The 72,089-nt window shown below is 40.5% G+C and overlaps 3 long non-coding RNA genes, 1 other non-coding gene and 2 pseudogenes across 4 annotated transcripts; 4 read left to right on the top strand and 2 right to left on the bottom strand.

Annotated features, from left to right (window-relative positions):
- The first annotated feature begins 13,396 nt into the window (after positions 1-13,396).
- Positions 13,397-15,566, top strand: LOC147286259 (uncharacterized). The gene is made up of 3 exons (XR_015121634.1): positions 13,397-13,646; positions 14,349-14,406; positions 15,504-15,566. It is a non-coding gene; the product is annotated as an uncharacterized LOC147286259 (long non-coding RNA).
- Positions 15,567-20,081: 4,515 nt separating this feature from the next.
- LOC147286257 (uncharacterized) lies at positions 20,082-26,336 on the top strand (annotated as a pseudogene).
- On the bottom strand, positions 21,427-21,530 carry LOC147286258 (small nucleolar RNA R71). The gene has a single exon (XR_015122157.1). It is a non-coding gene; the product is annotated as a small nucleolar RNA R71 (small nucleolar RNA).
- A 10,655-nt stretch (positions 26,337-36,991) lies between the features above and the next one.
- LOC147286255 (uncharacterized) lies at positions 36,992-56,282 on the top strand (annotated as a pseudogene).
- LOC147286256 (uncharacterized) lies at positions 49,214-50,023 on the top strand. The gene is made up of 3 exons (XR_015122078.1): positions 49,214-49,599; positions 49,682-49,780; positions 49,915-50,023. It is a non-coding gene; the product is annotated as an uncharacterized LOC147286256 (long non-coding RNA).
- Positions 56,283-63,045: 6,763 nt separating the features above from the next.
- Positions 63,046-64,167, bottom strand: LOC147286254 (uncharacterized). The gene is made up of 3 exons (XR_015122074.1): positions 63,794-64,167; positions 63,610-63,711; positions 63,046-63,467 (listed from the first exon to the last, which is right to left on the bottom strand). It is a non-coding gene; the product is annotated as an uncharacterized LOC147286254 (long non-coding RNA).
- Positions 64,168-72,089: the final 7,922 nt, after the last annotated feature.

Below are 72,089 nucleotides of genomic sequence, written 5' to 3'. Positions count from 1 at the left end.
CGCATGGCTCCAAATTAATGTACTGTATGTCATCTATGATCCCTTTTCTCATAAATATTATCTTAGGATACCCACTTGTTGCCTACTGAAACTATCATCCTTTCGAGCTTGTTTAGTTTCACAACATAAATCTAGATGCATGCAACCTAAGATGATCAGTCAAAGATGCAAAACAAATAGAGTCAATTTAAATAGAGATCAAGGATTTACTACATGCATGAAATCAAATCACAAGTGTCACCATTGCATAACTCACAATTAAAGTTTCATCATCTAACTTAGCAAAGCAATAAAAAACTCAAAACATAATAATAAAGAAAATAAAATATCTAACTTCCATTATAATAATTAAATCCACAATGAAAGCAAGAACAAACTAATTAACTAAAGAAAAAGAAGAGAATCAAAAGAAAAACAAAGAACATCACAAGAGGGTGGCAGCGGCACAAGAGAGAAGAAGAGGAGAGACATAGCAGCAAGGAGGCTCACGGCAAAGGTGAGCTAGGGCTGCGGCACATGGTCTCTCATTCTCCCTCAAGTGGCGCCACCCTCTCACTCTCTCCCTCTGAAATTCGGCCTCCCCCTCTCTCTTTGAATTCTGAAAATATAAAAATATGGGAACCCCTAAACAATTAGAGAATATGATATATTTATAAAGGTGAGGTGAGGATTCCTTAGGAGGCAAGGAGAAGACAAGGTGCGGCTAGGGTTTCATTTAAAAGAACATGGGCTTAAGTGAATTTCTTGCTCCTTAAGACTTCTAATTTTCGGCCAAAAGTGGGCTTTGGGCTGATTTGGGCTCTTTTTGGGCGTAACTTCTTTTCAGCTCGCGGAACTGCTGGGCTACCTTCACTAAAATGGCCATATCTTGAGCTAGAAAACTCGGAATCGAAATCCGTAAAATTCCCTACGAAGATAACATCCGTATCTTTCCAACCATATATGGCATGCTACCTGATTCGTTCTAGAGAATTACAGAATTGCTGTCGAAATTTGATGTTCAGATTTCAGGGTTTTGACTTCCTTGCAAGATAAGGACTCCTTGTGTGTCGACTTGGGCTAGGGTTTCCAAACACACATGTGGGCTGCTACACCCTTGTAAGCGTGATGGGCTTCCTCCCTTCTAGCTTGCGCATGGCTACATGACTTGGGCTGAATGGGTTGCACATAGGCCCTAGGGTTTCAGTGCATGGGCTGCCACCTTGCATGGCGTGATGGACTTGGGCTGCTAGGTTTAGGCGCATGGGCTTGCATGGGATTCGCATGCATGCATGGGCTGCCACCTTCCCATTGACTTCCACATAGGCCCATGGCCCATTTGACTTGATGATATGTCATAGTTGACCTTTGACCATTGACTTTAACTTCCCATTTCGTCCTTCATTTCCATGGATGTCCACCACCTTCTAGAAGCTTCTGGAACCTTGACTTGATAGAGTTGACTTTGACCAACCGTTCCTAGTCCCACTAGGATTCCTTGTAGACGTAAGATTCCTTGTCCATTTCAACTTCTCATAATGACCATATTGCCCCTAGTGACTCCTAGTCTCATCAGGACTCCTTTTCCTAGTAGGATTAGGTTTCCTAGTTCAACCAGGAATTCCTACTCCAATTAGGATTTCTCATTTCTGGCTTGACAATGATGGTTCTGGGCTTGATGTTTCCTCTTGTGACTAGGAATCCTCATTTGACTAGGATTTCTGCTCGTTTCCTAGTTTGACCAGGAAATGTCCCAAAACGGCTCCATTTGCTCCTATTTCCTATTTTTGCTTCATTAGACCTAAAAACACAAAAACAAGATAACAGACACCAAAGTATCGAGTTCTAACACTCTAAGTTAGGGAGTTAGTATCATAAAATAACGTAAAATGAACACTCATCACACCCGCAAACTTAGACTTTGCTAGTCCTCGAGCAAACAAAATAAAGAAAAAGACTCAAAGACTCAAAAACAAACTACTTACTTTCCCAACAAATGATATCATGAGTATGACCAACAATAACATAGTAGAGCAAAACATATATAATATTCATTCTTCAAATTCTAATAATGCTTTAAATAACATACCTTACTCCTCCATTGTGCATATAGGTCATTCTCTTTATAACCCAAGTGTTTAGACAAGCAAGAAATAGATTAACATATACAAAATAGATTCAACTCCAATCCTCACCAAGGCATACTCTCAACAATAAAGCACTTAAGAATTGGGTGTTGATTTGTGCACTCATAAGTATATGTGAGAGAGGTTATGTAATCAAAGACAAATAGCTCACATAATAGCATGAAACAAAGGCACATTTGAAAGGAAACATGATCTCATGAAAGGAATATCAAATACTTGAAATAGAATCAATAACCATATGCTCCTCTCTCATCTACACTCCACATCAAGAACCATATTTCTCCTGAGATCAAATAAGACTTTCAAAAGGGTTAGCTTGGGTTAGGTGAGATATAAACAATGAAAAGGGTATACAACAAAGGGGTAGATCTATGGAATTGCAACCAGCACAACTCTTAGAGGTATCCCTTGCACAATTGCACTACATAGCTTGAACATTTCAATTTTTTTTTTCTTTTGGAACCGTCCCATACACTTCACTTTTTTTTTTTTTTTTGGGTACGGCATCACACTTTTATAGCACTTTTCAATTTCTGTTGTTTCAAGCTATGCATAAACATTTTTCTTCAACCTCAAAAGTCACAAATCAATGCAACACCATAGATAAAAGAATAATTAGGTCAAGGTATGTAACTCCCCCAAACTTAAGATTAAACTAGGGTTAAAAAGTAAAGGGTTAACTAAAGGTTAAAAATACAACAAACAGGGCCTAAAATCATTTCCTAGGTTCCATGTAATTATAAACATGCTTTGCATAGAATAAGAGAGAAGTTCTAGTTCATTGATACAAATCATGTGTATTTCAAGCATTTGATCAAAAGAATGAATAATGAGATCACACAACGACTTAAATGACAAGAAAAGAATGGAGTGATGTATAACACTCGACAAAGGAAGGACAAGGCACAAAAGCTTACTTAGGTCATATAAGTCTACTCTAAAATGTATATGAATCACTAAATCATGCAAATCATAACTCAAGCTTATGAAAACAAGATCTAATCACATAGAATTGCAAAATAAGTTATGAAACACTATTAGAAAAAGAAGAACACATATCATATACAACAATACTAAACATGCTTCTCAATGTCCATAAACAATCAATCAACTTGTTGGGGACTCTAAAAACACAATTAAAACAAAAAGACTCAAAACTTTGTTTTTATTTAAAAGTGATGTTGCAACCAGGTTCTAAGGATTCAATTCCATCATTAGGGTGGAATTAATGTTAGAGAATTGCATTTTGATGTGGGTTTTGACACCCTAGTTGAAAACAAACAAAAAGAAATTTTTTTATTTTTTTTTAGAAAAACCTAGAAACCTAAAAACAAAGAAATTGCCTTTCCCCCCAAACTTAAATGACACATTGTCCTCAATGTGAAAGAAATACTAACCAAACATGCTCATTAAAGTAAGGGAATCAAAACAATTATCCAACGAAATAAAAATACAAAAAACTAAAAATTGGTTCAATGAAGCAAAGATGAAAGAAATTGTGTACTTGGATTGCAAGCATGGCTCAATGAATGCACAGCCACCATGATCCTCAAAGCATAGGCGCAGCCTCTTTGATCTTCTCGGCTCACTCCTTTGATTTCTTCAAAAACTTTGGGTTGCCTCCCAAACAGCGCTAAGTTTGTACGTCTTTAGCCCGACGTTGCCAATCGTCTACTCAAATGTCCTCTTCTTCCCTTTCTTGCTCTCGGCCTTGGAAAACTCGCCATCCTTCATGGACTCTTTGAACCTTCCAAAAACTCTCAAAAACAGTAATTGGTTAGAATAAGAATTAAAGTAGAAAATAGCATTATTAAAACCTAAGAAAAAAAAAACTAGAAAGAAAAATAAATAACCTAAACTAATTCTACTGATAAGTGAAACCAATTCAATGATATTTAGCACCATTCCCCGGCAACGGCGCCAAAAACTTGTTGCTCCTTTTTTGTACAACTTGTTTTACTTGGAATTTAGAAACGAATACCAAGTTGTAGCTCGCAAGTATACGAATCGCTCATGTAAGCATAGCGTATAAGTACGAGGTCGATCCCACGAGGAATAGGTAAATACACATCAAACCAATTCAACTTACCAATTAGAATCACCAAACACACACACACGGCAGGGGGGGTTTGTAGATTGTTAAACTCACACACACCACATACACACACACACACAATTGCAATGCTAAGAATTCAGAATCCACACCAATTGATGGAAATACAACCAAGCAATTCAAGATAATGCATATAATAAAGTTCGTCTGCTAAAAGGTTTGGCTAGTCACTTTTAGCAATTACTCCCCTTACTGTGCATAAACTAAGAGCTTCTTGGGCCTTCCTTAGCCAGTTAACTTGCATGTTCCCTAGTTCTAAGCTAAGGCAGCTGTTACCCATGCAAGAGTAGTTACGATCTGTGAGAGTGACAAACACATAGCGCATGGCTCCAAATTAATGTACTGTATGTCATCTATGATCCCTTTTCTCATGAATATTATCTTAGGATACCCACTTGTTGCCTACTGAAACTATCATCCTTTCGAGCTTGTTTAGTTTCACAACATAAATCTAGATGCATGCAACCTAAGGTGATCAGTCAAAGATGCAAAACAAATAGAGTCAATTTAAATAGAGATCAAGGATTTACTACATGCACGAACTTAAATAACAAGTGTCACCATTGCATAACTCACAATTAAAGTTTCATCATCCAACTTAGCAAACCAATAAAAAACTCAAAACATAATAATAAAGAAAATAAAATATCTAACTTCCATTTAATAATTAAATCCACAATGAAAGCAAGAACAAACTAATTAACTAAAGAAAAAGAAGAGAATCAAAAGAAAAACAAAGAACATCACAAGAGGGTGGCAGCGGCACAAGAGAGAAGAAGAGGAGAGACATAGCAGCAAGGAGGCTCACGGCAAAGGTGAGCTAGGGCTGCGGCACATGGTCTCTCATTCTCCCTCAAGTGGCGCCACCCTCTCACTCACTCCCTCTGAAATTCGGCCTCCCCCTCTCTCTTTGAATTCTGAAAATATAAAAATATGGGAACCCCTAAACAATGAGAGAATAGGATATATTTATAGAGGTGAGTGAGGATTCCTTAGAAGGCAAGGAGAAGACAAGGTGCGGCTAGGGTTTCATTTAAAAGAACATGGGCTTAAGTGAATTTCTTGCTCCTTAAGACTTCTAATTTTCGGCCAAAAGTGGGCTTTGGGCTGATTTGGGCTCTTTTTGGGAGTAACATCTTTTCAGCTCGCGGAACTGCTGCGCTACCTTCACTAAAATGGCCATATCTTGAGCTAGAAAACTCGGAATCGAAATCCGTAAAATTCCCTGCGAAGCTAACATCCGTATCTTTCCAACCATATATGGCATTCTACCTGATTCGTTCTGGAGAATTACAGAATTGCTGTCGAAATTTGATGTTCAGATTTCAGGGTTTTGACTTCCTTGCAAGATAAGGACTCCTTGTGTGTTGACTTGGGCTAGGGTTTCCAAACACACATGTGGGCTGCTACACCCTTGTAAGCGTGATGGGCTTCCTCCCTTCAAGCTTGCGCTTGGCTACATGACTTGGGCTGAATGGGTTGCACATAGGCCCTAGGGTTTCAGTGCATGGGCTGCCACCTTGCATGGCGTGATGGACTTGGGCTGCTAGGTTTAGGCGCATGGGCTTGCATGGGATTCGCATGCATGCATGGGCTGCCACCTTCCCATTGACTTCCACATAGGCCCATGGCCCATTTGACTTGATGATATGTCATAGTTGACCTTTGACCATTGACTTTAACTTCCCATTTCGTCCTTCATTTCCATGGATGTCCACCACCTTCTAGAAGCTTCTGGAACCTTGACTTGATAGAGTTGACTTTGACCAACCTTTCCTAGTCCCACTAGGATTCCTTGTAGACGTAAGATTCCTTGTCCATTTCAACTTCTCATAATGACCATATTGCCCCTAGTGACTCCTAGTCTCATCAGGACTCCTTTTCCTAGTAGGATTAGGTTTCCTAGTTCAACCAGGAATTCCTGCTCGAATTAGGATTTCTCATTTCTGGCTTGACAATGATGGTTTTGGGCTTGATGTTTCCTCTTGTGACTAGGAATCCTCATTTGACTAGGATTTCTGCTCGTTTCCTAGTTTGACCAGGAAATGTCCCAAAACGGCTCCATTTGCTCCTATTTCCTATTTTTGCTTCATTAGACCTAAAAACACAAAAACAAGATAACAGACACCAAAGTATCGAGTTCTTACACTCTAGGTTAGGGAGTTAGTATCATAAAATAACGTAAAATGAACACTCATCATTTGTTATTTTAAAGTTTTGTTACTTATTTGTTAGTTTAGCCTCAGTCTCAAACCCAATCAAAACCCCCCATTTGCATGTGTGAGTTAGAGTAGATTTAATTGAATTTAATTAAGTAGTAATCATTACACTAGTACAATTCCCTGTGGGATCGACCTCATATTTGCAAGCTTTGCTACTCCGCGATTTGTGCACTTGCGAGTTAACTTAGAGTTGCTAAAAAGGTTTAATATAATTGCTCTAGGAAAACATACAACAACAAATCAATTCAAACACAATATATCAAAGGTGGACTGCTAAAAAGGTTTGGCTAGTTACTTTCTCGCAATTGTTCTCCTAAGGCATAAATTAAGAGCTTCTTAGGCCTCCCCTAACCAGTTAACTTACATGTTCCCTAAGCAAACTTAAGGCAACTATTATCCATGCAAGAGTCATTAAGATCCATGAGAACGTCAAACAAATACAACATACAAGCTTTGACTATTTTCTTGTAGTGGTCCTACGAAGCCATTATCAAGAACAATTTCTTATTTCCTTGTTACTTATGAATTAGTGTCTTTGACTATTTCACATCTAAACCTAACAAATAAACTAGATACAATTATCCTAAGGTGGCCAGTCAAAGGATGCAAACAAAAAGTGACGGATTCAAATAAATAATGAGAATTTGATACATGAAAACATCAAATTAATTCATCAAGAGACGGATAAACTATTTGTTAAAGCATGACATATCTGAAAATCAACCTACAACTAACATGCAAGATAGAATAATAAACTACATAATTAAATTAGAAAATAAAATCTGAAATACATAAATAAACTCCCAATCCATAATTAAAATTAAATCAGAAACACAAAACTAAAAGAAAATAAGAATTCTAGAAGAAAAATTAAAGAACATCAATGGAGGGGCTGCAGTAAGAAGAGGAGAAGATGGGAAACCTCACACAAGCAGGTGGACTCACGGCTAGGGTGAGCTAAGGCTTGCGGCAAAGGCTCCCTCTCTCTCTTGCTTGTCACGCCAACCTCCTCTCTCTCTCTAGCTTTCGGCCTCTCTCTCTCTCTCTAAAATTTTGAAAGTGCAAAATATGGGAACCCTAAATTATGAGAGAATAGGATGTATATATAGAGGTGAGGGAGAAATCCTTGTGAGGCAAGGCTTATGAGGGTGTGCAGCAAGCTAGGGTTAGGAAACCTAGGGCTGTGAGGCATGGGCTTGTGCATTGGGCTTAAGTGACTCACGCATCGCTCTAGGGTTTCAGTCACACTTGTGCGCATGGGCTGCCACATGGTCTTGACGTGATGGGCTTCTTGGGCTGCTAGGGTTGGCGCATGCATGCATGGCTGCCACCTCATGACTTCGGCACTCCATAGGCCCATGGCTCATTTGACTTAATGACATATCATAGTTGACCCTTGACCACTGACTTTGACTTCCCATTTCACCCCTCATTTCCCTTTGGATTTGAATTCATTTGTAACAACCCGACCCAAATTTTCACTAGAAATTTAAATTTTTATTTAACTATGTTTTCTTTAAAGAGATGTTTTTTAAAGGATGTGGAATTGTATTTTAAAGATTTTGAGATTTATTTGGAAAATAAAGAGTTTTGATTTAAAGTTTTGATTTATTTATTTTTGTTTTAATTTAAGCATGACCAAAAGTTGACTTTTAAAATGAATGGGTTTTTGATTTTGACTTTGGGTCCGTTAGATAGGTTTCGATCCCACGATTTCATAGACACGTAGCACGCTTCGATCTGAGTTACGGTTTGAAAGTTATAGGCGTTTAAAGTGAGGGGCAATGTTGTAAATTTATAAAAGTGGGTTTTAAAAATCAGATTTCCTCTCTCTCTCTAGATTTTTCTAGAAATTTCTCTCTCTAGAACTCTCTCTCCCTCTATTTATTCTCTCTCCCCGCACTCTCTCTCTCGGTTTTCCCTCTCCTCCGCACCCTCTCCCCTGCGCGCACCACCCAGCCACCCCCACTCACCATCACCGGCCAGCCCCTGGCTCCGGCAAACACCCCCCAGCACCGACCAGCTTCCCCGAGCCTATTCTCTCTCTCTCCTCGTGTTTTCTCTCTCTCCCCTTTCTCTGTGCGCACCCAACCTCTGCACCCAGCCACCCAAAAACCCACGCCGCCGGCCATTCCGGCCACCTGAGACCTCCGGCGAGCCTTCCCGACGCCGACCATCTCTCCTGGCCACTCCTTCAGCCAACCCAGTCACCCCCTGCGCGCGGTTGCTGTCAGAAGAGCTCCACTGGCCGCCGGCTTCTCTCCCTTCTCCGACCAGTTTTCCGGCGCTAATCACCTCCATACCAGGTGGGTTTTCCTCCATTTTTTCTGGGCTTTAATTCTCCTTACTCTGTCTTGACCAATTTGAGCATTTGGAAATTGGATTTTTGGAGGATTGAAGGGCCATTTCGGGTTCCTATGTAGATTTCAAATTGATGGCTTTTCTGAGATGATTTACATCCCTAAAATACCCATTGGTCATCTAGAACCTGAAATTTAGAATAATTTAGAGACATTTGAGTTTGGGAAGTTTGATTTACAAGTTGGAACCCATTTCGGGTTTGCTGAGGATTGGCTCAGTCTTGGGGTAATTTTGGTGTGGTTTGGACAATCTCATGTTTAGGAAAACCGAAATTGGATGTTAGATGTGAATGTATATGAAGATTGAGAAATTTTTGTATATTTAGTTAAGTTTTGGGCTTGAAACAGCCACATTGGGCAGCAACCTCTATGATTTCGAAACCCCCACTGATATTTCATAATTTTAGAGTATTTATGATAATTGGTTGATTGGGTCATCGTTAATAGTCATAGTGATTGTGGTTAGGTTGAACCGGGAAACCGTAGGGGCATTTGTGGAAGTGTTATTGGTCAATTCGTGTAGATCGTAAACCAATCGCGTAGGAACGAAGTCGAGTGGGACGTTAGACTCCACACACACTCTTTTTTTTAAACGTCGTAGAACCGAGACTAATCTATGTTTTTGTTTATTTTATAGGCGAGACGACCGGGGTTCGCGACGATCCGGCGGAGGATCGACATTAGATTTTCTCACTGTGAGTGGACTTTTGTTTTAAAAACATTTTTATTTACTTTATGATTGAATTTATTTGCTTATCCCGAGTTTTATTTGAGTTAAAATAATTTGGGGTTGAATTTGTTATAAGTGATTATGATTTTCAAAGTTTACATTTCCGTTAGTTTGACTAATGTTCTTACTTTAAGTTTTATTAAATGATTTTTCATACGAAATTGACGAATAAATGTGGTTTTAAGAGTCGATAGAGATATACGATTTCAAACGTGATTTATACAAGAATTTGTAGAAAGGAAATTGATTTCAAAGTTTTGAGAAAGCCTTGAGTTGATAGCAAAAGGTGTGAGAATCTCATTGGGACTTTTCATTTTTAAGAAATTATTTTGCGTGGCATTGAAATATTAAAAATGGTTTTCAAACCACCTTTGCAGTACCCTCCAGGTTATCAGATTTAATAGGTCTTTGGGACCCATCACGATGCACATATAGGCTTTGGGCCGTGTGTCGGGATGCTTCGCCCTTTGGGGGCCGCTCTGCGTGCACGTACGACAGATAATTTGTGGCTCTGCATGCGTATGACAGATTCTCGGCTCTGCGCATGTATGACAGATTATTTATGGCTCTGCATGCGTATGACAGATCCTCGGCTCTGCGCATGTATGACAGATTTTATGGGTATCTGACTGGTGTGTGTTTTCAACTGTTAAGTATTTTAAGTGATGAGTTTAAGGCAGCAAAAGGTTTTTAAGTATGACGTTTTCAGTTGAGCAGTTTCATAAATTTTTTTCAGTATGTTGAGAGTGGTTTGAGAAAGAAGTTTTCAGTTTAAATTATTTTATTATAAATGTATTATATAGTTTTATTTCGATATTTTATTTTAAATTTATAACTACTCAGAATTTTTAATGTTTGAAGTTTTATTCGATAAAGAGTTGGTGCTTTGGTTTAGTTTTACAATACTCTTAAGCCTGAAAATGATTTTAAAACTGGGGGTGTTCAAAGAGCGATGTGAGGTTTTAGAGTTAAAAATATTTAGACTTGATTTCATTTCCATTTAAGTGTCCACTCACTGCCTATCTCACCGTTTTCTCGTTTTGTCTTAAATTGTCCCCCAGGTAGTAGCATTGGTGGAGGTCGAGCCAAACGCGTCGAGGCAAATCACATCCATTTTCTGCCCCGGATCTTGTAGGGATTCATTACCATTTTAGAAGTTCCTATCCTTAAATGTAATAATTACTGTAATAGGATTAGTAGCTCTGATAACCACTCTACAAATTTTAAGTTGGATTTCTGTGGAATTGTTGGGTCTGAGACCCTATTTGGTTGTGGTAGAGGTGGTTGCTGTATAGAAGTGCTTTTTAACAGGTTTGAAATTTCTGGGTTAGTCCATTTTCAGGGGAGGTTCTGCCGAATTTTCGGTAGGATTTTTTCCTGATTTTGGATTCCCGCAGGACCTCTCCGGGTTTCAGGGTGGAATCCGGGGGCGGTCCTGTCAACTTGGTATCTGAGCATTAGGTTTTAGATTCCTCAGTTCTGCACTGAATGTGCATCCCCATTATTAATAAGAGTTTGGTTTTCTTATAGGTATTATGCCTCCTCGACGACGTGGCCGACCACCGGGGACCCACCATAGGGTAGCAGAGGGTGTCGATGAGACGACACAAGGTTTCGAGCAGTCTATTGATAGGCTAGCCGAGGCGATGACTACTGCCGTTCGCACTAGGGCTTTTCCTGAGGGAGAGTATAGCATTGAGCGTGCTCGTAAGTTGGGGGCCTCGAATTTCTCAGGTACTTCGGATCCCAGTGTAGCTAACGAGTGGATGATACAACTCGAGAGGATCTTCGAGGTTATGGGATGCCCCGATGATCGGAAGTTAGTCTTGGCTACTTTCCTGCTAGTGGGTGACGCTTATCACTGGTGGGATTCCGAGCGTTTAGGACTCACCGCGGCAGAGATCACTTGGGATAGATTTAGGAGAGTCTTTTACGAGAAGTACTATCCGCGGTTTTATTGTGATGGGAAGAGGGCCGAATTCCTGAGGCTTAGACAGGGATCTATGTCAGTAGCAGAGTATGAGAGGAAATTCACTGAGCTTTCCAGGTTTTGCCCAGCACTTGTGGCAGACGAGGCGGATAGATGCTCGAGATTTGAGGAGGGTCTGAGAGACTCTATCCGCACGGTGGTTACTGCAGCTAACCACTCCACCTTTAGTTCATTGCGGGATGCTGCCATGAGGGTGGAGAGATCTTTAGCGGAGCGGAATAGGAATGAGGCGAGACGTCGCCCTCACCAGAGTACTTTTGTGGGTGACCCTAGTCAGGGACCATCCAAGAGAGGTAGTTTCAGCTCTAGTTCTTCTGGGAGTGGAGGATTCAGAGGTTACAGACAGAGTTCTGGTGGCAATGGAGGATCTGGGTACAGTCAGAGCACGAGTCATCCTTCAGGGGGTAGTTCAGCCCGAAATATGGAACTTTTGGGTAGACATCAGAGTCAGACTAGTGGGAGTTCACATGCTCCATGTCACAGTTGTGGTAGATTCCATAGAGGACCTTGTCAGAAGGGTAGTACTGGGTGTTATCAGTGCGGACAGATGGGCCACATTCGGAGGGATTGTCCGATGTTACGACAGGGCGATGGGAGAGCTTCAGGGTCAGACATGCATCAGGGACAAACTTTTGGGGCACAGAGTCAGAGTCACGGAGTCGTTCAAACTGGGGTTGCCACTTCTAGTAGTGGTGCTCAGTCTAGTCATGCTGGCAGAGGCGGAGGACAGCAAAGGAGTCAGCCAGGATGCCCCAAAGCCCAGGGCAGAGTTTTCGCCATGACGCAGCAGGACGCTTTGACTTCACCAGATGTCATCATGGGTACGTTATCCATCTTTGGGCATAATGCAATATTTTTTGATAGACTCTGGGACACACACACACACTCTTGCGTGTCACGTATTCTCATTTCGATTGTCGATAAGAGATAAACTTCCTCGATTTGTGGGTTAGAGTGGTTTTCAAACGATTTGAAGGTTTTAAATTGATTTACTTCGTAATGATTTTATTCTTGAAAACTTTATCTAGAGTTTGCCGTTTCCACCACATTTTCAAGTTTTTCTTTTTGAGGCTTACTAAATTTATTTAGGTTCGTTGTGGAGCGATTTCCTAAGTTTAAATATCCTTACTAAATTCACGCATATTTTAATATATGGTTGCTGAAAGGAGGTTTGATTTGATGGGCGATAAGAAGTTTGCAACTACAATTTACTTAAATTAAAGATTTCAACTAAATTTCGAGGACGAAATTTTTTAAGGGGGGAAGGTTGTAACAACCCGACCCAAATTTTCACTAGAAATTTAAATTTTTATTTAACTATGTTTTCTTTAAAGAGATGTTTTTTAAAGGATGTGGAATTGTATTTTAAAGATTTTGAGATTTATTTGGAAAATAAAGAGTTTTGATTTATTTATTTTTGTTTTAATTTAAGCATGACCAAAAGTTGACTTTTAAAATGAATGGGTTTTCGATTTTGACTTTGGGTCCGTTAGATAGGTTTCGATCCCACGATTTCATAGACACGTAGCACGCTTCGATCTGAGTTACGGTTTGAAAGTTATAGGCGTTTAAAGTGAGGGGCAATGTTGTAAATTTATAAAAGTGGGTTTTAAAAATCAGATTTCCTCTCTCTCTCTAGATTTTTCTAGAAATTTCTCTCCCTAGAACTCTCTCTCCCTCTATTTATTCTCTCTCCCCGCACTCTCTCTCTCGGTTTTCCCTCTCCTCCGCACCCTCTCCCCTGCGCGCACCACCCAGCCACCCCCACTCACCATCACCGGCCAGCCCCTGGCTCCGGCAAACACCCCCCAGCGCCGACCAGCTTCCCCGAGCTTATTCTCTCTCTCTCCTCGTGTTTTCTCTCTCTCCCCTTTCTCTGTGCGCACCCAACCTCTGCACCCAGCCACCCAAAAACCCACGCCGCCGGCCATTCCGGCCACCTGAGACCTCCGGCGAGCCTTCCCGACGCCGACCATCTCTCCTGGCCACTCCTTCAGCCAACCCAGTCACCCCCTGCGCGCGGTTGCTGTCAGAAGAGCTCCACTGGTCGCCGGCTTCTCTCCCTTCTCCGACCAGTTTTCCGGCGCCAATCACCTCCATACCAGGTGGGTTTTCCTCCATTTTTTCTAGGCTTTAATTCTCCTTACTCTGTCTTGACCAATTTGAGCATTTGGAAATTGGATTTTTGGAGGATTGAAGGGCCATTTCGGGTTCCTATGTAGATTTCAAATTGATGGCTTTTCTCTTTGTTTTCTGAGATGATTTACATCCCTAAAATACCCATTGGTCATCTAGAACCTGAAATTTAGAATAATTTAGAGACATTTGAGTTTGGGAAGTTTGATTTACAAGTTGGAACCCATTTCGGGTTTGCTGAGGATTGGCTCAGTCTTGGGGTAATTTTGGTGTGGTTTGGACAATCTCATGTTTAGGAAAACCGAAATTGGATGTTAGATGTGAATGTATATGAAGATTGAGAAATTTTTGTATATTTAGTTAAGTTTTGGGCTTGAAACAGCCACATTGGGCAGCAACCTCTATGATTTCGAAACCCCCACTGATATTTCATAATTTTAGAGTATTTATGATAATTGGTTGATTGGGTCATCGTTAATAGTCATAGTGATTGTGGTTAGGTTGAACCGGGAAACCGTAGGGGCATTTGTGGAAGTGTTATTGGTCAATTCGTGTAGATCGTAAACCAATCGCGTAGGAACGAAGTCGAGTGGGACGTTAGACTCCACACACACTCTTTTTTTTAAACGTCGTAGAACCGAGACTAATCTATGTTTTTGTTTATTTTATAGGCGAGACGACCGGGGTTCGCGACGATCCGGCGGAGGATCGACATTAGATTTTCTCACTGTGAGTGGACTTTTGTTTTAAAAACATTTTTATTTACTTTATGATTGAATTTATTTGCTTATCCCGAGTTTTATTTGAGTTAAAATAATTTGGGGTTGAATTTGTTATAAGTGATTATGATTTTCAAAGTTTACATTTCCGTTAGTTTGACTAATGTTCTTACTTTTAAGTTTTATTAAATGATTTTTCATACGAAATTGACGAATAAATGTGGTTTTAAGAGTCGATAGAGATATACGATTTCAAACGTGATTTATACAAGAATTTGTAGAAAGGAAATTGATTTCAAAGTTTTGAGAAAGCCTTGAGTTGATAGCAAAAGGTGTGAGAATCTCATTGGGACTTTTCATTTTTAAGAAATTATTTTGCGTGGCATTGAAATATTAAAAATGGTTTTCAAACCACCTTTGCAGTACCCTCCAGGTTATCAGATTTAATAGGTCTTTGGGACCCATCACGATGCACATATAGGCTTTGGGCCGTGTGTCGGGATGCTTCGCCCTTTGGGGGCCGCTCTGCGTGCACGTACGACAGATAATTTGTGGCTCTGCATGCGTATGACAGATTCTCGGCTCTGCGCATGTATGACAGATTATTTATGGCTCTGCATGCGTATGACAGATCCTCGGCTCTGCGCATGTATGACAGATTTTATGGGTATCTGACTGGTGTGTGTTTTCAACTGTTAAGTATTTTAAGTGATGAGTTTAAGGCAGCAAAAGGTTTTTAAGTATGACGTTTTCAGTTGAGCAGTTTCATAAATTTTTTTCAGTATGTTGAGAGTGGTTTGAGAAAGAAGTTTTCAGTTTAAATTATTTTATTATAAATGTATTATATAGTTTTATTTCGATATTTTATTTTAAATTTATAACTACTCAGAATTTTTAATGTTTGAAGTTTTATTCGATAAAGAGTTGGTGCTTTGGTTTAGTTTTACAATACTCTTAAGCCTGAAAATGATTTTAAAACTGGGGGTGTTCAAAGAGCGATGTGAGGTTTTAGAGTTAAAAATATTTAGACTTGATTTCATTTCCATTTAAGTGTCCACTCACTGCCTATCTCACCGTTTTCTCGTTTTGTCTTAAATTGTCCCCCAGGTAGTAGCATTGGTGGAGGTCGAGCCAAACGCGTCGAGGCAAATCACATCCATTTTCTGCCCCGGATCTTGTAGGGATTCATTACCATTTTAGAAGTTCCTATCCTTAAATGTAATAATTACTGTAATAAGATTAGTAGCTCTGATAACCACTCTACAAATTTTAAGTTGGATTTCTGTGGAATTGTTGGGTCTGAGACCCTATTTGGTTGTGGTAGAGGTGGTTGCTGTATAGAAGTGCTTTTTAACAGGTTTGAAATTTCTGGGTTAGTCCATTTTCAGGGGAGGTTCTGCCGAATTTTCGGTAGGATTTTTCCCTGATTTTGGATTCCCGCAGGACCTCTCCGGGTTTCAGGGTGGAATCCGGGGGCGGTCCTGTCACATTTCTTCCCTCCATTTAATTTTATGGATGTCCACCACCTTCTAGAAGCTTCTGGAACCTTGACTTGATAGAGTTGACTTTGACCATGTGAGACCCCGTATTTTTCAAAGATTTATTTTAAATATTTTGAGAATTTATTTTAAGGATTTTGGGACTTTATTTAAGAAATAAAGTGTTTTGGATTTAATTTTTAATTTTGTTTTAAATTGGGCTTGACCCGAAAGTTGACTTTTTATTCTATTGGGCTTTTGGTTTTGACTTTGAGCCCGTTGGAAAGGTTTTTAGTCCACGAGTTCGTAGACATGAAACACGCGTAAATCGGAGTTACGGTTTGAGAGTTACTGGCATTTGAAGTAAAGGGAAAACTTATCATTTTTATAAAAATGAGTTTTAAAACCCAAAAATTCAGAAACCTCTCTCTCTCTCTCTCTCTCTCTCTCTCTCTCCTTATTTCTCTCTCCTCTCTCCTCGGTTCTCTCTCTCCCCGCGTTTCACTCTCTCTCGCTGCACTGTGCAGTCGCCGCCATCACCGACGCGTGAGGGCGCGTCTGGCGACGGCTACCAGAGGTCAAAGCCCTGACGAGCTTGCCGTCCCTCCCTCTTCCTCCCCCTGGTCTCCGTTCAACCCAGAAAAGCCCCGAAACCCAAAACCCTTGGTCTCCCTTTTTACATGATTACACGGTGAGTGAAACTTATCGGATTGTATTGTAGAGTACCGTGAGTGAATTGTCTGTTTTATGTGATTTTTTTGTTATATGTTACAGAAGTGATAAGTGTTCATTTTACGTTATTTTATGATACTAACTCCCTAACCTAGAGTGTTAGAACTCGATACTTTGGTGCCTGTTATCTTGTTTTGGTGTTTTTAGGTCTAATGAAGCAAAAATAGGAAATAGGAGCAAATGGAGCCGTTTTGGGACATTTCCTGGTCAAACTAGGAAATGAGCAGAAATCCTAGTCAAATGAGGATTCCTAGTCACAAGAGGAAACATCAAGCCCAGAACCATCATTGTCAAGCTAGAAATGAGAAATCCTAACTGGAGCCAGAATTCCCGGTTGAACTAGGAAACCTAATCCTACTTGGAAAAGGAGTCCTGATGAGACTAGGAGTCACAAGATATGGTCAAGATATGGTCATTTTAGTGGAGGTAGCGCAGCAGTTCCGCGAGCTGAAAATAAGTTACACCCAAAAAGAGCCCAAATCAGCCCAAGGCCCACTTTTGGCAGAAAATTAGAAGTCTTAAGGAGCAAGAAATTCACTTAAACCCATGTTCTTTTAAGGCCCACTTTTGGCAGAAAATTAGAAGTCTTAAGGAGCAAGAAATTCACTTAAGCCCATGTTCTGTTAATGAAACCCTAGCTGCACTGTTCATTATATTTTAATACTCGCAGTGCACGAATCTATATATAATATAGATGGCAAGCAAGGTCGATCCCATGAGGACTATTGATGATCTTTAAATGATAATCCCAATGCTAAAAAAAACAAGAAAATAAGACACAAGTGGCTGCCCAAGTTGTCATGCCTAGGGCAGCTACTTACTGAAATGAAACACACACACGCACACACGAGTTGGAGGGGGTTTGTATGACTTGAAAGCAACAAATTAAACCTACTTTAAAGACTAAGATGCGCAACTAACAGAGAGTATGAAAACAGCAAGTTATCTTGTGAAAATAGATGGATGATGATACTAGGACTCTAGGACTTTACCACTAGACCTCATATTCAATGTCATGGTGCAATTTCTGAAACCTTTAATTCCTATTGATGAATGCATTCGCATATTCACCTATGGCATAGCATGAAATGCATGATTCCCCAAATGTACAAACTAGTGCATGGCGTCTACCCTAGTTTGGTACCCTAAATGCAACCTAGGCATGGCGTCTACCTAAGAATGCAGCAAGGTCCATTAACACACAAATGAGATTATGAATGCAAATAAAACCCTAAGGCATGACGTCTATCTTAGGTGCTTTAGTATTGATTTCACACAATTAGAATTCAGCCAATTACTAAATCCTAAGTTGTTTATCACTTGTATTAGGGGCTGATTGGTTGTCCTCACCCTAAATTGATTAAATTCTAGATGCAATAACCCTAGGTGATAATCAAGGATTAAAAACACATAGAGAACAATGATAAAGGTGAAATCAAAATCATCAAATCCATGGAATTAAACAAACAGCAACTACATCACCAATCCATTGAATATTCGGCCTAGGGCTGAACCCTAGGCCCTAGAAAACGTGATTAGTTCATGCTGGAAAACAAGAACATCAAAGAAATCATGTTTTTCATCTCAAAATTACAAGAAAAGAGAAGAAGAAAAGCCAAAACCCTAGGAGAGCTCACGCCTCCAAGCTACAGCCCCTCTCTCTCTTTTTCTGATTTTTTTCTCCAAGTCTGGGAACCCTAGAACTCAGCAAGAGTTTGGTTTAAATAGGTAAGTGTGGCTGATCCCTATAGACTTACATGTAGCTGATTTCCTCCCTTAATAAGCCTCCAATAAATCAGAATTTAAAAGGAGATAAATAAGGTAATTAAAAATCTGATTTTTTTAGAGCCAAATTAGGAAGGATAATCTTTGCAAGGTGCGGCCAGCCTTTCACTTAGCACACACGCCACTTCTCTTATGGTTTGGGCTGGGCTTCTACTTCTTTCATGCTCTTGGACCCTCTCTTGGTCTTGGGCTTCTCTTCAAACAGCAAATACTCATTTAAGCTCAAAATGGGCTGATTTGCATCCATTTGTTACCTATGGGCTTTCCACCTACAAAAGAGAGAAACACAAATAAATAACACAAAATATAGAGACTAAGTACTAAATACATAAATATAGAGGGCCTAAAATGCACACATTTAAGGACCCAACACGCACCTTGTCTTCTCCTTGCCTCCCAAGGAATCCTCACCTCACCTCTATAAATATATCCTATTCTCTCATTGTTTAGGGTTCCCATATTTTTATATTTTCAGAATTCAGAGAGATAGGGGTGTTGGGTCCTTAAATGTTTGCATTTTAGGCCCTCTATCTTCATGTATTTAGTACTTAGTCCCTATATTTTATGTTATTTATTTGTGTTTTTCTCTTTTGTAGGTGGAAAGCCCATAGGAATTAAATGGATGCAAATCAGCCTCTTTTGAGCTTAAAAGAATATGTGTTGTTTAAAGGGAAACCCAAGATCAAGAGAGGGTCCAAGAGCATGAAGAAATGGAAGCCCAGCCCAAACCACATAGGAAGTGGCGTGTGTGCTAAGAGAGAAGGGCTGGCCGCACCTTGCAAGGCTCTCCTTCCCTAATTGGGCTCTAAAAATAATATTTGATATTACCTTATTTATTTCATTTTAATTCCTGATTTATTGGAGGCTCAAGGGGGAGGAAATCAGCTACACCAAGCCCATAGAAGTCAGCTGCACCTTGCGCAAAAGAGAGGGAGAAACCCTAGGGCCTTGCGCAAGTCACTTAAGCCCAAGAAGCCAAGCCCATGCCGCATCTTCCTAGCTTGGAAACCCTAGCTGCCGCACATCCTTCCTTCCCAAAACCCTAGCTGCTGCACACCCTTATATATACATCTCTTTCTATCATTTTAGAAGTGGACACACTTGGAAAAAATCAGAAAATAGAGAGAGAGGGGCTGCTGGAGGCGTGAGCTCTCCTTGGGGTGTTTTCTCTTCTTCTTCTTCTTTTCTTGTAATTGTTAGATGAAAAACATGATTACGTGGCTGTTCTTGTTTTCTAGCATGAACTAATCACGTTTTCTAGGGCCTAGGATTCAGCCCTAGGCCGAATATTCAGTGGATTGGTGATGTAATTGCTGTTTGTTTAATTCCATGGATTTGATGATTTTGATTTCACTTTTATCATTGTTCTCTATGTGTTTTTAATCCTTGATTGATCACTTAGGGTTATTGCATCTAGAATTTAATCAATTTAGGGTGAGGACAACCAATCAGCCCCTAATACAAGTGATAAACAACTTAGGATTTAGTAATTGGCTGAATTCTAATTGTGTGAAATCAATAATAAAACATCTAAGGTAGACGCCATGCCTTAGGGTTTTATTTGCATTCATAATCTCATTTGTGTGTTAATGGACCTTGCTGCATTCTTAGGTAGATGCCATGCCTAGGTTGCATTTAGGGTACCAAACTAGGGTAAATGCCATGCACTATTTTGTACATTTGGGGAATCATGCCTTTCATGCTATGCCATAGGTGAATATGCGAATGCATTCATCAATAGGAATTAAAGGTTTCAGAAATTGCACCATGACATTGAATATGAGGTCTAGTGGTAGAGTTCTAGAGTCCTAGTATCATCATCCATCTATTTTCACAAGATAACTTGCTGTTTCATACTATTTGCTAGTTGCGCATCTTAGTTTTTGGTTAGGTTTAATTTGCTGTTTTCAAGTCATACAAACTCCCTCCCATTCGTGTGTGTGTGCGTGTGTTTTACTTCAAGTGAGCAGCTGCCCTAGGCGTGAAAACTTGGGCAGCCACTCGTGTCTTGTTTTCTTGTTTCTTTTTAGCATTCGGATTATCATTTAAAGATCAACAATAGTCCTCGTGGGATCGACCTTGCTTGCCATCTATATTATATATAGATTCGTGCACTGCGAGTATTTAAATTTAAAACGAACAGTTTTTGGCGCCGTTGCCGGGGACTAGTTTTGATCTTTGTGACAATCTTAGTGCACTCTTTTAGTGTTTTTATTTAGTGATTATTTACTGTTTTCTTTTTATTAATTTACTTTTCCCTTTGTCTTTGTTCGTGTGTCGTGTGTCATAGTTGTAGGATTGTGTTCAGTTTTTCGTTTTTAACTTGTTTTAATTTTCTGATTTTCGTATTTGTTTAATTACTTAGTTTATCGATTTCAAAAAAAAATAAATAAATAAAAATCCGAAAATTACTTTTCTTTCTTATTGTTTAATTGTGGTTCTAATTTGTTTGTTTCTTATTTTGTAGGTACTTGTGCATGTCCCAGCCAGATCCTAACAAGCCAATTGACGACACTCATTTGGATGAGAGATTAGCCCGAATAAGATTCTTTTGTGAAAGGAGTAAGGCGGAACAAGTGCGAGCAGCAGCACGCCTACCTTTGCCATCCCCTACACCGTCTCCTACATCTTCATCAAACTCTCACCAATTTGAAAAAGTTATGGCCGAGATAGACAACGTGGAACACATGGGGGATCTAGACATCCCGACCATCCCTGCTTCCCCTTCGAGCATTGCCTTGCCACCTGCTGCAAGAAATTATGAGCTCAAATCTTCTCATTTTAATATGCTACCCTCTTTTCATGGTTTACCTAGTGAAGATCCGCTAACTCACCTTAAAGATATATTTAATGCTGTGAGCTTTTTGCCCTTGACAGGAGTGAATGAGAATCAACTTAAGATGAGGGTGTTCCCTTATACTTTGAAGGATAAAGCTAAGTTCTGGCTGAATTCTTTGAAACCTGGATCATTGAGGACTTGGGATGAAATTGAGAAGAAGTTCTTAGAAAAGTTCTTTTCATCTCAAAAGACGGATATGCTGAGAGATAAGATTATGCAGTTTTCTCAACAAGATGAGTCATTCTCAGAGGCTTGGGAGCGTTTTAATACATTGCTACTTCAATGTCCACATCATGGACTTCCTTTAAACTTGTTAATGCGAATATTTTATAAAGGACTAACCCCTGCGAGTAGGAATGCTGTGATTAATTTTTCAGGTGGTTCTATCAGGAATAAGACAGCCCAGGAGGCCTCTGACCTCTATGAAGAGATGGCAAGGGAAACAATGCATTCTGATACTAGAGGTAAGTGCGCTGGAGTTAATGAGGTTAATGCTTCTAATAATTTTGCATCTAATGCGCAGATCACTCGGCTGGAACGCAAAATGGATGTCATACTTGCCCTAAATCAGAGAGCTCCATCATTGGAGGTTTGCGCCATTTGTGCTACACCTAGACATGAAACGATTTCTTGCCCTCATGGTGCCGATTTCCCTGAGTTTGTGCAAGAACAGGCCAACATACTGAATTCATATAATCAGAGGCCCATGAATGATCCATTCTCTCCTACTTACAATCCAGGGTGGCGGAATCATCCCAATTTCAGGTGGAGTAATAACCAGAATCAACAGCAGCCTCAAGGTTCATTTCCACAACATCAGGCACATCAAGGTTATCAACAACAACAGCCTCAGAAGAAGTCCTTGGAAGATTTGATTGCATCCATGGCTCAGAGCACACAGTCTTTCATTCAGAAGTCAGAGACACATATGCAAAAGACTGATAGGGCCATTGCGAATCTTGAGCAACAAATGGGCCAGTTAGCTACTGCACTGAATCTGAGAGAGCCAGGGAGACTTCCAGGGCAAGTGATCATTAACCCTAAGAACAATGAGCAGGTGAATGCAATTACTCTCAGAGGGGGTAAGATAGTTGGGAAAGAAGAGGAAGCAGTTGTTGAGGAAGGTGTCGAGCCAGAAGATGCCCCTGAGATCATAGCCGAACCTGTTAAGGGTACCTTAGACTCTTCTGTGCCATCTTCAGGCAACCATGTGGTAGCTCCCAAAGGTTTTCCCTTACCTCAAGTACAATCTGACCCTTCTAAGTTGATTTCTATACATGCTCCTTTTCCTAGTAGGTTGCAGAAGGCTAAGAAAGAGGACCCTCTGAAGGGTGTTATGGAGATATTCAGGAAGGTGGAGATCAATATTCCCCTTCTAAATGCGATTAAGCAAGTGCCCAGGTATGCAAAGTTCCTCAAGGACTTGTGCACGAACAAGAGGAGGTTCAAGGAATTCGAGACAGTGAAGGTCTCTGAGGAGGTTTCAGCAGTGCTTCAGAGGAAGCTACCTCCCAAGCTCAAGGACCCAGGCAGCTTCACTATCCCTTGTATCATTGGGGATTGTAGGTTTGAGAAAGCTCTCCTTGATTTAGGTGCTTCTGTGAATTTAATGCCATTTTCTGTGTATGAGACTCTGAATTTAGGTGAGCTGAAAGCGACATCTGTGAGTATCCAGTTAGCTGATAGATCAGTTAAGTACCCCAGAGGAATTTTGGAGGATGTACTTGTGAGAGTAGATGGATTGATATTGCCGGCTGATTTCCTAGTTTTGGAAATGGAGGCCGTACCCATGTATGAGGCACAGTTACCCTTGATACTTGGTCGTCCCTTTATGGCCACTTCAGGTACAAAAATTGATGTTCAACAGGGTACACTAACTATGAATGTGCAGGGACAGACCATTGAGTTCAGAGTGTTTGAGGCACTCAAACTACCCAGTGATGAGCATGAGTGCTTTAGGGTGGATGTTATGGATTTGGTTTGTCAACAGGTGTTTAATGTGACTTGTAGCAGTGATCCATTGAATAGGGCTTTGATTCATAGCCCTATGGCTGTGCAAGAGGATGAGCAGGTTGAGAGCATTTTGGCTCACTTAGAGGCCGTACCCCACTGTTCAGGTATGTATATTTATGCTTTTGAGCCTTTACCTGTTTCTGATACAAAACTTGTACCCTCTGTGTTGCAAGCACCTAAGCTAGAGTTGAAGGATTTGCCTGAGCATCTGAAGTATGCTTATTTGGGTGAGGGAAGCACATTACCTGTGATCATTGCTTCCAACCTCAATGCAGAGCAAGAAGAGAAATTGTTGCGAGTGCTGAGAGAGCACAAAACAGCGATTGGGTGGAGTATTGCAGATATCAAGGGAATCAGTCCCTCGAGGTGTATGCACAGGATATTGTTGGAGGATGGAGCCAAGCCGACTAGAGATGCTCAGCGTAGACTCAACCCAGTGATGAAGGAAGTTGTGCTGAAGGAGGTGCTGAAGTTGCTAGATGTGGGTATTATTTATCCAATATCAGACAGCAAATGGGTGAGTCCGGTGCAGGTGGTTCCTAAGAAGTCTGGTGTTACAGTGGTTAGAAATGATGCAAATGAGCTGGTGCCAACTCGAGTACAGACAGGGTGGCGTGTCTGCATAGACTACAGGAAACTTAACTCAGGTACTCGGAAAGACCATTTTCCATTACCTTTTATTGATCAGATGTTGGAACGTCTTGCAGGTCATAGCCATTATTGCTTTCTAGACGGGTATTCAGGCTACAACCAGATAGCTATAGCCCCAGAGGACCAGGAGAAGACGACATTTACCTGTCCCTATGGCACTTTTGCCTACAGGCGCATGCCCTTTGGTTTGTACAACGCTCCAGGTACTTTTCAGCGATGCATGATGAGCATTTTTCCGATATGGTGGAGCATATAATAGAGGTATTTATGGATGACTTTAGTGTATTTGGTTCTTCTTATGATAAATGCCTCCATAATCTTGCTTTGGTTTTAGAAAGATGTCAGGAATGCAATTTGGTTTTGAATTGGGAGAAGTGCCATTTTATGGTACAACAGGGTATTGTTCTTGGCCATGTCATATCTAGTAGAGGGATAGAGGTGGATAAGGCCAAGGTTGATCTGGTAAGTAATCTTCCACCACCTTTGACAGTTAAAGATGTGAGATCGTTTCTTGGTCATGCAGGTTTTTACAGGCGGTTCATTAAGGATTTTTCCCAGATAGCTCGGCCTTTGAGTAGATTGTTGGCCAAGGAGGTGCCGTTTGAATTCAATGAGGAATGTCTAGCCACATTTAACAGATTGAAAACTCTTCTCACATCAGCTCCAGTCATTATGCCTCCTGATTTGAGTTTGCCATTTGAGCTGATGTGCGATGCTTCTGATTATGCTGTGGGAGCTGTGTTAGGGCAGAGAGTGAACAAGATACCACATGTTATCTACTATGCCAGTCGGACTCTCAATGATGCCCAGCTGAATTATTCCACCACAGAGAAGAAGCTTTTGGCTGTCATTTTTGCTTTAGAAAAATTTAGGTCATATCTGATTGGAACTAAAGTGATTGTGTTTTCTGATCATGCAGCACTTAGGTACCTTCTACAGAAGAAAGATGCGAAGCCCAGGCTGATTAGATGGATTTTGTTGCTCCAGGAGTTTGACCTAGAGATCAAGGATAAGAAGGGCTCAGAGAATGTGGTGGCGGATCACCTTAGCCGATTGGTGCACAGTTCTACTGCAGAGGAGGACATCCTCCCTCTGAATGAGCGTTTCCCAGATGAGCAATTGTTCTCATTGTCTGTTTATGTTCCTTGGTACTCTGATATTGTTAATTATATTGTTACAGGAGAACTTCCAGGTGACATACAGAGAGCTCAAAAGGAGAAGCTCATCAGCACGGCTAAGTATTATATATGGGATGATCCATATCTGTTTAAGTGGTGCCCCGACCAGATCATCAGAAGGTGTGTGCCAGAATCTGAGTTTCAGTCTATACTAACTTTTTGTCATTCTGATGCATGTGGAGGACATGGTGGAGCAAAGAAGACGGCTCTAAAAGTGTTGCAGTGTGGTTTTTACTGGCCTAGTCTGTTCAAGGATGCTTATACATTCTGCACCACTTGTGATAGGTGCCAAAAGTTGGGTAACATTTCTTCCCGAAATCAAATGCCTCTTAATCCCATTCTTATTGTTGAGATTTTTGATGTCTGGGGCATTGATTTCATGGGTCATTTTCCCTCTTCCAAGGGGTATTTATATATTTTGCTTGCGGTTGATTATGTGTCGAAATGGGTGGAAGCAATTCCATCCAAGACTAATGATTCTAGAGTTGTCCTTAGATTTCTTAAGGATCATATTTTTGCAAGATTTGGCGCTCCCAGAGCTATTATTAGTGATGGAGGATCTCACTTCAACAACATGTTATTTGCGGCCTTGCTGAGCAAATATGGTATCAAGCATAAGGTTTCTACACCTTATCACCCCCAGACGAGTGGACAGGCTGAGATCTGTAATAGGGAAATTAAGCAAATTTTGGAGAAGACTGTGAGCCCCTCCCTGAAAGATTGGTCAGATCGTCTCTTAGATGCTCTATGGGCTTATCGTACAGCGTATAAGACTCCCATTGGTATGTCCCCATACAGGTTGGTTTTTGGTAAGCCATGTCATTTACCTGTAGAATTAGAGCATAAAGCATATTGGGCTATTAAACATTTCAATTTTAAGATGAATGAGGCAGGTGAGCATAGGAAGCTACAATTGAGTGAGTTGGAAGAACTCAGGAATGAGGCTTATGAGAGTTCTAGGATTTACAAAGACAAGACTAAGGCCTACCATGACAAGGCCATTTTGAGGAAACATTTTGAAGTGGGTCAGAAAGTCTTGCTTTACAATTCTCGCCTCAGACTCTTTCCAGGTAAACTTCGTTCTCGATGGTATGGTCCATTCACTGTTACTAATGTTTACCCTCATGGTGCAGTCGAGGTCTGCAATACAAAGACAAAGAATACATTCAAGGTGAATGGTCATCGGCTTAAGCATTACTTGAAGGCTAATATGGAGCGTTCGGAAGAGAACTTGCTCTTGGAGGATCCTGTTCCATTAGCATGATGTATTGCCCAGTCTGGCTGAAGACTCTAAACTTAGCGCTGATTGGGAGGCAACCCAATATTTGGAGAGAAGAAACATTGCCCTATAGCTGTTTGCATGGATATCAGGGAGTTCTTAACCTTGTGCTCTCCTTTAGTTTGTTTTGTTGGTTGTGGTGTGTTTCTAGGTCATTAGAGTATCTTTCTTCCTAACTTGAGTGATTCATTGCATGCTTAGCTTGAAACATTGAGGACAATGTTTCATTTAAGTTTGGGGGAAGAGTTTTAGGTTTAGGTTTTGAAATTTTCGTTCAAATTTTTGAAAAATACCAAAAATATATTTTTTATATGACTTTTAGGTTCCTGTCCACCACTATGTTGAATTGCAAATGCTTTGATCTTGCATAATTTGGTCGAATTGATGAAACTAGTTCTTTTGATTATTCTTTTGACATATAACTCATTTTGAGCATGTTTGAGCTATCTTTGTGTGGATTACAATACTGGTATAGTTTAGACTGAAAATGATTGCATGCTTGTATGATCTAGGCTTCTAGTGAACTTATATACCCCTTGTGACATTCGAGCCTTAATTCTTCTGTTTTGAGGGTTATATGCTAATACTCCATACGTTCATTGAATATCTAGAGTTTGCATGATCTCATTATCTTTCACTTGATCAAATGCTTGAAATGTGCATCATTTTAAATCAAATGATAGAACTTCCATCTCAATTTAATTGAAGCATGTTGTAACTACGTGGAACCTAGGAAATGATTTAGGCCTTCTTTGTCTCGTTTGTGCCATTCTAGCCATCCTTTTTGTGTTCATTTATACCCCTAGTTGCCTTGTTGAGCCTTGTCAGCCTTTTTGTTTCTTAACCATGTTACCCGTGCCAACCCCTAGTTTGGGGGAAGTACCCTTCCATTGTGCGTATCTACCCATACTTAAGGGATTGTAAAGAACTGGTTTATGATAATTGTTCATTTGTGCGCAAGGCTTGAAAATAATGTGAAAAAGAAAAGAAAAGGAATTGAATATGTTGCAATGCCCAAAAGAAAATAGAACAAAACTAAAAAGAAAAAAAGGAGGAAAAAAAAAAAGAGAAAAAGAAAAGTGAAAAGTGAAAAGGGTAGGCATGTGTATTACAAGTGTGCAAATTCAAGGATGCAAGCCGAGTCGCCAAAGTGTATAAGAATGAAATGACACCGTAAAATCTGATTCTCTATGGTTCCCTTAAGTCTTTGTGTTTTCCATACCTTTCTTGTTAAAACCCTTCACCATTAGCCCCATTACAACCCATATGTAAAGTCCTATATGATCTTAGGTGAAGTGTAGTCTTAATGTGGAGATTAGATGGGATGGAAGCATATTGTATTTTGATTTGATTTCAGGTATTTGGTATCTTTCATGAGATCATTATTCTTTCACTTGTGCTTTCATTCTTACATATATGTGAGTAATTTGAATTTGTATGCATAAACTCGCTCACATATGCCTTTTGAGGGAATCACTATTTAACCAATATCTCAGTGCTTTATTTGTGAGTGACTATCTTTGTGAGAATTGAAGTGACACTAGTTGCTTGTTATTACTAACTTTGCTTGAAAGTTCAGATTGAAAACTATCTTGGTATTGTCTTACGCACATGATGCTTTAACTTTGTTGATTGTGAGTTAATGTTGGCATTTGGTAATCTCTGGAACTAGTATGTAATCTATTTGACTGAGTTATGAATGATCAAGCATATCTGAGATTTTTGGTGGACGGTTAGGTTGTTTTTAGAGTCCTAGTGTAGTTTTTGTTTTCTTTTGCTAGGGACTAGCAAATGTTAAGTTTGGGGGAATTTGTTGGGTCCTTAAATGTTTGCATTTTAGGCCCTCTATCTTCATGTATTTAGTACTTAGTCCCTATATTTTATGTTATTTATTTGTGTTTTTCTCTTTTGTAGGTGGAAAGCCCATAGGAATTAAATGGATGCAAATCAGCCTATTTTGAGCTTAAAAGTATATGTGTTGTTTAAAGGGAAACCCAAGATCAAGAGAGGGTCCAAGAGCATGAAGAAATGGAAGCCCAGTCCAAACCACATAGGAAGTGGCGTGTGTGCTAAGAGAGAAGGGCTGGCCGCACCTTGCAAGGCTCTCCTTCCCTAATTGGGCTCTAAAAATCAGATTTGATATTACCTTATTTATTTCATTTTAATTCCTGATTTATTGGAGGCTCAAGGGGGAGGAAATCAGCTACACCAAGCCCATAGAAGTCAGCTGCACCTTGCGCAAAAGAGAGGGAGAAACCCTAGGGCCTTGCGCAAGTCACTTAAGCCCAAGAAGCCAAGCCCATGCCGCATCTTCCTAGCTTGGAAACCCTAGTTGCCGCACATCCTTCCTTCCCAAAACCCTAGCTGCTGCACACCCTTATATATACATCTCTTTCTATCATTTTAGAAGTGGACACACTTGGAAAAAATCAGAAAATAGAGAGAGAGGGGTTGCTGGAGGCGTGAGCTCTCCTTGGAGTGTTTTCTCTTCTTCTTCTTCTTTTCTTGTAATTGTTAGATGAAAAACATGATTACGTGGCTGTTCTTGTTTTCTAGCATGAACTAATCACGTTTTCTAGGGCCTAGGATTCAGCCCTAGGCCAAATATTCAGTGGATTGGTGATGTAATTGCTGTTTGTTTAATTCCATGGATTTGATGATTTTGATTTCACTTTTATCATTGTTCTCTATGTGTTTTTAATCCTTGATTGATCACCTAGGGTTATTGCATCTAGAATTTAATCAATTTAGGGTGAGGACAACCAATCAGCCCCTAATACAAGTGATAAACAACTTAGGATTTAGTAATTGGCTGAATTCTAATTGTGTGAAATCAATAATAAAACATCTAAGGTAGACGCCATGCCTTAGGGTTTTATTTGTATTCATAATCTCATTTGTGTGTTAATGGACCTTGCTGCATTCTTAGGTAGATGCCATGCCTAGGTTGCATTTAGGGTACCAAACTAGGGTAAATGCCATGCACTATTTTGTACATTTGGGGAATCATGCATTTCATGCTATGCCATAGGTGAATATGCGAATGCATTCATCAATAGGAATTAAAGGTTTCAGAAATTGCACCATGACATTGAATATGAGGTCTAGTGGTAGAGTTCTAGAGTCCTAGTATCATCATCCATCTATTTTCACAAGATAACTTGCTGTTTCATACTCTTTGCTAGTTGTGCATCTTAGTTTTTGGTTAGGTTTAATTTGCTGTTTTCAAGTCATACAAACTCCCTCCCATTCGTGTGTGTGTGCGTGTGTTTTACTTCAAGTGAGCAGCTGCCCTAGGCGTGACAACTTGGGCAGCCACTCGTGTCTTGTTTTCTTGTTTCTTTTTAGCATTCGGATTATCATTTAAAGATCAACAATAGTCCTCGTGGGATCGACCTTGCTTGCCATCTATATTATATATAGATTCGTGCACTGCGAGTATTTAAATTTAAAACGAACAAGGGGGAGGCCGAATTTCAGAGAGAGAGAGTGAGAGGGTGGCGCCACTTGAGGGAGAATGAGAGACCATGTGCCGCAGCCCTAGCTTACCTTTGCCGTGAGCCTCCTTGCTGCTATGTGTCTCCTCTTCTTGTCTCTTGTGCCGCTGCCACCCTCTTGTGATGTTCTTTGTTTTTCTTTTGATTTTCTTCTTTTTCTTTAGTTAATTATTTGTTCTTGCTTTCATTGTAGATTAAATTATTATAATGGAAGTTAGATCTTTTATTTTCTTTATTATTATGTTTTGAGTTTTTTATTGTTTTGCTAAGTTGGATGATGAAACTTTAATTGTGAGTTATGCAATGGTGACACTTGTGATTTAATTTGATGTATGTAGTAAGTCCTTGATCTCTAGTAAAATTGACTCTATTTGTTTCGCATCTTTGATTGATCACTTAGGTTGCGTGCATCTAGATTTATGTTGTGGAACTAAACAAGCTCAAAAGAATGATAGTTTTAGTAGGCAACAAGTGGGTATCCTATGATAATATTCATGAGAAAAGGGATCATAGATGACATACAGTACATTAATTTGGAGCTATGCGCTATGTGTTTATCGTTTTCACAAAACTTAATGACTCTTGCATGGGTAACAGCTGCCTTAGCTTAGCACTAGGGAACATGCAAGTTAACTGACTAGAGGAGGTCCAAGAAGCTCTTAGTATATGCATAAGGAGAACAATAGTTAGGAGTGTCCTCAAAAAGGCCTTCGGCTGGTAAACTTTATTACATTTATGCATTATCTTGAATTGCTTGGTTGTATTTCCATCAATTGGTGTGGATTCTGAATTCTTAGCATTGCAATTGTGTGTGTGTGTATGTGGTGTGCGTGAGTTTAACAATCTACAAACCCCCCTGTCGTGTGTGTGAGTTTGGTGATTCTAATTGGTAAGTTGAATTGGTTTGATGTGTATTTATGTATTCCTCGTGGGATCGACCTCGTACTTATACGCTATGCTTACATGAGCGATTCATATACTTGCGAACTACAACTTGGTATTCGTTTCTAAATTCCCAAGTAAAACAAGTTGTACAAAAAGGAGCAACAAGAAGGCTAAGTGTAGGATTTGGATCATGAGAATGAATTGACGAGGATTTGAGGCTAAGGGATTAAATTGGGAATTATAGAGATGCTCTGAGAATAATTGCTGAATTAGAGAAGAAATGTTTATTGTCGAGGTAAATGAATGATGATTAGGTAATCGTTCGGCCAGAATGATCTAATTAATTTTTGAGAAAGTATTGGTATGATTTGAGGATTATTATTTATCTCTTGGTATTATTATGGTTTATATTGATTATGGAGAGAATAAGAAATGCTGGTTCAATTGATTGGGAAACTGAGATTTGTTATTTGAGGAAGATATTGAGTGTTGATGTTGGTTTGAGTGGTGTTGATCAGATTGAAATTTGTTGTGGGAGAACAAAAACTTAGACCTCGTTCGATTTGGACATATTGATCATTTTATCTCTTTACTTGGAATTCATTTAATAAATTTCGAAATTATGAAACTGGGCGTATTTTTAGATTAGGTCGATATAGCTTTATCTCTCGGCTATTCTAGTGACAAATAAGTGAAGAGTCGTGAGTAGGAATCAATTTCGTAAAGGATTCGGCGTAGGTCGGAGTAAACTGTGAGTGGACTTCGTTTAATAAATGTTTTATGCAATTTATGATTTATTTATTCAAAGAAAGTTATTTAGTTATTGCATGCTAAATTAAATGAGGGATTTCAACAAATTAGTGCACGTTTATCCATATTGAAAAGAGGAAAATAAAAATGATTTACTATTATTGTTTGGAAGCTTAAATTTATGATTAACAAGCTTTGTATTTTCGATTAATGATTTATGAGATGTTTTGAGATCCGTTGGATTGCATAAGTTTGGAAATCATTTGTTAATTAAATATTTTGATATGGGTACATGATGAGTTCAGGATTGCATTACATGGTTCTCATATGAATAGTTTCTGGAAATGGTTTTTGGCATTATTTTGGAGAAGTTTTATTATTGAATTTCCGTCCTTTGGAAATGATTTAGATTTAGCAGTTTTCATGATTTGAGAATGATTTTATTTTAACAGATTTATTGAAAGAATTATATTACTAGTTTTTATCTGGATGAGTATTCCTAAGATGTGGTTTATTGAGATATCCAAAAGCAGTTTCAAACCGCCATATTAGTACCCTCCCTCAGCAAGTATAGAATTGCTCTACACCCGCCTAGAGATGACTCGGCGGTGTATGACCAGCATTTGCTCTGCACTTCCCAGTCGGCGGTGTATGACCAGCATTATCTATTGCTTTGCACTTGCCTAGTTGGCAGTGTATGACCAGCATGACATATTGCTCTGCACTTGCCTAGTCGACGGTGTATGACCAGCATCACATATTGCTCTGCATTTGCCTAGAGATGACTCAGCAGTGTATGACCAGTAGTTCCCCAAGTACTAGTGTGGCGTGAGGTTTCAGTTTGTAGAGTATTTTGAGAAATGAATTTACTTCAAAAATATTTTAAATGACAGTTTTCAGAAGAGCATTGCGTTTTCTTTAAGATATTTTAACAGTTTTATAGAATGAGAGTACTATTCGTTCTTCAGAGTACGAATTACAGTTTTGAGATAATTTAAAAATGGAGTTGAAACATGGTTTTAAAACTGGGGGATTTTCAATGAACGATGTGAATGAAATTAGATAATTTGATTGGTTGCTTTGCTTGCGTGTATGCATTTGTTTGCTTGGATTTGGTTTGGCTAGGATTTGGTAAAGTTTAGGCTTGAATCATGAAGGTGGAAATGATGGTGATTATGCTTTAAGGTTATTAATTAGGATGTGAATAATTGATGTTGAGGTTAATAGTTGACGATTAGGCAATTGATTTGCCAGAATTATTATTATTATTGGTGGGATTTGATATGGATACAAGAAATTATAATTATCTTGATGCTTGAATTATCGGTGAATGAAGATATTATGTGATTGAGTAATTATGGACAATTTGTGGATTAATATTGAGTATGAAACTTGAAGAATTATTGAGGATAATTGCTTAAATCATTTCACTCATACGAGCTCTAGTTAGCTTACCGGGTTGTTTGTTTGAATGACCCGGTATACCATGGATATGGTGCAGTGTAGTTATTTGTGTTTTACAGGTTAAGCAAGCTGAGGAGGCAGTGAAGAGAAGACGAGGCAGTGAGACCCACTTTGTTTTACATAAATGTTTTATTTTAAGGAAATTTATTTATTTATATTTATGTGCATGGTTCAAAGGAAAGAGAAAAGGGGTTTAAATGTTTGATGTTTGTATTTTTATGGGCTCGAGATTCGGGGCATTACAGACCAACCTTTCCTAATCCAACTAGGATTTCTTGTTAATGAAGGATTCCTTGTCCATTTTGACTTCTCATAATGACCATATTTGTAACGCCCCAAACCTCGGGCCCATAAAAATACTTAACACCTTGCCATTTAAACTTTTTTTTCAAAGAATGAGCCATGCGCTTAACATAATAAATAAATACGTTTAATAAATCAGAGTGTGAGCCCAAAAACATTTATTCAAAATCACTGTATAAAATCAATCACATAAATCAAAATCAAATGGGTCTCACTGCCTCGTCTTCTCCTCACTTGTAACAACCCGACCCAAATTTATTTGGAAATTTAAAATTTTTATTCTACTTTGTTCATTTTAAGAGATCTTATAAGGAAACGAAATGTGAAAGACCTCGGAATTTTTTTTCAAAGATTTATTTTAAATATTTTGATAACTTACTTTAAGGATTTTGGGAACTTATTTGAAATTAAAAAAGGTTTTGATTCAATTTTAATTTTTGTTTTAAACTGGCTTGACCTGAAAGTTGACTTTTAAAATTAGTGGGCTTTTGATTTTGACCTTAGGCACGTTGGATAGGTCTCGAGTCCACGAGTTCGTAGACACGAAGCACGCGTAAATCGGAGTTACCGTTTGAAAGATACGGGCTTTTGAAGTGAGTGGCAAACATGTAATTTATACAAAAGTGAGTTTTTAAAACCCAAAAAGTCAGAAACCTCTCTCTCTCCTCATTTCTCTCTCCCTCCCGTGCATTCTCTCTCTCTTCCCGCATTCTCTTCTCTCTCATCCTCTCCTCTTGACCAAACTTTGACCGGCTATAACTCTCGCTCCCAACCTCCGATTCAGGTGTTCTTGGTGGCGTTGGAAAGCTATTGACGATACCTTTCTATTGGTGGTCTCGGATCAGCCATCCGACCATCCATGACAGCGCAGCAAGCCAGCAAAGTTGCGGCTGCACCACCGCGATTTCACTGTTCCGGCAGAAATTGGATGGCCGGACCTACTGGGCTTTGTTCCCCTCGTCATGGTGAGTCTAGCCATGGTCTTCGTTCATTCATACGATGCTCCACGATGGAGCAATGAGCTCGGGAAACCAAATCTCCACTGTTGAGTGCTCATTTTACACTATTTTATGATACTAACTCCTTAACTCAGAGTGCAAGAACTCGATATTTTGTGTGTTGTTAGTTTGTTTTTGTTTTTATAGAATAAAATGAGCAAAGAAGAGAAAAGAAGCCAAAAGGACCATTTTTAGACATTTCCTGGTCAAACTAGGAAAACGAGGGAAATCCTGGTCAAACCAGGAAAGGGGCCGAAATCCTAGTCGAATGAGGATTCCTAGTCACACTAGGAAACATCAAGTTCAGAACCATCATTGCGGAGCCAGAAATGAGAAATCCCGATTGGAACAGGAAATCCTGGTTGAACTAGGAAACCTAACCCTACTAGGGAAAGGAGTCCTAATGACACTAGGAGACCCCAGGGGCAATATGGTAATTATGGGAAGTCGGAATGGATAAGGAATCCTTCATTTACAAGAAATCCTAGTCACACTAGGAAATGTTGGTCAAAGTCAACTCTACAAAGTCAAGGTTCCAGAAGCTTCTAGAAGGTGGTGGACATCCATGGAAATAAATGGAGGGAAGAAATGAATTCAAATTCAAATGGAGATGAGGGGCAAAATGGGAAGACAAAGTCAACAAGTCAAATGGGTCATGGGCCTATGCAATGCCGAAATCTGAAGAGGCCATGCATGCATGCATGCGCCAGCCCAAGACTAGCAGCCATGCGCATGCACTAAACCCTAGGGGGCTAGCTTGTGTCACTTAAGCCCAAAGCCAAAGCCCTTGCCACAAGCCCAATGCTCTCCTAACCCTAGCTGCTGCCGCACTTTCTTGTCCTTGCCTCCCAAGGAATCCTAGCTGAAAAAAAAAAAAAAGAAGTCAAAACCCTGGAAAATAGAGCACCAATTTCGACAGCAATTCTGTACTTCTCCAGAATGAATCAGGTAGCATGCCATATATGGTTGGAAAGATACGGATGTTAGCTTCGCAGGGAATTTTACGGATTTTGATTCCGAGTTTTCTAGCTCAAGATATGGCCATTTTAGTGGAGGTAGCGCAGCAGTTCCGCGAGCTGAAAAAGGAGTTACGCCCAAAAAGAGCCCAAATCAGCCCAAGGCCCATGCTTGGCCGAAAATTATAAGCCTTGGTGTGCAAGGAATGCACTTATCCCACATTGAAGAGAAAGAGAAATCTCAGCCCCACTCTCCTCTATAAATACATCTTTATAACTCAAGGAGGGGGTTCTCTCCTCTTGAATTTTCAGAAACCCTAGCAGCCACCATCTTTTTCTTTTCTCTTGCCGCAGCCCCCATCACCTCCTTCTCTTCTCTTTATTTTTCTGCTACAGCAACCTATATTTGTGTTCTTTTATTTTTGGGCTGAACTGAAGAAGGAGGAGGAAGTCACGCCGCAGCCACCACCACCTAGCCGCGCCACCTTCTTGCTGCCACCACTTTGCCGAGCACCTCAGCAGCCTTGCCGTGGAGCCCAAGCCGAGCAGCAGCCATCACGCCACCTTGCAGCCACACCGTCCAAGGGTGGAGCCGCCTCCACCTCGTCATCCGTCGCTTGATTTCTTCTTCCCTTTCTTTTATTTTAATTGTTTAAATTATGCTTTGTTTATTTATGGATTTAATTATGTGTAACTGAATATTGGGCTAGGGCTAGGATGAAGCCCTAGCATTGCTGTTCACTTTTACTATGGATTATTAATATTTTGATTGTTTATATGTTGACAAATCTTGGATCTCTGTTTAAATTGAATCTATTTGTTTCGCATCTTTGACTGATCACCTTAGGTTGCATGCATCTAGATATATGTTGTGAAACTAAATAAGCTCGAAAGGATGATAGTTTCAATAGGCAACAAGTGGGTATCCTAAGATAATATTCATGAGAAAAGAGATCATAGATGACATACAGTACATTAATTTGGAGCCATGCGCTATGTGTTTGTCACTCTCACAAATCGTAACGACTCTTGCATGGGTAACAGCTGCCTTAGCTTAGAACTAGGGAACATGCAAGTTAACTGGCTAAGGAAGGCCCAAGAAGCTCTTAGTTTATGCACAGTAAGGGGAGTAATTGCTAAAAGTGACTAGCCAAACCTTTTAGTAGACGAACTTTGTCAACATGTTTATATATTGATTGTTAAAATCCATAGTAGAGTGAATGGTATGCTAGTGGTGGATTCTGACCCCTAGTGTTTCTTTATTATTGTTTTATTCAAATTCATTCAGTTGTTATTTTAAAGTTTTGTCATTTATCTGTTAGTTTGTCTAGTCTCAAAAACCAATCTAAACCCCCATTTGCGTGTGTGAGTTAGAGTTGATTTAATCTAATTTAATTAAGTTAGTGATCATAACACTGGTACAACTCCCTGTGGGATCGACCTCGTATTTGTAAGCTTTGCTACTCCGCGATTCGTACACTTGCGAGTTAACCTAGAGTTGTTAAAAAGGTTTATTATAATTGCTCTAGGAAAACATACAACAAGTTTTTGGCGCCGTTGCCGGGGAATTGTTATTTGTGTTGATTGCTAGTTTAATTAACTTTAGTTAAGTCATTTTAGTTAGGTTTTATTTGCTGTTTTTGTTTTTAATTTTTGCTGATTTCTCTTGTTCTTAAGGTACAATGGAAGAATCAAATTCGAAGATCATTCCTCTTTCACGCGTAGAAGGCCAAAAGGTGTTGAGTGCGTACAAGGGAAGGCCGAGACTCAATTGGACACCATTAAGGATGAGGTCGACTCTTGTGTCGCCGAAAGGAAGTGAATCTGAAAAAGCATACGAAGAGGAGAAATCAGAAGAGGAAGTCGAGGAGACCTTGCAGCCGAATGCATCTCAAATGAGAATACCTTTGAGTGATTATTCGTCTCCAACGCTTCTAGCTCAACCTACGTGCATTGTTTACTCTCAAGTGGAAGCTGATTTTGAACTTTCAAGTGGGACAATCAAACTTCTTCCATCATTTCATGGGTTAGAAGGAGAGGATCCCTACGTGCATATTAAGGAATTTCATGCAATATGCGAGATTGGCAAGCTGAGGGGGTTGAGCGATGATCAAAGGAAGTTAAGGTTATTTCCATTCTCTCTTAAAGATAAAGCTAAACATTGGTTGTTTTCCTTGCAGGTCGCTTCTATTAAAACATGGGAAGAACTGGCATCTAAGTTTCTGTTGAGGTTCTATCCAGTTAGCAAGACTACCATTGTGAGGAAGCAAATCTTGGGGTTTACACAATCAGAGGATGAAGTGTTTCATGAGAGTTGGGAAAGGTACCAAGAGCTTCTGACTTCGTGTCCACATCTTAATTTTGCCCCATGGATGCAAATTGAGTACTTTTATGAGGGTTTGTTGGATCAAGATCGTAGTATGGTGGACATGACATGTGGAGGAGCACTGAAAAAGAAGACTTTTGAAGAAGCATGGACACTCTTTGATACATTGGCGTTGAATTCACAACAGTGGAACAGACGGAAAAGAGTGGAAAAGAAATCAGCTATGGAAGCTGAGATGTCTGAACTTAAGCAAATGATGCAAGTTCTGATGGCGAATCAAGGAGCTAGGTCATCACAAGGAGAGCCATGTTTTGAGGTTGAAAAAGTTCAAATTAGACCGAGTGTACAGTCCCCTGTTAAGCAACGAAGTACTTATTTGGAGGACATGATTGCCGCACTAGCTCAGAGTACAACTTCGATGTCTAATGATACCAAGTCATTCATGAACAAAACTGAGGAGCAGTTGAATGTCATAGCTAAAGCTATTTCAAGTTTGGAAGCCCAATTGGAACAAGTGACTTTAACTTTGGACAAAGTGGTAAAGGGTGCACCAATTCAGGATAGGGCAGAAGCGATCACTACTTTGAGAAGTGGGAAAGTGATTGACAACAAAGTGGGCACTACTCAAGAGGATAATCCGGGTAATGAGGATGAGGTTGAGATGCTAGATCCTGAACAAGTGGAAAAGTATAAGAGGGATAAAGTTAAGGTTAAGGATGAGGAAGAGGAGGAAAGAAAGAAACAAGAAAAGCACATTGCTACGCGTGCTAGCAAGAAGGCCGAGATTACTTCCTCTATTCCAAGAGCTCCGTTGCCTTTCCCTCAACGTCAATGGAAGCAGAATAAGGATGAGCAAGCCAAGGAAATTTTAGAGATATTTAAGAAAGTGGAAATCAATATTCCTTTGCTTGACGCTATTCAGCAGATTCCTACGTATGCCAAGTTCTTGAAGGAATTGTGCACACACAAGAGGAAATTCAAAGAACATGAACAGGTGTGTCTAAGTGAAGAAGTCAGTGCTGTTTTGCAAAGAAAGTTGCCGCCCAAGTTGAAGGTGACAGGACCGCCCCCGGATTCCACCCTGAAACCCGGAGAGATCCTGCGGGAATCCAAATTCAAGGAAATTCCTACCGAAAATTCGGCAGAACCTCCCCTGAAAATGGACTAACCCAGAAATTTCAAAACCTGTTAAAAAGCACTTCTAAAATGCAACCACCTCTACCACAACAAAAATAGGGTCTCAGACCCAACAATTTCACAGAAATCCAACTTAAAATTTTAGAATGGTTATCAGAGCTCCTATTCTATTACAAGGAATTTCTACAAAATTACATGGCGCCTACAGGGTCCGAGTCGGAAGATGGACACAAATGCCTCGACGTTATTGGCTCGACCTCCACCAAAGCTACTACCTGGGGGACAATTTAAGACAACAAAATAAACCGTGAGATAACTCAGTGAGTGGACAGTTTAAACAAAATGAAAACAAAAGTAAACTTCCTGTTTCAGAAAATCCTCATAAACCACGTTTAGCTCTAAAACCTCACGTTACTCTTTGAAACCCCCAGTTTAAAACCATTTCAAAATTTCTTCATTCAAATCTATTTTAAATCACCTCGAACCGTAAATCAAACTCAAAAAAAATAATTAATACTCAACAACTGAAAACTCACGCCACACTAGTACCCGGGAAACTGCTGGTCATACACTGCCGAGTCATCTCTAGGCAAGTGCAGAGCAAATATACACCTGTGCTGGTCATACACCGCCGAGTCATCTCTAGGCGAGTGCAGAGCAATTATGTACCTGTGCTGGTCATACACAGCCGAGTCATCTCTAGGCAAGTGCAGAGCAAATATACACCTGTGCTGGTCATACACCGCCGAGTCATCTCTAGGCGAGTGCAGAGCAATTATGTACCTGTGCTGGTCATACACCGCCGAGTCATCTCTAGGCAAGTGCAGAGCAAATATACACCTGTGCTGGTCATACACCGCCGAGTCATCTCTAGGCAAGTGCAGAGCAAATATACACCTGTGCTGGTCATACACCGCCGAGTCATCTCTAGGCAAGTGCAGAGCAATTATGTACCTGTGCTGGTCATACACCGCCGAGTCATCTCTAGGCAAGTGCAGAGCAAATATACACCTGTGCTGGTCATACACCGCCGAGTCATCTCTAGGCAAGTGCAGAGCAAATATACACCTGTGCTGGTCATACACCGCCGAGTCATCTCTAGGCAAGTGCAGAGCAAATATACACCTGTGCTGGTCATACACCGCCGAGTCATCTCAAGGCGAGTGCAGAGCAATTATGGACCTGCTGTAGGGGGTACTAATATGGCGGTTTAAAACTGTTCATTTAACTTTATAAAACTCGTAACTCAAATCAATATTTCTAATTCAAGACTCATGATAACCAAATAATAAAATCATGATTTAAGAAAAGACTTCCAAAACAAAGATCCAATTCATCTTCTTTTATCTCTCAAACAAATTCAATAACCAAATGATTAAATCATGAATTTAGGAAAATAATTGCAAGTAAAGTCCACTCACAGAGAAGATTCCTAGCGTCGATCCTTAGCCGGATCGTCTTGAACCACGATCGTCTCGCCTAACAATAAACATCCTATTAGTCTTGACTCAATAACAACTAGAGTGTGGGTGTAAATGAACCTAACGTCACGCCTCTTACTTGTTTGGCTCAACGATTAAATTACTTACTCACAAAAATCTCAACACACTCCCTCCTTCCTCAAAAACTACTCGGCTCAAACCAACCTCAATCCGAATTTAAAAACATAAATAAATATATAGCCTACCTCCAAAACCACGATTTATTTTAACGATAGTTTCGATAACGGAAAGGGTACCCAAACATTTACCAAAAGCAATCCGGACATTTCTCAGGCTTCCACCCTTTCCAAAATCGACGACCATTCCCAATAGACTCTCAAAAAGGACCTTAGAAATAAGAATTTAAAATTGAAAGGTTATCACCACTGCTGCCACTGACCAAAGTGACAACTCCAAAGATCAATTTCACCCAAAACTCCAAATTTCTTCAAGTTTCTCATTGGGGTCGACACTTAGAGGTTTTACTAGTGGAGAAATTATCCAAACCACTCTAAAAATTTCCACAAAACCCAGCCAATCCTTAGCAAATCCGAAATGGGTTCCAACCCTTACAATCAAACTTCTCAATGTCCAAAATCCTCCAAATTAACTCTGATTTTTGATGCTAATCATAGAATAACTTTCCTAAGAGTGAAAATTATCCAAAATACAACAAGATTAACTCAAAATCTCAACCTTCAAGGAATCCCGAAATGGCTTCTTAAATTCACAAATTTTAAATTCAGATTTTTAAGCTACAAATCAGAGGAAATTAAATTCCAACGAAGAAGGAAGGAAACCCACAGAAGAGGGAAGAAAACCCACCTGAAAACAAGCCGAACGAAGGCCGGAGGTGGCCGGAATCGCTGAAGAGAAGGGGCGGCGGCTGGGGATTTTCTGGCTGATCTCTGTGCGCGCGAGGCTGAGATGACCAAGGCTCGCTGCTGGGTGATTTCTGCGCCGGCGTGGGGAGTCGACCAGTGAGCTCGGGTCGTCGGGAAACTCGCCGGAGAGGACGGTCCGGCCTGGTGGTGTCGTGCGCCGAGAAGGGGGAGAGAGAGAGGGAGAGACGCGAAGGAGAGAGAGAGCACAGGGAGAGAGAAAACTGGGTCAGTGGGGTAGCTGGTCGTCGGCCTCTGGTCGCCGGGGAGTAGGCCGGAGCTGGCCGCGCCGGTGAGAGAAGAGAGGGGGAGGTGAGTGAGCTCCAGGGAGAGAGAGAAGTGAGAGGGTGTGGGGGAGAGAGAGAGATAAAGGGGGAGGGAGAAGAGTGTAGAATTTTCTGGAGAGAGAGAGAGAAATCAGAAAAAAATTTCTGATTTTGGGTGTTTTAAAAACCCACTTATACAAATTTACAAAATTGCCCCTCACTTCACGTGTCCGTATCTTTCAAACCGTAACTCGAAATGACGCGTGCTACGTGTCTATGAAATCGTGGAATCGAAACCTATCTAACGGACGCAAAGTCAAAGTCAAAATCTCATTGATTTTAAAAGTCAACTTTGGGTCAAGCCCAAACAAAAAAAATAAAAATTTTAAATCAAAACCCTTTTTATTTTCCAAATAAATCCCAAAATCTTTAAAATTACAATTCAACATCTTTTAAAAACCTCTCAAAACCATAGTCGAATAAAAATTTAAATTTCTAGTGAAAATTTGGGTCGGGTCGTTACAACCTTCCCCCCTTACAAAAATTTCGTCCTCGAAATTTAGTAGAAAACTTTAATTTAAGTGAACTGTAATTGCAAACTTCTTATCGCCCATCAAATCAAACCTCCTTTCAACAACCATAAATTTAAATATGCGTGAATTTTGACATTTCCTTCCGTTCGAGAAAACCAAGAATATTTAAACTAAGAATATCACTCCACAACAAACTTAAATAAATTAAGTGTGCCTCAAGAATAAAAACTTAAAAATATGATAGAACGTCAAACCCTAGATAAAGTTTTCAGGGATAAAACCATTACGAAATAAATCCATTTTAAAACCTTTAAATCATTTGAAAACCACTCTAACCCACAAATCAAGAAAGTTTATCTCTTATCGACAATCAAAACGAGAAAACGTGACACGCAAGAGTGTGTGTGTGTCCAGAGTCTATAAAAATATTGCATTATGCCCAAAGATAGATAACGTACCCATGATGACATCCGGTGAAGCCAAAGCGTCCTGCTGCGTCATGGCGAAGACTCTGCCCTGGGCTCTAGGGCGTCCTGGCTGACCCCTCTGTCGTTATCCAACTCTACTGACATGGTTGGACTGGGCACCACTACGCTTCCGCTGCGCCACTCTGATTAACTCTTTGACCTCTAATGTATCCAACATAAATATGATCGCGGCTTCAAGTATCGTTAATTACTACGTCTTTCAAACCATTCCTTACGTATCCATAAAAATGAGAAATAAATTATCATCGTGAACTAAGGGGTCACCCTCAAGCTCCTATCATTTCCTTAGCAATGTGTGATGTATTCAGGTCTATCTCAACTCCAACTACCCAGACTTCCATCACAAGATACTTATGTCTCCAAAATGGTCTAGCTCCTCATTACCATCCATAAATTATCATCAATCCATTGAGTACTCACATGCCCCAAATTAAGAAAGCTAGATTAGTGGAATTACAACAATCTCAAGCTTACTCTTTTAAATAAAAGCATCACTTCATATGTCATCGCTTTGTGATGTCCCTCCTCTTCTAATATCAACCCTTACTTAATCCAATACTTGGATTTCTTGCTTTCCATATGCCTACCACATTCTAATTTCTCCTATCATCCCTTTAAGTCACGTCAATAAAATAAACTATATCCCCCAAAACTTACTACAACTTCTATGAGGTCGGCCACGTCGAGAGGCATGTCCACGCTTTGTCACAAGTGAAAACCGATTTCGTACACTAAAAGTTACACCCTAGATGGGAAGTCTACAGGGATTCAAAACCTAATGCTCTGATACCAAGTTGACAGGACCGCCCCCGGATTCCACCCTGAAACCCGGAGAGATCCTGCGGGAATCCAAATTCAAGGAAATTCCTACCGAAAATTCGGCAGAACCTCCCCTGAAAATGGACTAACCCAGAAATTTCAAAACCTGTTAAAAAGCACTTCTAAAATGCAACCACCTCTACCACAACCAAAATAGGGTCTCAGACCCAACAATTTCACAGAAATCCAACTTAAAATTTTAGAATGGTTATCAGAGCTCCTATTCTATTACAAGGAATTTCTACAAAATTACATGGCGCCTACAGGGTCCGAGTCGGAAGATGGACACAAATGCCTCGACGTTATTGGCTCGACCTCCACCAAAGCTACTACCTGGGGGACAATTTAAGACAACAAAATAAACCGTGAGATAACTCAGTGAGTGGACAGTTTAAACAAAATGAAAACAAAAGTAAACTTCCTGTTTCAGAAAATCCTCATAAACCACGTTTAGCTCTAAAACCTCACGTTACTCTTTGAAACCCCCAGTTTAAAACCATTTCAAAATTTCTTCATTCAAATCTATTTTAAATCACCTCGAACCGTAAATCAAACTCAAAAAAAATAATTAATACTCAACAACTGAAAACTCACGCCACACTAGTACCCGGGAAACTGCTGGTCATACACTGCCGAGTCATCTCTAGGCAAGTGCAGAGCAAATATACACCTGTGCTGGTCATACACCGCCGAGTCATCTCTAGGCGAGTGCAGAGCAATTATGTACCTGTGCTGGTCATACACAGCCGAGTCATCTCTAGGCAAGTGCAGAGCAAATATACACCTGTGCTGGTCATACACCGCCGAGTCATCTCTAGGCGAGTGCAGAGCAATTATGTACCTGTGCTGGTCATACACCGCCGAGTCATCTCTAGGCAAGTGCAGAGCAAATATACACCTGTGCTGGTCATACACCGCCGAGTCATCTCTAGGCAAGTGCAGAGCAAATATACACCTGTGCTGGTCATACACCGCCGAGTCATCTCTAGGCAAGTGCAGAGCAATTATGTACCTGTGCTGGTCATACACCGCCGAGTCATCTCTAGGCAAGTGCAGAGCAAATATACACCTGTGCTGGTCATACACCGCCGAGTCATCTCTAGGCAAGTGCAGAGCAAATATACACCTGTGCTGGTCATACACCGCCGAGTCATCTCTAGGCAAGTGCAGAGCAAATATACACCTGTGCTGGTCATACACCGCCGAGTCATCTCAAGGCGAGTGCAGAGCAATTATGGACCTGCTGTAGGGGGTACTAATATGGCGGTTTAAAACTGTTCATTTAACTTTATAAAACTCGTAACTCAAATCAATATTTCTAATTCAAGACTCATGATAACCAAATAATAAAATCATGATTTAAGAAAAGACTTCCAAAACAAAGATCCAATTCATCTTCTTTTATCTCTCAAACAAATTCAATAACCAAATGATTAAATCATGAATTTAGGAAAATAATTGCAAGTAAAGTCCACTCACAGAGAAGATTCCTAGCGTCGATCCTTAGCCGGATCGTCTTGAACCACGATCGTCTCGCCTAACAATAAACATCCTATTAGTCTTGACTCAATAACAACTAGAGTGTGGGTGTAAATGAACCTAACGTCACGCCTCTTACTTGTTTGGCTCAACGATTAAATTACTTACTCACAAAAATCTCAACACACTCCCTCCTTCCTCAAAAACTACTCGGCTCAAACCAACCTCAATCCGAATTTAAAAACATAAATAAATATATAGCCTACCTCCAAAACCACGATTTATTTTAACGATAGTTTCGATAACGGAAAGGGTACCCAAACATTTACCAAAAGCAATCCGGACATTTCTCAGGCTTCCACCCTTTCCAAAATCGACGACCATTCCCAATAGACTCTCAAAAAGGACCTTAGAAATAAGAATTTAAAATTGAAAGGTTATCACCACTGCTGCCACTGACCAAAGTGACAACTCCAAAGATCAATTTCACCCAAAACTCCAAATTTCTTCAAGTTTCTCATTGGGGTCGACACTTAGAGGTTTTACTAGTGGAGAAATTATCCAAACCACTCTAAAAATTTCCACAAAACCCAGCCAATCCTTAGCAAATCCGAAATGGGTTCCAACCCTTACAATCAAACTTCTCAATGTCCAAAATCCTCCAAATTAACTCTGATTTTTGATGCTAATCATAGAATAACTTTCCTAAGAGTGAAAATTATCCAAAATACAACAAGATTAACTCAAAATCTCAACCTTCAAGGAATCCCGAAATGGCTTCTTAAATTCACAAATTTTAAATTCAGATTTTTAAGCTACAAATCAGAGGAAATTAAATTCCAACGAAGAAGGAAGGAAACCCACAGAAGAGGGAAGAAAACCCACCTGAAAACAAGCCGAACGAAGGCCGGAGGTGGCCGGAATCGCTGAAGAGAAGGGGCGGCGGCTGGGGATTTTCTGGCTGATCTCTGTGCGCGCGAGGCTGAGATGACCAAGGCTCGCTGCTGGGTGATTTCTGCGCCGGCGTGGGGAGTCGACCAGTGAGCTCGGGTCGTCGGGAAACTCGCCGGAGAGGACGGTCCGGCCTGGTGGTGTCGTGCGCCGAGAAGGGGGAGAGAGAGAGGGAGAGACGCGAAGGAGAGAGAGAGCACAGGGAGAGAGAAAACTGGGTCAGTGGGGTAGCTGGTCGTCGGCCTCTGGTCGCCGGGGAGTAGGCCGGAGCTGGCCGCGCCGGTGAGAGAAGAGAGGGGGAGGTGAGTGAGCTCCAGGGAGAGAGAGAAGTGAGAGGGTGTGGGGGAGAGAGAGAGATAAAGGGGGAGGGAGAAGAGTGTAGAATTTTCTGGAGAGAGAGAGAGAAATCAGAAAAAAATTTCTGATTTTGGGTGTTTTAAAAACCCACTTATACAAATTTACAAAATTGCCCCTCACTTCACGTGTCCGTATCTTTCAAACCGTAACTCGAAATGACGCGTGCTACGTGTCTATGAAATCGTGGAATCGAAACCTATCTAACGGACGCAAAGTCAAAGTCAAAATCTCATTGATTTTAAAAGTCAACTTTGGGTCAAGCCCAAACAAAAAAAATAAAAATTTTAAATCAAAACCCTTTTTATTTTCCAAATAAATCCCAAAATCTTTAAAATTACAATTCAACATCTTTTAAAAACCTCTCAAAACCATAGTCGAATAAAAATTTAAATTTCTAGTGAAAATTTGGGTCGGGTCGTTACAACCTTCCCCCCTTACAAAAATTTCGTCCTCGAAATTTAGTAGAAAACTTTAATTTAAGTGAACTGTAATTGCAAACTTCTTATCGCCCATCAAATCAAACCTCCTTTCAACAACCATAAATTTAAATATGCGTGAATTTTGACATTTCCTTCCGTTCGAGAAAACCAAGAATATTTAAACTAAGAATATCACTCCACAACAAACTTAAATAAATTAAGTGTGCCTCAAGAATAAAAACTTAAAAATATGATAGAACGTCAAACCCTAGATAAAGTTTTCAGGGATAAAACCATTACGAAATAAATCCATTTTAAAACCTTTAAATCATTTGAAAACCACTCTAACCCACAAATCAAGAAAGTTTATCTCTTATCGACAATCAAAACGAGAAAACGTGACACGCAAGAGTGTGTGTGTGTCCAGAGTCTATAAAAATATTGCATTATGCCCAAAGATAGATAACGTACCCATGATGACATCCGGTGAAGCCAAAGCGTCCTGCTGCGTCATGGCGAAGACTCTGCCCTGGGCTCTAGGGCGTCCTGGCTGACCCCTCTGTCGTTATCCAACTCTACTGACATGGTTGGACTGGGCACCACTACGCTTCCGCTGCGCCACTCTGATTAACTCTTTGACCTCTAATGTATCCAACATAAATATGATCGCGGCTTCAAGTATCGTTAATTACTACGTCTTTCAAACCATTCCTTACGTATCCATAAAAATGAGAAATAAATTATCATCGTGAACTAAGGGGTCACCCTCAAGCTCCTATCATTTCCTTAGCAATGTGTGATGTATTCAGGTCTATCTCAACTCCAACTACCCAGACTTCCATCACAAGATACTTATGTCTCCAAAATGGTCTAGCTCCTCATTACCATCCATAAATTATCATCAATCCATTGAGTACTCACATGCCCCAAATTAAGAAAGCTAGATTAGTGGAATTACAACAATCTCAAGCTTACTCTTTTAAATAAAAGCATCACTTCATATGTCATCGCTTTGTGATGTCCCTCCTCTTCTAATATCAACCCTTACTTAATCCAATACTTGGATTTCTTGCTTTCCATATGCCTACCACATTCTAATTTCTCCTATCATCCCTTTAAGTCACGTCAATAAAATAAACTATATCCCCCAAAACTTACTACAACTTCTATGAGGTCGGCCACGTCGAGAGGCATGTCCACGCTTTGTCACAAGTGAAAACCGATTTCGTACACTAAAAGTTACACCCTAGATGGGAAGTCTACAGGGATTCAAAACCTAATGCTCTGATACCAAGTTGACAGGACCGCCCCCGGATTCCACCCTGAAACCCGGAGAGATCCTGCGGGAATCCAAATTCAAGGAAATTCCTACCGAAAATTCGGCAGAACCTCCCCTGAAAATGGACTAACCCAGAAATTTCAAAACCTGTTAAAAAGCACTTCTAAAATGCAACCACCTCTACCACAACCAAAATAGGGTCTCAGACCCAACAATTTCACAGAAATCCAACTTAAAATTTTAGAATGGTTATCAGAGCTCCTATTCTATTACAAGGAATTTCTACAAAATTACATGGCGCCTACAGGGTCCGAGTCGGAAGATGGACACAAATGCCTCGACGTTATTGGCTCGACCTCCACCAAAGCTACTACCTGGGGGACAATTTAAGACAACAAAATAAACCGTGAGATAACTCAGTGAGTGGACAGTTTAAACAAAATGAAAACAAAAGTAAACTTCCTGTTTCAGAAAATCCTCATAAACCACGTTTAGCTCTAAAACCTCACGTTACTCTTTGAAACCCCCAGTTTAAAACCATTTCAAAATTTCTTCATTCAAATCTATTTTAAATCACCTCGAACCGTAAATCAAACTCAAAAAAAATAATTAATAATCAACAACTGAAAACTCACGCCACACTAGTACCCGGGAAACTGCTTGTCATACACTGCCGAGTCATCTCTAGGCAAGTGCAGAGCAAATATACACCTGTGCTGGCCATACACCGCCGAGTCATCTCTAGGCGAGTGCAGAGCAATTATGTACCTGTGCTGGTCATACACCGCCGAGTCATCTCTAGGCAAGTGCAGAGCAAATATACACTTGTGCTGGTCATACACCGCCGAGTCATCTCTAGGCGAGTGCAGAGCAATTATGTACCTGTGCTGGTCATACACCGCCGAGTCATCTCTAGGCAAGTGCAGAGCAAATATACACCTGTGCTGGTCATACACCGCCGAGTCATCTCTAGGCAAGTGCAGAGCAAATATACACCTGTGCTGGTCATACACCGCCGAGTCATCTCTAGGCAAGTGCAGAGCAATTATGTACCTGTGCTGGTCATACACCGCCGAGTCATCTCTAGGCAAGTGCAGAGCAAATATACACCTGTGCTGGTCATACACCGCCGAGTCATCTCTAGGCAAGTGCAGAGCAAATATACACCTGTGCTGGTCACACACCGCCGAGTCATCTCAAGGCGAGTGTAAGACCCCGTATTTTTCAACGATTTATTTTACATATTTTGAGAATTTATTTTAAGGATTTTGGGAATTTATTTAGAATTTAAAGAGGTTTTGGGTTAATTTTTAAAATTTTGTGTTAAATTGGGCGCGACAAAAAGTTGACTTTTAAAACTAGTGGGCTTTCGCCTTGGACTTTGGGCACGTTGGAAAGGTCTCGATCCCACGAGTTCGTAGACACGCGGCACGTATCGATTGGAGTTATGGTTTGAAAGTTACGAGCTTTTGAAGTAAAGGGCAAATTTGTAATTTTTACGAAAGTGGTTTAAAAACCCAAAATTTCAGATTTTTATAACACACACTCTCTCACTCTCTCTCTCTCTCTCTCTCTCTCTCTCTCTCTCTCTCTCCCCGCGCCCCTGTCTCTCGCACCTCTCACCTTCGCCGATCTGCCACCGGCGCGTGGCAGCGCGTCCGGCCGTGGCTGGCGACGGGACCAGCCCAGATATCCTCGCCGTCCTTCCCTCTTCCTCCCCCTGGTGGCGGCGCAGCCCAGAAATGCCCCGAGACCCGAGAACCAGTTTTCGCCCGTTTGGAGGTCCGGCGTTGACTCACCGTTTCCGGCGTCTTCGCGGCCCAGCTCCGGCCCTGGAAGCTTCCTCTCGTCGAGCCGAGCACGATGGTGTGCTCCGATCGTCCACCCGACGCTCCCCGACGGCGGATCGACGCTGAGATGGCCGGCAACTTCTCCGGCCAGTTTCGAGCTTTTCCGGCGAGAATTGGCCGTCGACCCAGGTATAAAGGTTGATCCTCTCGACGTCTCCTTCGTGCCTGTGTAATTCGTTTTTGTTAATTTTGAGTTTTGAAATTCGGGCAGGTTGACCACCACGGACCACCGCGGGTCCCGCTGCGTTTGGCCACACCGATGGCTGGAATTGTTGATTTTTGGCCTCTGGCCAGTCACCCGAAGCTTGTGGTGAGTTTTCGGTGATTTTTGGTGTGTTGTTTGGGGTGGGGCAGCCACCGTGTGTGGTGGCGGCCGCCCGTTTCGGTCGTCAGTGGCCCAATTGTGTTTCTGTGTGTATTTATTTGGTTGTCTGGTCTTAACAGGTACACGGGCTCGGGAAATCTCATTCTCGATGCCGTTATGCTGCCGGATTTGAGATCCGAGCAAAGGAGCCAAGAAGGGCATTTCGGTCTTTTCGCGTGGTTAGACTGTGAGTGAAATTAGTTAGTTTAACTGTTTGCTGGATTTCTTGTGTGCATTTGTTGCTAAAACTTGATTTGACTAGGACTGGGTAGGTCTAGGCTTGAATCTTGAGGATGGAATTGATGAATGGATTATGCATTTGAGGTTATGAGTTAGGATGTGAATGATTCGAGATTGAGGTTAATAGCTGACGTTTAGGCAATTGATTTGCCAGAATGAGGATTATTATTTATTGATGGGATTTATGATGTCAATTCGAGGATTTATGATTTATTTTGATGTTTGGATGATTGGTGATGAAATTATTGTGTGATTGAATATATATGGTTATTATTGTGAATTATTATTAAGTATGGAAGTTAAGGATTTTATTGAGGATAAATTATTTCGTCATTTCACTCATACGAGCTCTAGTGAGCTTACCGGGTTATTTGTTTGAATGACCCGGTGTACCATGGATATGGTACAGTGTGGTTATTGGTGTTTTGCAGGTTAAGCAGGCTGAGGAGGCAGTGAGAAGAAGACGAGGCAGTGAGACTCATTTTAATTTGATTTAATTGATCTTATACAGTGAATTTTACATAAATGTTTTGAGCTCCCACTCTGATTTATTTAACGTATTTATTTATTATATTTAAGTGCATGGCTCATTCTTTGAAAAGAGGTTTAAAGGACAAAGTTTCAGTGTATTTTTGGGCCCAAGGATCGGGGCGTTACAGCGAGTGCAGAGCAATTATGTACCTGCTGTAGGGGGTACTAATATGACGGTTTAAAACTGTTCATTTAACTTTATAAAACTCGTAACTCAAATCAATATTTCTAATTCAAGACTCATGATAACCAAATAATAAAATCATGATTTAAGAAAAGACTTCCAAAACAAAGATCCAATTCATCTTCTTTTATCTCTCAAACAAATTCAATAACCAAATGATTAAATCATGAATTTAGGAAAATAATTGCAAGTAAAGTCCACTCACAGAGAAGATTCCTAGCGTCGATCCTTAGCCGGATCGTCTTGAACCACGATCGTCTCGCCTAACAATAAACATCCTATTAGTCTTGACTCAATAACAACTAGAGTGTGGGTGTAAATGAACCTAACGTCACGCCTCTTACTTGTTTGGCTCAACGATTAAATTACTTACTCACAAAAATCTCAACACACTCCCTCCTTCCTCAAAAACTACTCGGCTCAAACCAACCTCAATCCGAATTTAAAAACATAAATAAATATATAGCCTACCTCCAAAACCACGATTTATTTTAACGATAGTTTCGATAACGGAAAGGGTACCCAAACATTTACCAAAAGCAATCCGGACATTTCTCAGGCTTCCACCCTTTCCAAAATCGACGACCATTCCCAATAGACTCTCAAAAAGGACCTTAGAAATAAGAATTTAAAATTGAAAGGTTATCACCACTGCTGCCACTGACCAAAGTGACAACTCCAAAGATCAATTTCACCCAAAACTCCAAATTTCTTCAAGTTTCTCATTGGGGTCGACACTTAGAGGTTTGACTAGTGGAGAAATTATCCAAACCACTCTAAAAATTTCCACAAAACCCAGCCAATCCTTAGCAAATCCGAAATGGGTTCCAACCCTTGCAATCAAACTTCTCAATGTCCAAAATCCTCCAAATTAACTCTGATTTTTGATGCTAATCATAGAATAACTTTCCTAAGAGTGAAAATTATCCAAAATACAACAAGATTAACTCAAAATCTCAACCTTCAAGGAATCCCGAAATGGCTTCTTAAATTCACAAATTTTAAATTCAGATTTTTAAGCTACAAATCAGAGGAAATTAAATTCCAACGAAGAAGGAAGGAAACCCACAGAAGAGGGAAGAAAACCCACCTGAAAACAAGCCGAACGAAGGCCGGAGGTGGCCGGAATCGCTGAAGAGAAGGGGCGCCGGCTGGGGATTTTATGGCTGATCTCTGTGCGCGCGAGGCTGAGATGACCAAGGCTCGCTGCTGGGTGATTTCTGCGCCGGCGTGGGGAGTCGACCAGTGAGCTCGGGTCGTCGGGAAACTCGCCGGAGAGGACGGTCCGACCTGGTGGTGTCGCGCGCCGAGAAGGGGGAGAGAGAGAGGGAGAGACGCGAAGGAGAGAGAGAGCACAGGGAGAGAGAAAACTGGGTCAGTGGGGTAGCTGGTCGTCGGCCTCTGGTCGCCGGGGAGTAGGCCGGAGCTGGCCGCGCCGGTGAGAGAAGAGAGGGGGAGGTGAGTGAGCTCCGGGGAGAGAGAGAAGTGAGAGGGTGTGGGGGAGAGAGAGAGATAAAGGGGGAGGGAGAAGAGTGTAGAATTTTCTGGAGAGAGAGAGAGAAATCAGAAAAAAATTTCTGATTTTGGGTGTTTTAAAAACCCACTTATACAAATTTACAAAATTGCCCCTCACTTCACGTGTCCGTATCTTTCAAACCGTAACTCGAAATGACGCGTGCTACGTGTCTATGAAATCGTGGAATCGAAACCTATCTAACCCAAAGTCAAAGTCAAAATCTCATTGATTTTAAAAGTCAACTTTGGGTCAAGCCCAAACAAAAAAAATAAAAATTTTAAATCAAAACCCTTTTTATTTTCCAAATAAATCCCAAAATCTTTAAAATTACAATTCAACATCTTTTAAAAACCTCTCAAAACCATAGTCGAATAAAAATTTAAATTTCTAGTGAAAATTTGGGTCGGGTCGTTACAGAAGGACCCTGGCAGTTTTACGATTCCATGTTTGGTTGGGGATCATAAGTTTGAGAAGGCATTGCTGGATTTGGGAGCAAGTATTAATTTGATGCCATATTCAGTTTTCGCACAGTTGGGCATAGGAGATCTTAAACCTACTAGTGTTACTCTTCAATTGGCAGATCGTTCAGTAAAGGTTCCGAAAGGTGTGGTTGAAGATGTGCTGGTCCGGGTTGCAGATTTGATCATGCCCGCTGATTTTATCATTCTTGAAATGGAGGATACCCCAATTAGAGGGAATGAGCTACCGATCATATTGGGAAGACCGTTCATGGCCACAGCGAACACCAAGATTGATGTGAGTAATGGGAAGTTGACAATGTCTGTTCTTGGTGAAACAGTTGAGTTTGATGTTTTTGGTGCAATGAGGTATCCAAAGGAGGAGGATGATTGCTTGAGGATTGATAGTTTGGACCCATTGGTTGAGGAAGTGTGCGAAACTAGCCTTGCAGAAGATACATTGGAGGTTGCTTTGGGAACACCAGAGTCCAGTGAATTAGATGAAATCGTGGAAACAACTCCTACACGTTTGGAAGGCACCCGACCTCTCAGAAATAAGTGGTTCAACCAGTTTGAAATGTTAGTGCCTACGAATCAAAAGACGCTTCCTTCTATTGAGCAAGCACCTAAATTGGAGCTGAAACCGTTACCGGAGCACTTGAAATATGCATTTTTGGGAGAAAATGAGACTTTGCCTGTGATTATTGCAGCTAATTTGAGTGCAGGCGAGGAAGAAAGACTTTTGAGAGTTCTGAAGGAAAATCGGTTAGCATTGGGGTGGACCATAGCCGATATCAAGGGAATCTCACCCACAGTGTGTATGCATAGAATTTTACTTGAGGAGGAATCTAGGCCTACTCGTGATGCCCAAAGAAGACTGAATCCAACTCTGAAGGAAGTTGTGCGTAATGAGGTAATCAAATTGTTGGATGTTGGTATTATTTATCCTATCAGTGATTCGAAGTGGGTTAGTCCTGTTCAAGTAGTGCCAAAGAAAAGTGGTATTACTGTGGTGAAGAATGAGCATAATGAGTTGGTTCCCCAAAGGACACAAACCGGTTGGCGTGTTTGTATTGACTATCGGAAGCTTAACACCGCAACAAGGAAGGATCACTTTCCTTTGCCATTCATTGACCAGATGTTAGAAAGGTTGGCTGGCCACAGTCACTATTGCTTTTTGGATGGTTATAGTGGATACAATCAGATTGCTATTGCGCCTGAGGATCAAGAGAAGACCACGTTCACATGTCCATTTGGTACATTTGCTTATAGGAGGATGCCATTCGGATTGTGCAATGCGCCTGCGACATTTCAGAGATGCATGATGTCTATTTTCTCTGACATGGTGGAACGAATCATTGAGGTATTTATGGATGATTTTTCTGTTTTTGGTTCGTCTTTTGATGCATGTCTGGATAATCTGTCTTTAGTTCTGAAAAGATGTCAAGAGGCCAATCTAGTGCTTAATTGGGAGAAATGCCATTTTATTGTTCAACAAGGGATAGTATTGGGTCATGTGATTTCGAAGGAGGGCATACAAGTTGATAAGGCCAAGATTGATGTGATACAGAGATTGCCGCCTCCATCGAGTGTTAAGGAAGTAAGAAGTTTCCTAGGCCATGCTGGGTTTTATAGGAGGTTCATCAAGGATTTTTCCAAGATCTCCAGGCCTTTGTGCACCTTATTGCAAAAAGAGGTGAATTTCGAGTTTAATGAGGATTGCTTGGTTGCATTTAACAAGTTGAAGAAGCTACTCACTTCTGCTCCGATCATTATGCCACCTGATTGGAACTTGCCATTTGAGCTCATGTGTGATGCAAGTGACTATGCTGTTGGAGCAGTTTTGGGTCAGAGAGTTGATAAGCTGCCACATGTGATTTATTATGCAAGCAGGACTCTGAATGATGCACAGTTGAACTATTCTACTACAGAGAAGGAGTTGCTTGCTGTGATCTTTGCCTTGGAGAAATTTAGAAGTTATTTGATTGGGTCTAAGATCATCATCTACACGGATCATGCCGCTCTCAAGTATCTGCTGAATAAGAAAGACGCCAAGCCGAGGTTGATTAGATGGACTCTGTTGCTACAGGAATTTGATATTGAGATCAAGGACAAGAAAGGGTGTGAGAATGTGGTAGCAGACCATTTGAGTAGACTCGTCAATGAGGATCAGTCTGAAGAGGACACACTACCGTTACGAGAGTCATTCCCGGACGAGCAGCTTTTTGCCATCTTGACTACTCCATGGTATGCTGACATAGCTAATTATTTAGCAAGTGGAGTGTTGCCCAATGATCTGACACACTACCAAAGGAAGAAGTTTTTGCATGATGTCAGACAGTATGTGTGGGATGATCCTTATTTGTTCAAATATGGGTCAGATCAGTTAATAAGACGATGTGTACCGGAAATGGAGCAGAGGAATGTCATTGAGATGTGCCATTCTAAAGAATGTGGAGGCCATGGTGGAGGAACTAAGACCGCTTACAAGATTCTTCAAGCAGGTTTCTTTTGGCCCACTATCTTTCATGATTGTCATCAGTTTTATCTCACATGTGACAGATGTCAGAAGATGGAAATATTTCTGCTCGCGATCAGATGCCGCTAAACTTCATGTTGGAAGTCGAAATCTTTGATGTTTGGGGTATAGATTTCATGGGACCATTTCCATCTTCTTTTGGATACGAGTACATTCTGGTGGGAGTTGATTATGTGTCTAAGTGGGTAGAAGCTGTTGCGTGTAGGACTAATGATGCTCGAGTGGTCTTGAATTTCCTTAAGACCAATATCTTTGCACGATTTGGTACCCCAAGAGCAATCATTAGTGATGGGGGGTCGCATTTTTGCAATAAGCTGTTTGAGGCCGTGATGAAGAAGTATGGAATAAGGCATAAAGTGGCCACTCCCTATCATCCGCAGACAAGTGGACAAGTGGAAATATCGAATCGTGAGATCAAGTTCATTTTGGAAAGAACAGTGCTTGCCAATAGGAAGGATTGGTCTACCAAGCTTAATGATGCATTATGGGCTTATCGCACTGCTTACAAGACACCCATTGGAATGTCTCCGTTTCGACTGATCTATGGGAAAGCTTGTCATTTACCAGTTGAGCTTGAGCATAAGGCATATTGGGCGATTAAGAAGTTCAATTTTGATATTCATGCCGCTGGTGAGAAAAGGAAGTTGCAACTTAGTGAGCTGGAGGAAATACGACATTTCGCATATGAGAATGCTAAGTTGTACAAGGAAAGGACCAAGAGGTACCATGATAAGAAGCTACGCCCAAGAGAATTCTTTGTTGGAGGGAAGGTGTTATTATATGATACAAGATTACGTCTCTTCCCGGGCAAGTTGCGTTCAAGATGGACCGGACCTTATGAGGTGATTAGAGTGTTTCCTTATGGTACAGTTGAAATCAAGAATCCGAAGAATGGGAACATATTTAAGGTCAATGGTCATCGTGTGAAACCTTTCCTTGAACCTGATTTTGAGCTGAACCAAGAGAAAATTGATTTCTAGTACAAGACTAGGTCTGGCTGAAGACGTGAAACTTAGCGCTTCTTGGGAGGCAACCCAAGGGATGGATGACGACGAGGAGGTGATTTGGTACTTGTGCATGGGCGAGCCTTTTCACACCAGCCAAGGTACGTTTTCACCCTCTTTTCGCTCATTTAAGTAGATTTGTTTTATTTGATGTTTTTCCCTTCCTCTTTTCATTACATTGTGCATTACATTTGTCATTCATTTAAACATTGAGGACAATGTTTCTTTTAAGTTTGGGGGTGGGGAATGCAACGCATTTTTCGTTTTTAGTGTGTAAAAAAAAAAAATAAAATAAAAATTTTAACTTTTGTTGTAAATTAAGGGTATCAAACCCACATTAAAATGCATCTGTTCTTAAGATTTCATTCACCGTAGTGATGGATTCGAATCTTTAGAAGCATGCAACAGTGTTTTTGAGTCTTTTTGTTTGTTTTAAGTCTTGAGTCCCCAACTAATTGATTTCATTATGTATGGTTATTTTGAGCATGTCTAGCTTGTATATATAGTATGTATTCTTCTTTATCTAGTATTGTTTCGTAACATGCTTTACAACTCTATGGACTTGTGGCCTTGTTTTCATGAGCTTAAGTGATGACTTGCATGTTTAGAGATGCATATACTTAATAGAGTAGACTTGTATGACCTAAGTGAGCTTTTGAGCCCTGTACTTCAATTCGTGAGTGTTAACATTACTCTAATATTTTCTTGTCATATAAAGTCGTTGTGATCTCATTATTCTCTATTTTGATTAAGTACTTGGAATATAATTGTGAATCAAAGAGCTAGAACTTCTCTCTTATTCTATACAAAGCATGGATATAACTACATAAATCTTAGGAGATGATATTAGGCCTTGTTTGTTTTTAACCCATAGCCTAAAGCCTACCCTATGTTATAACCCTAGTCAAACATTTTGAGCCTAATGACCTTTTCTTTGTTCATCCCTATACCAAACCCTAAGTTTGGGGGAGTTTCACTCCTCTACCCGTTTACCCTACCTATGAATTTGCATGGAGTTGGTGATAATGTGAGGTTGAAAAGAAATGTCTATGCATAGCTCGATGTAAAAGGAAAAGAAATTGTGTTTAAGATTGTTTGTCGTTCCCTTTCAAAAAAAAAAAAAAAAAAAAAAAAAAAAAATCAAAGGGAAGGGACGATTTCAAAAGATTGAAGAAGGAAAGTGTTCGAATTTGAGCTATGAGTGCAAATTATGCAAGGAATACCTCTATTGTTTTCTTTGTGCAAATCCATAGTCTGTAGCCCTTGGTTATCCCTTTCATTTCAATACCTTGTCCTAACCTAAGCCTCCATTACAACCCGCATAAAAGTCCTAATTGATCTTGGGAGAAATGTGGTTCATTATGTGGAGTCTAGATAAAAGGGAAGCTTATGGTTATTGATTCTGTTCCAAGTATTTTAATTCCTTCTATTGAGATCAGTGTTTCAATATACTTTTCTTTCATGATTAATATCTGAGCTTTTTGTATTTGTTTATCATATCATCTCTCACATATACTTGAGTGCACGTATTGACCCAATATCTGAGCGTTTTATTGTTGAGAGTATGCCTTAGTGAGAATTGAAGTTGAATCTATTTTGTGTATGCTGATTTAGTCTTGTTTGTTTAACCACTTGAGTTTGTGTCAAGGATGGTCTATATATTTCATGGAGGAGTAAGGTATGTTAATTGAAGCATTATTAGAGATTGAGGAATAAATTCTATATGTATCTTGCTTGACTATGCTATTTATGGCTGTGCTTATGAAATCATGTGTTGGGATGTTTTGAGTCTGTCTTGAGTCTTTTCTTTATTCTTTTTGCTCGAGGACTAGCAAAATCTAAGTTTGGGGGTGTGTTGAGTGCTCATTTTACACTATTTTATGATACTAACTCCCTAACTCAGAGTGCAAGAACTCGATATTTTGTGTGTTGTTAGTTTGTTTTTGTTTTTATAGGATAAAATGAGCAAAGAAGAGAAAAGAAGCCAAAAGGACCATTTTTAGACATTTCCTAGTCAAACTAGGAAAACGAGGGAAATCCTGGTCAAACCAGGAAAGGGGCCGAAATCCTAGTCGAATGAGGATTCCTAGTCACACTAGGAAACATCAAGTTCAGAACCATCATTGCGGAGCCAGAAATGAGAAATCCCGATTGGAACAGGAAATCCTGGTTGAACTAGGAAACCTAACCCTACTAGGGAAAGGAGTCCTAATGACACTAGGAGACCCCAGGGGCAATATGGTCATTACGGGAAGTCGGAATGGATAAGGAATCCTTCATTTACAAGAAATCCTAGTCACACTAGGAAATGTTGGTCAAAGTCAACTCTACAAAGTCAAGGTTCCAGAAGCTTCTAGAAGGTGGTGGACATCCATGGAAATAAATGGAGGGAAGAAATGAATTCAAATTCAAATGGAGATGAGGGGCAAAATGGGAAGACAAAGTCAACAAGTCAAATGGGTCATGGGCCTATGCAATGCCGAAATCTGAAGAGGCCATGCATGCATGCATGCGCCAGCCCAAGACTAGCAGCCATGCGCATGCACTAAACCCTAGGGGGCTAGCTTGTGTCACTTAAGCCCAAAGCCAAAGCCCTTGCCACAAGCCCAATGCTCTCCTAACCCTAGCTGCTGCCGCACTTTCTTGTCCTTGCCTCCCAAGGAATCCTAGCTGAAAAAAAAAAAAAAGAAGTCAAAACCCTGGAAAATAGAGCACCAATTTCGACAGCAATTCTGTACTTCTCCAGAATGAATCAGGTAGCATGCCATATATGGTTGGAAAGATACGGATGTTAGCTTCGCAGGGAATTTTACGGATTTCGATTCCGAGTTTTCTAGCTCAAGATATGGCCATTTTAGTGGAGGTAGCGCAGCAGTTCCGCGAGCTGAAAAAGGAGTTACGCCCAAAAAGAGCCCAAATCAGCCCAAGGCCCATGCTTGGCCGAAAATTATAAGCCTTGGTGTGCAAGGAATGCACTTATCCCACATTGAAGAGAAAGAGAAATCTCAGCCCCACTCTCCTCTATAAATACATCTTTATAACTCAAGGAGGGGGTTCTCTCCTCTTGAATTTTCAGAAACCCTAGCAGCCACCATCTTTTTCTTTTCTCTTGCCGCAGCCCCCATCACCTCCTTCTCTTCTCTTTATTTTTCTGCTACAGCAACCTATATTTGTGTTCTTTTATTTTTGGGCTGAACTGAAGAAGGAGGAGGAAGTCACGCCGCAGCCACCACCACCTAGCCGCGCCACCTTCTTGCTGCCACCACTTTGCCGAGCACCCCAGCAGCCTTGCCGTGGAGCCCAAGCCGAGCAGCAGCCATCACGCCACCTTGCAGCCACACCGTCCAAGGGTGGAGCCGCCTCCACCTCGTCATCCGTCGCTTGATTTCTTCTTCCCTTTCTTTTATTTTAATTGTTTAAATTATGCTTTGTTTATTTATGGATTTAATTATGTGTAACTGAATATTGGGCTAGGGCTAGGATGAAGCCCTAGCATTGCTGTTCACTTTTACTATGGATTATTAATATTTTGATTGTTTATATGTTGACAAATCTTGGATCTCTGTTTAAATTGAATCTATTTGTTTCGCATCTTTGACTGATCACCTTAGGTTGCATGCATCTAGATATATGTTGTGAAACTAAATAAGCTCGAAAGGATGATAGTTTCAATAGGCAACAAGTGGGTATCCTAAGATAATATTCATGAGAAAAGAGATCATAGATGACATACAGTACATTAATTTGGAGCCATGCGCTATGTGTTTGTCACTCTCACAAATCGTAACGACTCTTGCATGGGTAACAGCTGCCTTAGCTTAGAACTAGGGAACATGCAAGTTAACTGGCTAAGGAAGGCCCAAGAAGCTCTTAGTTTATGCACAGTAAGGGGAGTAATTGCTAAAAGTGACTAGCCAAACCTTTTAGTAGATGAACTTTGTCAACATGTTTATATATTGATTGTTAAAATCCATAGTAGAGTGAATGGTATGCTAGTGGTGGATTCTGACCCCTAGTGTTTCTTTATTATTGTTTTATTCAAATTCATTCAGTTGTTATTTTAAAGTTTTGTCATTTATCTGTTAGTTTGTCTAGTCTCAAAAACCAATCTAAACCCCCCATTTGCGTGTGTGAGTTAGAGTTGATTTAATCTAATTTAATTAAGTTAGTGATCATAACACTGGTACAACTCCCTGTGGGATCGACCTCGTATTTGTAAGCTTTGCTACTCCGCGATTCGTACACTTGCGAGTTAACCTAGAGTTGTTAAAAAGGTTTATTATAATTGCTCTAGGAAAACATACAACATCCACCGTCGGCCACACCGCCGATTTCGGCCGTTTTCGGCGACTTTTGGCCGTCGTTCTATTTGTCAAAAACGATCCTCAAGGTATGTGTAATCTTTCCCCTAAGATGGGCACGTCCAATTTTGAGAAATTGAAAAGTCGATTTTAGGGTTTATGCCTATTTCAAATTTCTTGAAATTAGACTTGAATTCGAGTTGTTATTGTGCAATTGAAGGTTCCATTGTGCAATTAAGATTAATTGGAGTTGAAATTGGGTAATTCTAGGTCAAGCTGCCCCTGCCACCTCCGATTTCCGCCACTCGTGGTGGCGGGTTGAATAGTTTCGCGCCAACCAGCTTCTCCGGGACTCTCAGAGACAAAATCCAAGCTCCGTTGTGTTTTGGGTGAGTTTTGGTGTGTATTGATTTGGAGTTAGGTTGATGGTTTGCTATTAGTGGTTATTTGTGAATTTAGGATGTTTGGAAAGCTCGATTATGTGATTGGTCAGTTGCCGAACGTGGAATTGAATTAACAAGGTGGTTTAGATAATTACTTGGTGATGATTTGTTTATATCGCTTACATTGATCTTGGAGTTGTATTGATAATTGGGTGGCTTAGTAATCGCGTTTGTTTGGTATTCAATAAGTTAACTTGGGACAAACTCTAGACTTTCGGACAAGTCATAGGGGCACTTAGATTTTTCTTCATTCAATTTCAATCGACACTCGTATTCTCGACTATTAAAGTTAGTGGTACTTTTGTGTTAGGTGGATGAAGCTTCGTCTTTTGGCTATTTCTAGTGACGAACAATAAGGGATCGTGAAATGGGAACGTATTTCCGGAAAGGATTAGACATTGATCGGTTAAACTGTGAGTGGACTTTTGTTTTCCTAATTGTTTCCACATCTTGTAAATTAATTCTACTATGCATAATATCTTGAATTGATTTGGGATTTGATCAATGACGATGGTTTTCGAATTTCAAATGTGTTCATAAATAAGTTTTTAAACCATATATTTACATGTTAGTTTTAATGAGTTGTTGGGCTTTGGGAAATGAAATTTGGTTTCTTATTTTATTTACAAGGTTCATTTAATATTTCGGTTTTGTCGAAAAGTATTATTTTGATTTATGTATATTGAATTTGATTCGGATTTCGTATGTTGGCTTATGGATTTTAAGTTTCTTTTGGGGAAGTACCTTGATATTTATTTTTGATGGAAAAAGGATCTATTATTTGGATTATGGAAAAATGGTTTTCAAACCACCCTTGCAGTACCCTCCAGGTTATCGGATTGGATAGGTCTTTGGGACCCATCACGGCACACATATAGGCTTTGGGCCGTGTGTCGGGATGCTTCGCCCTTTGGAGGCTGCTCTGCGTGCACGTACGACCAGGATTGCCTGCACGTGTTGGATTTTACTCCAGACGTGTGTATGGCCAGGATATTGCCTGCACGTGTTGGATTTTACTCCACGCGTGTGTATGGCCAGGTTATTTCAGGGTATAAGCATGGTGGGATTTAATTATTATTTACAGGAGTTATTAAATATGAGTTTGATTGAGAATTTTCTTTTTGAGTTTTATCAAGATTTCCGTACAATGTTTTTATGACTTTTATTTTAAAAGGTTGTTATTGAAAAGTTATATTTTGATTTATTTAAATTTCTGAAGTTTAAATGGTTTTATGATTTCTTTAAAGATCGTAAGTTGGTTTCAAAACTGGGGAATTTCAAAGAGTGACGTGAGGTCTTAGTGGAGATTTGATTTTAAAGAAATTTGAAAGGATGAATAACTTAATGTTTTGTTTCTTTATTTTGTCCACTCACTGAGAGTTATCTCACGTTTTCTTTATTTTGTTTATAACATTTTCCCCCCAGGTGTTATAGATCGCTGAGGTTAGGCCGTACCACGTCGAGGCAGGACTTTTAGCTCTTCAGCGTCATTTCCCTTAAGTTGTAGAATTAACTTTTATTTTGTAAATGGAGTTTAGTTATGCTCTGATTATCATGTGCTTTGGTGAATAAGAACTATTTGGTTTTGGCTTTGTGAGTGAGTTTGAGACTCGTTTTGCTTGTGGTAGAGGTGGCTGAAGAAATCTAGAAGTGTTTTTACAGGTTTATAATTTATGGGTTAGTCCATTTTCAGGGGGGGTTCTGCCGAATTTTTGGTAGGATTTTCCTTGATTATGGATTCCCGCAGGATCCCTTCGGGTTTCTGGGTGGAACTCGGGGGCGGTCCTGTTATCACTACCTCCTCAGCCTGCATAACCTGCAAAACAAACACAACCACACTGCACCATATCCATGGTACACTGGGTCTTCAAACAAATAACCCGGTAAGCTCACTAGAGCTCGTATGAGTGAAATTACGAGATAATAATTATCCTCAATAATATCCTCAAGTTCCATACTTAATAATAATCCACAATAATATCCATAAATATTCAATCACATAATAATTTCATCACCAATGATCCAAGCATCAAGATAAATCATAAATCCTCGTAATCAAATCAAATCTCACCAATAATAATATTATCATTCCATCATTCTGGCCAATCAATTTCCTAATCATCAAATATTAACCTCAACCTCAAACTCAAACATTCACCTCCTAACCCATAACCTTAAAGCATAGTCATCATCATTTCCATTCTCAAGGATTCAAGCCTAGACTTTACCCAGTTCTAGCCAAATCAATTCCTAACAAACAAAAGCACACAAGAAAACTAGCAAACAGTTAATCTAACTAATTTCACTCATAGTTTAACCACGCGAAAAGGCCGAAATGCCCTTCTTGGCTCCTTTGCTCGGATCTCAAATCCGGCAGCATAACGACATCGGGAAAGAGATTTTCCGAGCCCGTGTAACTGTTAAGACCAGACAACCAATAAATACAATTCAAAAACACAATTGGGCCACTGAACGACCAAAACGGGCGGCAATCACCACGCACGGTGGCTGCCCAATTCACAGAAAACACAACAACGCACACTCGGACTAAAATTTCACCTCAAATGGTTCAAGTGGCAGGGAAGAGGCCAAATACACAGAGTTTAAGTCGTCGTCGCCGCTGCACAAGGCAGAATCCATGCTGGCCGAGGGTGCCCAAACCTGGGTTTTACAATTAATCAACTTTCAGCTCAAACCGAGGCAACCAATAGCGAGAGGAGGTCGAGGGAATCAATTTTGATACCTGGGTCGGCGCCAAATGTCGCCGAAATCGCAGAAATTCGCCGGAGCAGCCGTGGCCCAAAATCTTCCATCCGCCGCCATGCGGGATCGTCGAAGCATGGGGTAACCACGGGGAGGCTCGCCGTGATGAGACGGAGAGGACCCAAGTGGCCCGAAGTCGCGTCGTGGCCGGAAAATGCGGATCGCCGGCCGGGAGGATCGGCCCTGTTCTGCATCGATTCGTCGGGTGTGGTGACTCCAGTGGGTGATCGGCGGCCGGAGGGAGGAAGATGGGAGGACGGCGAGCACGGTGGGCCAAACACCCAGCCCAGCCGCCGCTGGACGCGCCGCCAGACGCCTGTGACAGGCGCGGCGAAAGTGAGGAACGCAAGAGAGAGAGAGAGAGAGAGAGAGAGAGAGAGAGAGAATAAGTCTTGACTTTTTGGGTTTTAAAAACCACTTTCGCAAAAATTACAAGTTTGCCCTTTACTTCAAAAGCCCGTAACTTTCAAACCATAACTCCAATCGACACGTGCTTCGTGTCTACGAACTCGTGAGCTCGAAACCTTTCCAATAGTCCCAAAGTCAAAATCAAAAACCCATTTATTTTAAAAGTCAACTTTGGTCAAGCCCAAATTAGAACAAAAATTTAAATTTAAATCAAAACCCTTTTTATTTTCTGAATAAATCCCAAAATCCTTAAAATAAATATTCAAAAACATTTAAAATAATTATCTGGAAAATACGGGGTCTCACAATATTGCCCCCGAAGTCTCCTAGTGTCATTAGGACTCCTTTCTCTAGTAGGGTTAGATTTCCTAGTTCAACTAGGAATTCCTGCTCCAATTAGGATTTCTCATTTCTGGTTCGACAATAATGGTTATAGGCTTGATATTTTATCTTGTGACTAGGAATCCTCCTTTGACTAGGATTCCAGCTCTTTTCCTGGTTTGACCAGGAATTGACCCATTTTCCTAGTTTGACCAGGAAATGTCCCAAAACGGCTCTATTGGCTCATTTTTCCTATTTCTGCTTCATTTGACCTGAGAACACACAAAATATCGAGTTCTAACACTCTGGGTTAAGGAATTAGTATTATAAAGTAATGCAAAATGCACACTCATCACACCCTCAAACTTAGATTTTGCTAGTCTTCGAGCAAATAAAATAACGAAAAGACTCAAAACTGACTCTAACATCCCAAAAATTGAATTCATCTGCATAACCATCAATCACATAGGAAAGTAAGGCATATAAGTTGCATTCTCCAAATTCTAATAACATTTCAAATGGCATACCTCACTCCTCTACTGTCATATAGGCCATCCTTGACACAAATCCAAGTGTTAGATAAACAGAACTAAATCAATATATACACAATAGATTCAACTCCAATCCTCATTATGGTATACTCTCAATGATGAAACACTCAAGAATTGGGTTGATATGTGCACTCAAAGATATATGTGAGAGAAAATATGTAACAAAAACAATTAGCTCACATACGTACATGAAATAACGGCACATTCAGGAAGAAATACTGATCTCATGGAAAGGAATCAAAGTGCTTGATCATAGGCTCTCTTCTCAAATAGACTCCACATAAGTATAATACATGTCCCTTGAGATCAGCTAGGGCTTTAATAGGGCTATAATGAAGGCTTAGGCTAGGATAGGATATTGAAATGAAAGGAAAACACAAAGGCTAAATACTATGGAATTGCAAGCACACTAGAACATTCTAAGGCATACCTTGCTTCTTTGCACTTCATAGCTCAATTTGAACTCTTTTTGCTCACTTTTTCTTTTGAAACCACTCCATCTCTTTCTTTGCTTTCGTTTCTTTTTCTTTTCTTTGGGCACGGCATACAAACTTTTCTGGCACATTTGTGCACAGGCTATGCATTTTCACTTCTTTTCCACCTCAATCAACATATAGACACATTGCAATACCATAGATAGGGTAAAATGGGTAAAAGGGGCGTAGCACCCCTAAACTTAGGGTTTGGTATGCGTTAACAAAGAAAACGGCTTAAAAGGCTCAAAATGGGTAACTAAGGATAAAACATGTGATGGGTAGGCTTTTTGGGCTATGGGGTACACAATCAAGGCCTAAATTCATTTCACAAGAGTTATGCAAATACGACATACTTTGTGTACACAAGAAAAAAGTACTAGCTCATTGATTCATGATTATGCAAATTCCAAGCAAATGACCAAATAAAAGATAATGAGATCAAAACAACGACTTATATGACAACAATAGAATTAGAGTGGCGCGCAACACTCAAGAATTTAAGAACAAGGCTCAAAAGCTCAGTTAGGTCATGCAAGTCTACTCTATCATGCATATAAATCATTAGTAATGCAAATCACCACCTAAATTCATATCAACAAGACCAAATGACATAGAATTGCAAGATATGTTACAGAACACTATTAGAAAGAAAAGAACACCAAATATACACACAAGCTAAACATGCTCATAACAATCATACGCAATCAAATCAATTAGTTGGGGACTCAAAACTACCCAAAACAAATGAAAAGACTCAAAAACGTTGTTTTTAAAACAATGTCGCACACTTCTAAAGATTCAAGTCCATAACTAAGGTTGATGAAATCTAAAGAAAAAGTGCATTTTGATGTGGGTTTGACACCCTAAGTTTAAAAACAAAAGTAAAAAGTTTTCCTAACCTAAAACCACAAACAAATGACAAATGCCTTTCCCCCCAAACTTAAATGATACATTGCCCTCAATGTATAAGAAATAAATGCATGAATAGTCAAAATAAGTAAAAAGGGAAATTGCAACTATCCAAAACCAAATAAACACACAACTAAAATGAAAATTGTCTCATGAAGCAAAATAAAGAAACTGTTTACTTGCGCACGCAAGTATGGACACTCCAAGGGTAGGTGCGCCCTCCTTGGTCTTTAACGGCTTCTTCTGGATTCTTTAAAACAAAAACTTGGGTTGCCTCCCAATCAGCGCTTGGTTTTCTGTCTTCAGCCTGACATTGCCACTCATGTACTTGTGTCCTTTCTTCTTCTTCTTCACATTGCTACTCTCGACATCCCCTAAGAACGGTTTGAAGAGATTATCCATCTCTTCCTTCTCATCTTCATAATAGGTGATCTCCTTGCTTTGCAGAGGCTCGGAAGTGAGTCGGTACACCTCTTGCTTGGTGTTGTGACGAATCTTCATTAAGCACTCCATTGCCTTGTACTCCATGTTAGAGGTGCACAAGAATGGCCTCCCAAGAAGGATAGACACGTCACTAGGAAGTCTCAGAACATCTAGCACTATGAAATCAGAGCGAATTAGTAAATTACAACATCTAACCAAAACGTCAACAAGCATACCGAGGGCTCTTTAGACCGAAGAGTTGGCGAAGCGAATGTTTGACTCAAATGGGTGCAAATCGGCTTCCACAAACCCAAGCTTCTTGAACACCACCAGCGGCATGACATTGATAGCTGAGCCATTGTCAATTAAGGCCTTCGCAATCTGATACTCCCCTATGTTGCACGATATGACCAACGAGCCCGGATCTCTCTTCTTGATCGGATAAGTTGCAAAGAGAACACAACAAATCTCCCTAGGAACGTTGTGACTATGCCCTTGTGTTGTATGTTTTCCTAGAGAAAATTAATTAACCTTTTACCCAAACTCTAGGTTAACTCGCAAGTGCACGAATTGCGGAGTAGCAAAGCTTGCAAACACGAGGTCAATCCCACAGGGAATTGTACTTGTGTAATGATTACTAACTCAATTAATTCAATTAAATCCTCTAACTCACACACGCAAATAGGGGTTTTGATTGGTTTATGAGATAAGACTAAACTAATAAATAAAGGAACAAAACTTTAAAATAACAAACTGAATTAATTTCGATAAGAACAATGATAAAGAAGCACTAGGGTCAGAATCCATCATTAGCATACCATTCACCTTACTATGGATACCAACAATCAATTTGCAAACATGTCAACAAAATTTGTCTACTAAAAGGTTTGGCTAGTTACTTTTAGCAATTACTCTCCTTACTATGCATAACTAAGAGTTTCTTAAGTCTCCCTTAGCCAGTTAACTTACATGTTCCTAAGCGTACTTAAGGCAACTGTTATCCATGCAAGAGTCATTACGATTTGTAAAAGTGACAAACATATAGAGCATAGACCCATCCAAATTGTAACCTATGATCATCTATAATCCCTTTTCGCATGAATATTATCTTAGGATATCCACTTGTTTCCTATTGAAACTATCATTCTTTTGAGCTTGTTTAGTTCCACAACATAAATCTAGATGCATGCAACCTAAGGTGATCAGTCAAAGATAAGAAACAAATAGAGTCAATTTAAACAGAGATCCAGGATTTGTCAACATGTAACAATTGAAAAGTCAATAATCCATAGTAAAAGTAAATAGCATCACTAGGGCTTCATCCTAGCCCTAGCCAAATATTTAGCTACGCATAATTAAATCCATAAAGAAATATAACATAATTAAAACTAGGAAAATAAAGAGGAATAAGGGAGAAAGAGGTGGTAGCTTGCTGCCCTTATGCTCCACAGCAAAGCTTCAAGAGAACACGGCAGCAGCAAGGCGGCGAGATAGCGGCACAAGGTGATCGGGTGGCTGCAAGGAGGTGGCGTGGCTGCAAGGTCCTCCTTCCTAAAGGCTTCTGCACAAAAATAAAAGAGAGGGATGTGTAGAGATCAAGAGGTGGCTGCGGCAAGAGAGAGAAGGAGGGTGGCTGCGTGAAGAAAAAGAAAAAAAAGAGAAAGGGTGATAGGGTAGGCGGCAAGAAGAAGAGAGAGAGGCTAGGGTTTCTGAAATTTCACAGGGGAGAACCCTCTCTTTGAGTTATAAAGATCTATTTATAGAGGAGAGTGAGGCTGCAATTTCTATTTCTCTTCAATGTGGGATTGCTGAAACTTAACCTAATGGACCAAGGCCACACTTACTTAAGCGCCAATTACATGGCCTTAAGCTTCAGCCCATGCACTAGCCACTTGCTGTAACGCCCCGAACCTCGGGCCCATAAAATAATAAAACATCAACCTTGAAAATCTGTTTTCTTTTTCCTTTGAGCCATGCACATAAATGTAACTAAAAACAATTTTACCAAAAACATTTAAACGAAAACATTGTGTAAAAATAATTAAATAAATCTCGCTGAATCCCACTGCCTCGACTTCTCCTCACTGCCTCCTCAACCTGCTTAACCTGCATAACAAAAACCCTACAGCACATCCATGGTTTACCGGGTTATACAACAAACCGGTAAGCTCACTAGAGCTCGTATTAGTGAAATGACAAAATAATTATCTTCAATAAAATCCTCAATTTTCATACTTAATAATAATCCACAATAATATCCATAAATATTCAATCACATAATAATTTCATCACCGATCATCCAAGCATCAAGATAAATCATAAATCCTTATATTCAAATCAAATCCCATCAATAAATAGTAAACAATTCGGCAAATCAAATGCCTAATCGTCAATTATTGTCCTCATCATCAACCATTCACATCCTAACCCACAATCTCGGTGCATAATCAATTCATCATTGTCCATCCTCAAGATTCAAGCCTAGACTTTACCAAGTCCTAGCCAAACCAAGTCCTAGTAAACAAATGCACACAAGACAGCAAACAGTTAAACTAACTAATTTCACTCACTGTTTAACTGCGTGAAAAGACTACAAAGCCCTTGGATGGCAACACGCTCGGATAACAAATCTAGTAGCATGACAGCATCGGGAATGCGATTTCCCGAGCCCGTGTACCTGTTAACAACCAAATAAATACACACAGAATTCACAATTACGCTACTGAACGACCGAAACGGGTGGCCATCACCACACACGGTGGCTACCTCGCCCCAAACAACACACAAACATTTACAAAAACTCACCAAAAGGATCTAGAAAAGTTTCTGAGACCTCAGTTGGGCGGAAACGGGTCAAACGACCACTAACCCGCCGCCAAAAGTGGTGGTTCCAATGGTGGCAACGGCTGCACGAACCTGAAAATACCCAAAATCAACTCCAATTAATCCCAATTGCACGATGGAACCTTCAATTGCACATAAACAACTCGAATTCAAGTCCAATTTCAAGAAATTCGAAATAGGCATAAACCCTAAAATCGAATTTTCAATTTCTCAAAATTGGACGTGCCCACCTTAGGGGAAAGATTACCCATACCTCGAGGATCAATTCTCGTAACTGGATCGACGGCCAAATATCGCCGGAAACGCCGAAATCGACGGCTGGCTTGGCTTCCCGAGCTCATTGCTCCCGTCGGCGGTGGCACTGTTTCTGTCCTGCTTCGTTGCGATGTCGAGGGGTGACGGCGAGGTACGAGACCAGGCTGGGGAGGACGGCAACGGCGAGACGAGTCTGCCGGTGCTCGTCGCTAGTCGTGGCGTGGCCGGAAAAACGAGATCACCGACGAGAGCCTCTCTCGGTCTTCGCGTCGATTCGTCGCGATGGTGGCTCAGCTGGGTGATCGGCGGCCAGGCGGAGGAAGAGGGGAGGGCGGCGAGGCTGGTGGGTCCTCGACCTCCGGCAGCCGTTGCCGGACGTGCGCTTACGCGCCGGTGATGGCGGCGGTTGCACTGTGCAGCGTGAGAGAGAAAACTGCGGGGGGAGAGAGAGAGAGAGAGAGAGAGAGATCTGATCTTTTGGGTTTTAAAACCGCTTTTCGTATAAATTACAAGATTGGCTTTCACTTCAAAAGCCCGTAACTCTCAAACGGTAACTCGGATCGATGCGTGCTACGTGTCTATGAACTCATGGACTCGAGACCTTTGTAACGGGCCCAAAACTAAAACCAAAAGCCCACTAATTTTAAAAGTCAACTTTCGGGTCAATATCCAATTTAAAACAAAAATTTAAAATTAAATCAAAACCCTTTTTATTTTCCAAATAAATCCCAAAATCCTTAAAATAAATATTCAAACTATTTAAAATAAATATCTAGAAAAATATAGGGTCTCACACTTGCCATTCACTTAAGCCCATGCTGCACCTTTTCTAGGATGTTGCGCTCAGCCCAAGCCCAATGGCTTGGCCGAAAATTGCTCTCTTCATTTGTGCTTTGGCCCAATGTCTTCCGGAAGTTTCTAGAACCATTGACTTGTTGACTTTGACTTTTGACCACTTCTTCTTGTCTACCTAGGAATCCTTATAAGCATAGGATTTCTATCTCATTTGAAATTTCACAATTACCATTTTGCCCCTCATGATTCCTATCTTCATTAGGACACTATTTCCTATTCGGATTACGTTTCCTAGTTCAAATAGGATTTCCTGCTCCAGTTAGGATTTCTCATTTTTGGCCTCAGTTCTTCATGATTTCTTCTTATTCAATCTTGATCTTCCTTGTGAGACTAGGAATCCTAATTTGACTGAGATTCAGCTTTTCCTGGTGTGACCAGGATTTCTCCACTTTTCCTAGTTTGACTAAGAAATGTCTAAAAATGGCTCTTTGGCTCCTTTTCTCTACTTTGCTCATTTTATCCTATAAGAACAAAAACAAACTAACAAAACACAAAATATCGAGTTCTTCCACTCTGGGTTAGGGAGTTAGTATCATAAAATAGTGTAAAATGAGCACTCAACACCTTGCCCCTCAACCTTCTTCTCAATTGACTTCAATTCCCTCATGGTTGCTGGAAACTTGGTGACATCGATGTCTGGAATGAGGGGAATCACACGTGTATCCACGTATTCTTCAATCATGATCGGATCCTCCTCTTCCTCACTATCCATGATCTTAATCACCTCCTTAGTCTTGATTACTCTCACCCTCTTTCTTGGAGTTGTCTTCAGAATGGCATTCACATACTCCTCATTCTTTGGGTTGACGACGGGCTGACTAGGTAGCTTCCCCTTCTCTCTTTGACCCAAAGTAGTAGCAATCTGACCCACTTGACTCTCTAAGTTTGCAATAGCCTTCGAGTTAGCTTGCATCTGCTACTCGGTTCGATTCATGAAGGCATTGGTGCTTTGAGCTAAGGAAGTGGTGCTTTGAGCAATCTGAGCGATCTTCTCCTCCAAGCTAGACCTCTCGGCATTAGGGTGCACATAAGGCTTGTTGTTGCTCCCACTAGCTTGCTGTCCATTAGTGTTGCTCCACCTAAAATTGGGGTTGTTCTTCCATCCAGGGTTGTAAGTGTTGGAATAAGGATCGTATGGCACCCTAGGATAACTCCCAACCTGATTCACTTGCTCCACGTCATTCCCTTATGCTTGCACACCATCAACTTCTCTTGAGCCAATGACAACTTCTGC

Source organism: Dryas octopetala, chromosome 4, assembly GCF_963921425.1.
Source record: "Dryas octopetala chromosome 4, drDryOcto1.1, whole genome shotgun sequence".
Taxonomy (NCBI): Eukaryota; Viridiplantae; Streptophyta; class Magnoliopsida; order Rosales; family Rosaceae; genus Dryas; species Dryas octopetala.
This window is presented reverse-complemented; position numbering and strand designations above follow the sequence as displayed.